This window comes from Dipodomys merriami, unplaced genomic scaffold (genome assembly GCF_024711535.1).
Source record: "Dipodomys merriami isolate MVZ:Mamm:240054 unplaced genomic scaffold, mDipMer1.0.p SCAF_36, whole genome shotgun sequence".
Classification (NCBI taxonomy): Eukaryota; Metazoa; Chordata; class Mammalia; order Rodentia; family Heteromyidae; genus Dipodomys; species Dipodomys merriami.
In genome coordinates this window covers 13,944,319-14,016,407 of record NW_027205159.1, presented here as the reverse complement: position 1 = coordinate 14,016,407, position 72,089 = coordinate 13,944,319, and the positions used below count along the sequence as shown (strand labels likewise).

Below are 72,089 nucleotides of genomic sequence, written 5' to 3'. Positions count from 1 at the left end.
CTTGGACATGTGCTGGAATGAAATCTGGGACCACTTTGCAAGTCTGAGAGACCCAGACTTAGCAGGGCTGACTGTGGGAAGGATGCTCCAGAGGTATTCTCATTGCTTCTGAGGGGCTGGGATAAAGAGGAGAATCAGCAGGGTCCTCAGGACAGTCTGAAATTCACTGGAGTCTGTGTTAGCACTCAAAGCGAGCACTGTATCACTTTAGCCACAGCACCACTTCCGGTTTTCTGGTGACTAATTGGAGATAAGAGTCTCATGGATGTTCTTACCCAGGTTGGCTTTGAACCGCGATCCTCAGATCTCAGCCTTCTGAGTAGCTAGGATTACAGGTCTGAGCCACTGGCTCCTGGGTCAGTTTAAATTCTTATACTGAGAAAACATACTGCACAACAATGGGCATGTCACCAGGTAAGTAGCCCTTTTCACGCTTAGCATGAGAATCATGAAGCTCAGAACCCAGCCTGTGCCCTAGAGGACCCTGGGGACCTGCTGGGGACAGCACTGACACTGCAGCCCCCTCTCACCTCCCACAGCTGGACAGGGTGTGTGCACATGTTCCCTTCAGGGCTGCATATCTGCAGGGTCCACCCTCCTTCCCTCACTTTTCTGACTTGTATTTAATGACTTCACCACAAGAATCCTGGTGTGCCACTCTTGTGAGGTGTAATTGTAGTTGACAAAGAAAATATAAAATAGTCAGGAATTTGCACATGAGGAGACATAGCCTCCTCTATAAACATGGTCCCAGCTGTCATATGAGCCATCAAAACCTGACAGAGAGCCCTCTAGCTTGGAGCTCCTGTTGAGAAAGGGTAGCAATACCCCTTGTTCCCCAGGGTCATGGTTTATTTTTTGCTCTTTGTAAGATCCTTTTGCCATCATGTAGCGGCTTTTTGACAGAGCAGTTGTCAGGATATCCATTTGGAGTTTTGGTTTTGTTTTGATTAGTTTTGTTAAGTTAATTGAATATCTCAAGAGTTGTGCAGAGTCCCAGTAATTTTATATGCATAATTATGCCATTTTATTTACTGTGAATTTACACAATTCAGGTAATGAGTACAATTCCTTTCGAAATATAACCCATTCTTCGTTCTTATCCATTTATTTGCCTCCTGTCTCTCTTCCCCCTAAGTTGTGTAATTCATTCCATCTTAGTGTGTAGTGGATTTCAATTGTGAATTGGTTCACCATTTGTCCCACTGTTTCTGGACTTCCCCTTTCTCTCCCCAAATCAGGTAGACTTATATACAAGACAAAGTATGCAGAAATTAAATACAGTGACAAGAGGGAATAAATCAAAGGAAAAAAAGGAAAGCAAAAAAAAAAAAAAAGAACCACAAACAGGACTATATAAACACTCTGTTTCCATTTCTAGGAATGAATTTCAATAGGTATCATTTTATATAATCACATGCACATATTTATTGATCTCTTGTGGTCCTCTCCTAAAAAGATCCTTTCGTCTCTTTGTATGAATGTTTAGAGTACTGTTTAATTAATGATGTACAAGTCATGTATTGACAATATGAGGTGATTTCATCATTCCATACCTGAATACAGTGTACTTTGAAGAAAAAAGTCACCAAGCTCTTTGTATTTCCATTCTCTTTTCTCCTCCCTCACCTACCATTTTTCATATAGTATTTATGGCCATCATCAAACACATGTACATGTGTGTATAAATATTTACTATATATTATAATTAATATTTAAACTTAGAATCATTTTGTTTCTTTTTGCCACATCTACCTCCCTCCAGATAGTTTCCCCTTTTACATTTATGTCCTGTTATTATTATTTATATCACCATCAGTGTAGGTTTAGGTTCCACAAATGAGGAGACCATGCAATATTTGGCTTTGTCAGTGTGACTAATGTCATTTAACATAGTGCTGTGATTACAGGTGAGAGTTTTTTCCATGGATGAGATGGAAATTAATCCCCGTGAAGGCTACTTTTTCAATGTAGCTCCAAGTCTGATGAATAGGATAATGACCTCGAGAAATTTAAAAATGAAGATAAAATGAACATAGCCACCCATAGGAAATAATATATGGTAAATATCATTGGTAACAATACCACACAAAGAATCTGGGATTTGAAGAGCTAAAGTAACTCCATTTTGAGGTTAACCCCAACATCTTGTTCTGGGATGCCCTCAGAGTAACCCCAAGAGAGAGAGAAAAAAAATCGTTTGCCGTCAACCCTGCCCACCCTTAAGAAACAGAACAATTGTCCATGTGTTCCAGGAATACAACATAACAGTTTTGCAAACATCGAACCGTCAAACATGGACCAATAGTTCAGAAAAAGGGCAGTGCCTTTAGGGTGGACTCAAACCTCGGTACATGGGCCAATAAAAAAATGACTATACAATCTTTATAGATGTTAACCAATCATGTAACTGCTTGTGTGGAAATCCCCTAAACTTGTTTGTTAAATGCTATAAAAGCTGTACTGATTTTGTGCTCGGGGCCTCTTAGCGTCACTGGTTACCGGGTGCGTGGAGGACCAAACATGAGCTCGCAAATAAACGACTCTTTTGCTGTTTGCATTGGTCGTGGTCTCTGGTGGTCTTTCCGAGGTCCTGAGTCCATACAACAGGAATGTGTGTCAAAATGATTATTTCTCTAAAATACTTAGAATGAGGGAAGGTAAATTGGGGTGCAGAAAGAGAGAGAAGGAGGGAGGAAGGATGACAAATTCAACAATGTCATTCAGTATACACTCTATGGAAAATGGCCTATGTAACTTGTGGGCAAGAATGGGGGGTGGAGAAACTGGGGGAAAGTAAAGGAAGGGGTGACATTGTCCAAAAGAAAATATAATCATTATCTGATTTATAAAATGATAACACTCTGTACAACACCTTAATAATAACAAAATCATTTAAATAGTTTAAAGCAGAAAATTCAAAATTCAATGTCATATGATTATCACTTAAACTATATAAGCTTACAGTAGCATATATGTAATTTTCAAGAGCAACAAAACTGATATCAAAAGTTGATGCCACTGTTTATCATTTTAGTCTACTAGAAGTAAAATACAAATATATTATTTTGTGATTCTCAACCTGATGATCACTTATTTTTTAATGTTTTTACTATCTTTAAGTAGTTGTACAAAGTGTTTACCATTCACCTAAACAGTTTATAAATACAGTGCATTTTGATCAGTGTCACCCTTTCAAAATTCTCACACACCCCTTCCTTACTTAATTTTATGTTATGTATTGATTTTCTGACATTGAACAAAACAGTTTATGTGTACAATGCATGGTGATATGTGTCACCACTTCAATATCTTCACTCCATTCAACACACTCCTTCCCTTATTTTTTCTCCTTTCTCCTTTCTTCCTCCTTTCCCCTTCATTCTTCTACCCTTTTCCTCTTGGCCCAACTCTTCCCCTGTTGCAAGTACCCATTTCCTGATACTTATTTTGTTGAGCTTTGACTTAATCTTTTTAAAACTTATTGAACTCTGCATAGAGTCTATTAAATTTCAGTTAATTCATTTGTAACCACACCTGGCATACTTACAGTAGATTTATATAGGTACTTTCTACCTACAACAAATGAGGGAAAACATACAACCTATGCTTTCCTGGGTCTGACCTACATTGTTTAATTAATTAATTAATTTTTTTGTCAGTCATGGGGGTTGAACTCTGGGCTTGGGCGCTGTACCAGAGCTCTTCAGCTAAAGGCGAGCGCTCTACCGCTTGAGTTACAGTGCCACTTCTGCTTTTCTAGTGGTTTATTGGAGATAAGAGTCTCACAGAATTTGCTACCTGGGTTAGCTTTGAACCATGATCCTCAGATGTCAGCCTTCTGAGTGGCTATGATTATAGTCTGAGCCACCGGTGCCCAGCTGTTCAATAAATTTTTCCAAGTCTTTCTTTGTCCTTAAAAATGGTACATTATCATTTTTTCTGATTAATGAGTATAATTATATTGTGTATATATACATTTTCTTGATCCATTCATTCATTGAAAGGCTATTTTCATAAGGTAAGCTAGGTAAGCTAGGACCTAAGTTATAAAGATGTGTTACTTAGATTTCCATTGCTGTGTCTAAGACCTCAGTAAAAGTAACTTCAAGGATAGAATTCATTTTTCAGCTCATAGATTAGAAATTTTAGTCTACCAGGTGGGTAGAGTGTGGTGGAGCCCATAACAAGTCAGGCCAGAAGCAGAGTGAATGTTCTACTTTGTGGCTTGCTCCTCCTTCCCCTTTCATTTCACAAGAGATTCCAGACTATTGGAAGGGACTGTATTATACCTGTAAAGTCTCATTTTATTGCCCTTTATATATTACTATACATTATTGTGCATTACATTTTCTATATATGTATCTCATGGGTAATGTTAGTGCTAACTGTTCCTTAGATGTTTTCATAAATGAATTAAATTTTATTGGGCTTATTCATGTATTGTGTAGATTTTTAAAAATTTCTCCTGCTTCCCATTGTTTTATAAATATACATAGTTATACATTGGTTTGTAACAAAAATAGCTTGCAATGAGCCACCCTAAAACTTAGTGGAACACACCCTAACCAGTTATATCTGTAAGCTATTCATGCTTCTAATGACTACTGATCCAGGTGGAGCTGTCATACTGCCTCCCTGGTAGCCATGATTATAGGCATAAACCCCAATAATCCCTAGATATCTTTTAAGAAAGTTTCTTAAAGCCAGGTGCCTGTGGCTCATGCCTATAATCCTAGCTACTCAGGAGGCTGAGATCTGAGCATCATAGTTCAATGCCAGATCTGGCAGAAAAGACCATGAGACTCTTATCTCCAAAAAACCACCCAAAAACTGGAAGTGGTGCTGTGGCTTAAGTGGTAGCCTTGAGCTGAAGAGCTGAGAGACAGCGCCCAGGCCCAGAGTTCAAGCCCCCAAACAAAAAAAAAAAAAAAAAAAAGGAAAGCTTCATGATAACAATTTTGCCGATGTAGAATCAAATTTAATTCCCTTATTTCCTTTTGGAAGTTTATTGGGATCATAAGCAATTTCTTTTAGCAAGTTTCGTACTTATATATCCTCAAGTTTCTAAAAATCATTATTCTTTTGAGACATGAGATCACTGGATAAATATTTGTGTACCTAAACAATTTTTGCTAAGTTAAGATCTCCTTTGTGACAATAGATTTGTCCTAAATCAGAGTTTCTGGAACCTTCTTTGGAATCCTTGTTACCTGCTTAAAGTATAGATTGCTAGTCAGTAGATATGGATATGTGCATCAAGTTTGTTGTCTAAAACCAATTAACTGACAGGAACAACTTAAGGGAAGGAAATGTTTATTTGAACTCATAGTTTCAGAGATTTAAGTTTATTGTCCTAAGCTTTCTTGGCCTAAGGTGAGGCAGAACATCATAGGATAGGACCATCTAACAGAGGTACTCAACTCAGGGCAGACAAGAAGCCAAGGGAAGATAGGAAGTGATCAGGGCAAGATAGAGTCCCAAGGTCATGTCTACTGGTGGTGTAGTTACTCCAACTAAGCCCATACCATGCTTTTACAACATCCCAGTAATAGTCCTTCACTGCTAACCTTTCAAGTGATGAATCTATTCATTGTGGCAGAGCCCACATGATTAATCTAGAAGCACACTCATGAACACCCCTTCAGAATGAGCTAATTTCTTTGACATTTCTCAGTCTAATCCAGTTGACAATAAAGATTAACCTATCTATTATATTGGTCAGTTTTCCATCACTGTGATAAAATAACTGAGATAATCACCTCAAAAAGAGAAAAGATTTAAACTCATTTTTTAGAAGGTTTCATCTAAGATTTCTTGGCCCTGTGAAGATGGGCTGGTGCAAGGAAGAATTTCCTATTTCCAGTAATATTTGATTGTCAAAACCCAGGTCTTTAAAAATTCTCCACAAAGAAATGAGATCTTATGATTGTTGATATATCAATGGCACTAATTTGTTTATTATACAATATAAGCCTTATTGAAGCATAATACCATGTCTGACACTACAAAATATTACTTAATGTAGTTTAAATTATGATTACCTTTTACTAGGAACAATAATAACTACAGCAACAATGCTGTTCCTAATACAGAATGGCTTTTCCTTTGCCCGATAAATCCAAACTAATGTGATAACCTACACTACTGAGGAATAATGATCTACATCTGCTTTGAATAGGAAGAGACTTTGTTCTAAAGGCCTTTCTAGGATGAAGACAGGGAAAGGGTGTTTGAATAAAACAAACGTTCACAGACCTTCTTCTAGCAAAACGACTTACTGAATTTGAGCATCTGACTGTGTCTGAGAATAACAGAAACAACAGGGGGCGCAGCTGGGGCAGCCCAGCCTCAGGCATCTGCTTTGCTGGAAGGTTTGATGACTTGTAACACTCTGGAAAGACTTTTATATTCTTCTTGACAGTGATAAGTGGTGTCATCTTTAGATTCTAGGCTGCTAATGCTGAGAAAATAATCTGTCCCAGATCCACTGCCACTGAACTTCGATGGGAACCCATAGCACAAATTGGATGAATAAGTGATTAAGAACCTTGGAGGATTCCCTGGTTTCTTCAGATACTAATGTAAGTTATAGCTAATGTCCTGACTGTCCTGGCAAGTGATAGTGACTTGTCTCCTTGAGACACATGCAGGGAGGATGGAGACTGGATGTCATATCTGGTCCCTGACATAGAAATACAGAATCCAATATTCACAAAATTATGCATGTTTCATGTTTCATGACCACATTGAGCTGATGAAATTCCCATTGCTGTCCTTTCTTACCCTGGAGCCAGATTAGTAGGATCCCTTGGAACTGAGCAGGGACCCTCAGGTCCACGATGTGTTGTGACTGAAAATGATTCTTGCACAGAGAAGCAGCTTTTTCAGAAATTCTTAAGACAAAGGACTGTGTTCTGGATGCATAAAAATCAGCAGTAATTAGATAGGAGTGGGCAAAGAAAGGGCTATCTTATCTTATACAGCCCAGAAGAGTTCTGAGTCCTCAGACTATCTGGATTATGCAGACTTGAACAGAGTTGCCTAAGAGAACCTGTTTTGTCCTGAGAACCACAGGGCAGAATCACTCTAGCATCCTATGGGTAGTGTCTTCTGCTCAATTCATGGGTCCTGGCATCCTTTCTTGGTAACTTTAAAAATCTAAGACATCTTATTATGGAATCATATGAGGAAAATGTTAAGAAATTTAAGTAGTTCTGCTGAATTTGGGAACTGTGACTATTGCTGAGACCAAAGAGATTCCCTTTTCTTTCTCAATGTCTGATGCTCTCTGTGTAATAAATCATTTTCACAAGCAGTAAGTGGCAAATGAGATCTAAGCAGATAGATAAACAGACATGCCTCAGAAAGATGCATAGACAGTCAGATAAATAGACGATACATAGACTGATAAACAGATAATTCATAAATAGATATCCACAGACATGTCCCTATAGATAGAAGTGTAAAATAGAGAAAATGATAATTACATGAAACACAGTGTCATGATCTATATATAGGAGCGCAAACATTGTCATTTGTTCTTGTCATCTCCAGATGTGTGGATATTGCCCTCCACTTCTGAATACTCTTTTCTATCACCTCTTTCTAGAATATCCAACATCACAAACCATTTTCTTCCCACCTCTGCAGATCCTCTGGTTCTTTTTAGCTCTGTCATATGGCATTTTAATGTTATTTATCTCTTAAATGCATGGATGACTGACTTCATGAATCATATTTATCTTTACTTAAAGATTATACATAAGTCAAGGGATGAGATGTTCTCTACATCATAAATTTAATTGTATCATTTAATCCAATTGTTCCAAGAAAACCTGCATATACTTATATCACTTATATTTTTAAATTTTGTTCCAAACAGAAAGCAATATTTAGTGATTTTGTTTAGAGCATGGGAGGCAACCAGGTTATGAAAATAATCCAAGGAATAAAACGAAAGGATAAGGTAGAATGTTGCTCACAGTGTTGATGTCCAAAATATGGAAAGCATATCTACATTATGCTAAGAGAAAGAAGATCTCAGGCTGTTGAAGTTAGAGTGCAGTGTGTTGAGGTTGTCCCCACAGAATTGTACAAAAAGGGGAACAACTTCAGTGCACACACACACACACACACACACACACACACAGAGAGAGAGAGAGAGAGAGAGAGGCATACACACAAAGTTTAGGCTGACAAGGATTAGCCAGAACTAATATTGGTAAAGAACACATTAGTAGGACAAAGGCACAAAGAAAGGGACAAGGATCATTGAGGTTAGGAAAGGGGTATCAGGGCTATCATAGTTGTAGAAGCATGTGAAGTAAATTGCCTTCAAGAGAAGTATAGGTGACATATACAGTAGGAAATTAGGATTAAAAGGAATAATCAGATATTGAAATTCAGCAAATATAATTAGAAACAAAATTTTCACTGTTGCAAAAGTATTACAGAAATAAAAAAGGGAAAATAGTGGAATAAACTCTGATTTGGGGTTGTAAATAAAACCTAGAGTAAATTTCTTTGTTTTATAGAAATATGAATTAAATGTATATTTATAGAATGAAAGTGTAAAAATGCATCATAGATCAGTCGACTGTATAGATAAATACACAGAGGCTAGTGCTTCCTAACATAGAGAGAGTGAAAACTTTTAATGCCACATCTAGTTTTCTAAATTATCTTTCTGTAGTTGTACAAAGGAGTTGCCATTTAACAAAGTCATATATAAATATTATGTATCTTGGTCAATGTCACCCCTTTCAATGTTTTCCCCTATCCCCTTACCCACTCTGACCCTTTCTTTCTTAATTTTGTGGTCTATAATTTAAATTTCTTGATTGCATTTCCACTCAGAGTCACTCTCACATTGATCTCACATTGATCTTCCTCCTAGGCAGACTCACACAATCTGCTGGGCTGCTCCCCAGACCAGCCAGCCATGAGGGCAGCTCACCCAGCCAGATGCGAGGTTTTTGTTCAAGGCTGTATCACTGTGGGAGGAACGTGTGTACCTTGAAAACAGTAATAAACTCCAACATCCTCAGCTTCCACTCTGCTGATTTTCAGTGTGAAATCTGTGCCTGACCCACTGCCACTGAATCTGTCTGGGACCCCAGATGCTCGTTTGGAAACCAAATAGATCAGGAGATGTGGAGACTGGCCTGGCTTCTGCAGGTACCATTCCAAATAGGTGTTTCCATTACTATGCAGGAGACTCTGACTGGACCTGCAGGAGATGGAAGCCAGCTGCCCCAGGGTGACAGGTAGGGAACTCGGGGTCTGGGTCATCACAACATCTCCACTGGAACCTGAAATTAGAATAAGACAGAAGTGCAAGGTTATATATAATCATAGAGAACCATGTGTTTATTACTATTATTTAGGTAAATATTGCTTCTTATTCATAGTCATGATTTGATTTATAAACTCAAAATACTAAATATTAAAAAGATATATTTTTGAAGCACAAAAGTGTCTAGTGGAAGTCAATGACAGTATTCCTTCCTAGCAGTCTTTACCCAAGCACAGGTACTCATTCTGGAATGTTTCTCACTCTCTCAGACCTACACATTATTTGTCCTAGCATGAACATCTAACACATGGATAAGGCACAACTGGGCCCTGAGAGCTCTCCCTTCTGCCCTCTCTCATTCCTCATCTCCCTTTGTCCTTACCAGGGATCCAGAGCATTAACAACCACAGGAGCTGAGACAAGGACTTCATTTTTGGAGTAAAATGAGGAATCTTGACAGGCCAAGGCAAGTTCAGAGCTGAGTCTTTATCTCAGATTTAGAAAGGAAGGTCCTCTTTAGAGAGCAATATGCAAATAACCAGGTGGGTGCAGCAGTGTGAGAAAAGAAAAAGGGAAGGTAAAGCCTGCTCTTCTGAGAAAAGTGTCAAGTGTGTTCTGAGTTTGATGATAATCAATAAAAATCCATGATACCTGTGGTAATAGGAGGGACCCCACTTTGAAAGTCTGGAACTGCAGGCTCCAGAGAGTGTACATGTTCCTACCACCATACTATATGTATGTTTAAGTCCAGGACAGTCTTTTGGAAAGAATGGACACTGGGGCCCAGACCCGAGCCGGGTCTGCTGACTTCCCTCAGCTAGTCTAGAGAAAGACATAGCGCACACTATCAGCAGCTCTGATCCTCAGGGAATTGACCAAAATAGGAGCACAGAGTTGACGGATAAGAAGAAGCAAGGATAATATCTACAATTGTTAGAAATTCTGTTTCCAAAGAACTTCCTATTAAGACGTAGAGTAAAGAAACGTCAAGGAGAACACGATTTTCCCTTATAGATAGTGAACTAATAATACAGTTATTGGAACTTATAAGGGAAAAGTAAAATGGTAGAATATTTATATCAGAGAATGGGAATATATATATTAAATGTAACAATTTTTAAAATCCACTAAATATCCTTTCATTGTTCTTCACTATATTTGTACAGCAAATTAATTAAAGGTTTTATTGAATGTTCCCTCTAGAAAGTAATGGAAGGGTGAAATTGATCAAGATGCATTGCACTCAAACACTGACATGCTGAGGTAAAACCCCTTTGTGTAACTTCTGATGCATAATCATATACATATAATTTATGATTAACTTAAATTGGTATTTAACATCTTAATGTATCTAGTCTCAATCTAATTTAACCAATATTTGCATAATTATCTCAGAGTTTTCATTGTCTTCTTCTTGTCTCCAATGATGCTGGCCTATCTGAGCCAGAACATCACCTGGGAAGAGGGAGCATCTGAAGAAGGAGGCTTGTACTGATGTCCCAATGGTCCCCACTTGGCCATTGGAAAAGGTGTCTTGTAGGAAGTGATTACATCAGGGGAGTTCCTGAACTCTGGAGGACTAAGGTTACTCTCCTGAAGTGAGAGTAGGTTCAACAGTAGTTGTTTGTGATGAAAGGAAGACAATCATATGCTTGACCACTTCAACTTGCAGCGAGTTCTCTTTTTATAGACACACCATATTTTCCCACAGACATGACAGCTATCAACTGATGAGAACACTGATGAGAATATTACATCTAGGGCTTTCTGCATCTAAAACTTAGCTTTGTTATAGAAAAGGCTGGAAATGTGGCTTAGTATAGAGTGTTTGCCTAGCATATATGAAGCCCTGGGTTCAATTTCTCAGTACCACATCCACAGGGGAAAAAAAGCCACAAGTGGTGCTGCAGCTCAAGTGGTAGAGCACTATCCTTGAGCCAAGAAGCTCAGGGACAGTGCCCAGGTCCTGAATTCAGGCCCAGGACTGGCAAAAATGGAAAGAAAAGAAAAGAAAGAAATGAACTAATACTGGTGTGTGTGTGTGTGTGTGTGTGTGTGTGTGTGTGTGTGTGTGTGTGTGTGTGTGTGTAAGAGAGAGGGAGGGAGAGAGAGAGAGAGTGATGGTTCAAATAGAAACAATCTAAAATGGGCTAACTGAGGAGTAAAAACAATCTCTCTACCTGTGATACTAATCTTGTGCAGAATAATACAATTGTGGATACAATTTGTTAGAAATTTCCATAAGTTGCATGAATTATTCCATTAGTTCACACACATTGCAGATCGTATTTCTCCTATGAATGTTATCTCAGTGGCATCATATATTCACCAACTTCATCCTTTAGTTTCAGTGATGGCTTTGAGAGCATCACGGTAAAACAGTTTACACAACTGGAGGCAGATGCACACTGGACACTGGTGGAGGCCAGACAATCCTCGAGTCCTCGGCTGTGCAGTATCATAGTCCAAGCTTCTGAAAGGCTCATTACAAGAAAATGACATTATTTAATGTGATCAAAGTAGATAAAAGACAAACTAATACATTGATGATTCCCTCATGCCATAGTTTTTCAAATAAAATCACAAAGGCTGACCAGGTAGGGCAGTGAATGCTATGTCCATTGAACAAGAGCTCAATCTCATACTCTCTGGAACCTATGAACACAATTACAGGGTTTCTCCAGACTCTCCCTTTTAAAGTACCAGAGTACCAGGATACAGAAGGCCAGAGACCACTGTACAAAGTCCAGTACTGTAGCTGTTCCAGGTTGATACAGCCAAAGGACAGTTATCAAACTCTGCTAATAGTTTGATGGTCAGGAAAGACTTGGGAAACACAGAGAGCAGCTAGAAAATGCATAACTGGGCTTCCAGATTCTGAATAGAAAGTGAAGCATATGCTATAGGTATGGACCAAGATGGTGTGCTTGATGGAATTACTATAATTTTTATTACAAAGGCAACAAACTTACATTGCAGCAGACACTTGATTCTTTATATTGCTAGCTAGCCATAATGCTACTTAAGACACAAGGAATATTTTCAATTAATACCCCATGGTTGATCTGAAGTCTCCTGGTTTTGTTCTTCCATGATTATTCTCTTGGTCTTTGTAAATTGTATGTAGCCACATACTCTTCTACTCTCGGAGTCACTCTCACCTTGACCATTGTATGAGTCTCCTACACACACTCAATCTGTTCTGCTGTACCCCTGGACAAGTAACCCATGAAAGTAACTCACCCAGTCAGATGGGAGGTTTTTGTTCAGAGCTGTATCACTGTGTGAAGAAAATGTGTATCTTGAAAGCAGTAATAAATTCCAACATCCCCAGGCTCCACCCTGCTGATTTTCAGTGTGAAATCTGTATCTGACCCATTGCCACTGAATCTGACTGGGATACTAGATGCTCAGTTGGAAACTCCATAGATAAGGAGTTGTGGAGACTGGCCAAAGTTCTGCAGATACCATGCCAGATAAGCATCATCACTCTCTAGGAGGCTCTGACTAGCCCTGTAGGAGATGGAGGCCGACTCTCCCAGTGTGGCAGTCAGGGAGAGTGGAGTCTGGATCAGCACAATATCTCTACTGCATCCTGAAATTAGAATAAGTTAGAAGTGCAAGGTTATGTACAAGTATAGGGGCATATACATTTATTACATCTAATTTGATATATATTTGCCTATTACTCATATTTCATGATTTAAACCAGAATCTAAAATACTAAATATTTGTAAAAATGAGACATTTTTAAAGCATAAATGAGTCTCTAGGTGACCAGTGGTATTCCCACCTAGCAGAGTCTTCAGCCAAACAAAGGATCAAGCTCTTTTTGGAAACTTCCTTATTTTCCCAGACCTAAATGTCACTTGCCCATCATGATAAGATCTGTACATCTAGCACATGGATAGGGCACAAATGGGCCTGAGAGCTCACCCTTCCATCTCCCTCTCAGTCCTCATCTTCCTTTGCCCTTACCAGGGATCCAGAGCACTAACAGCCACAAGAGCTGAGAAAAAAAACTTCATTTTTAGGAGTGAAATAAGGAGTCTTGCCAAGGCAAGGCAAGTTTAGACAACCACGCAGGAAAGCAATATAGAGGTTCCTCAAAAGATTAAACATAGAGCTCCCCTATGACCCAGCAATCCCACTCCTGGACATTTATCCACACTAAAGCTACCAGCACAACTATGTTCATTGCAGCATTATTTAGTATAGCTAAGATATAGAACCAACCCAGATGTTCTTTATTAGATAAATGGATAAGAAAATGTGATACACACACACACACACACACACACTCACAGACACACACACACACACACACACACACACACACACACACACACACACACACACATATGGAATTCTGTGCTTCCATGAGAAAGAATGATATTGTCCCATTCATAAGCAAATGGAAAGACTTGGAAAAATTATATTAAGTGAAGTAAGCCAGAACCAAAGAAACATAGGCTCATGGTTTTCCTCATCCGTAATAAGTAGTATATGCCTAGGATAGTCCTAATAGAGGTTCACAATAGCCCAATATCTCTGTATATATGACCTTATAAAATGATGATAAACAAAATGCTTATTATCTTCCCATGTAATTGTAACTCCTCTGTACGGGATTTTCACAATAAAAAAAAAGAAAACAAAAAGTTCTTCACAATTTGGCCACAAGGAGGGTTAATTTTTTTGTTGCTGTTGTTGTTTTCTTTTTCTTTCATTTTTTAAAGTGTACTGTTTGCAGTTATTTCTTTTGTTTTGCTTTTTTTCTTCTCTGATTTATTCTGTATGTTCATGATTTCTGATTTTTGTTGCCCTTTGTCGTGAATACAGCTTATCTCTTTTGGGGAAGGGTAGAGGAATCCCAGGAACAGTTGGACAAAGGGTGAACCAATGCTACAGTGATATAGACACAAATTGACAATTAGCGTTACAACTTGGGGGTATGGGATAGTAGGGGAAGGGAAAGCAGGAGAAAATGAGGAAGGAGGTAAAACTGCTCAAAAAGAAATGTACTAATCTTATGACCATATCAAGTGATACTAATCAAAATGAACTCCAACATATGGAAACAAGTGTTTTTAGGTTTTGTTTAGAATTTTCTATTTTATTGTACTGTGTGAAGTTATTTCTTCTTTTCCTTCATTTATCCCTTGGTTTATTCCATTTTGTCACTGTTTTTTATTTTGGTACTTTGTGTCTTGTATAAATGTATATCTGATTTGGGGAAGGGAAGGGGAAGAACGAAGTGGTGAGACAAAGGACAAATAATGAGCCAATGTAATAGTAATACTCACAAGACATTTTTGGAAACAAGCTTTACAACTTGGGGTGGAGAGGGAAGTAGAGGGAAGGGAAAGTGGGAGAAAATGAGGAAGGGGATAACAATGTTCAATAAGAAATGTACTCATTACCTTACATATGTAACTGTAACTCCTCTGTACATCACCCTTACAATAAAAAAAATAACTTTTATGTGGGCAAATATTATTTCTTCAATGTCTAAAGAAAATTTTTGAAGAATCAAAATGACCTTCAAAGTTTTAGAATCAGTAACAAGTTCATCAATACCATGGGCTCTCTTGATTGTAATGTATTTAAATGTAAGTTAACCAATATATATATAGATTCAATTTGATTGCCTCTTTCTTCCTTACATAGATTTGATAGTTTGTACCTTTGAATCAATCATCTAAAGTTATTTATTACTGCAGTTTTTAATTTAACAACTGTGGGATTGCTGATAAAATACTCCTCTTTGTTTTTTAAAAAGAAATGTACTCATTACTTATGTAACTGTAACCCCTCTGTACACCATCTTTACAATAACATACAGTTTTCAAAAAGGAAATCTTCCCCAACATTAGAATTTCAAATAGATCAACCACCAGGCACCTAAGACTAGTTCACTCCCATCAAGTGATAAAGTGATATCTACTCCTCTGCAAGGCCTTAGCACAGAGAGATAATGGACCAACAGCAGTGATTAGAAGCACTTACATATTATGCATAGCTCTTTCCCTAATCACAGTTCTTTGTCTATTTAAACCTAGATCTACTGTCAGTACCCTGAAGACTACTAAAGATGGGTTAAATTCTGTCTTCCTGTCTTTTGCATGCTATGTAACAAATCTCCTTCTTTTACCCTGTATATCCCTTTATTTAATGCATAGAGGAGTGGCCAGACCTTGCATGTGAAACTCTAGCAGTTTGGGCCTGGAGTATTAGAACTCTGGTTTCGAAACCATAAGGAAGAACTAATCTACCAACCATTTCCATGTAGTCTATTAATTCTATAGAAGCCCTTCCTAATCCTCATCTTGGGTCACCAGTCCTCTCTTGTGCCTCAGCTGTCTCTCAGCAGCATCCTAATAAACCATTACATCTTAGCTACCTTGTTTGGTTAATGCTTTTGCTAACCCATGAGTAACATCTGCCACCACAAAGACCCTTCTGCAGTTGTTCATAGCAAACGTCATGTTTCCAACCAAAAGCCACTTAGTACATTTTCATGACAAGGACGATTTATAGAAGTTTTTTCTTCAAGCTCTTTATTTCTTTTACACAAAGCTCTACAGAATTTTGTGACTGAACATGTTCTTTATTTGTCACAGTTCTTAGACATGAAACAAGAGTTGGTTTATTAAAATAAGAACATAACAAAATTTAAAATAAACCTCAACATTTACCCTACATTTTAGAGTTCCTTTTTAAGGGAACATTGACCAAAATTGGAAGTAACTAAATATACTTAAGTTTTCCCAAGCTTATTGTGCAGTAAATTTTGAGGGTATGAGTTAGAGTGGAGACAAAGAAAAATAAGTGAGAATTAGAACAATCAGTGATGACAACTGCCCCTGGCTTACAAGGCACATTGAGGTCTAGAAAAGAGGCCATGAAATTGTATGATGAGATTGTCTTTCTATCCTTTTTTATCTGAGGACATAGCAACATGTACTCAATTCCTTCCTTGTACTGAGGTGATATCAGGATTTGTAATAAATCTAGATTCCTCTATTATAGATCTTGGGACCTCAACTCATTTTCGTACACTGACACTCACTTTCTGTTGTTAAGTCTCTATGTTTCCAAAATTAAATAGCATTGTGGATCCACCCCTACAAAAACAAGCAGAGTAATATCTATCACAGTTCTAGAAAACTCCCTATGACCCCCTCCCCAATATATTTCTCACAACTTCCAATTTATGGCAATCCTAGACTTGACTCCTTGAAGTATTCCTATTTCATTTAAACAAAGTAAGACAGTGCATAGCCTTTTCACATTCTTTCACTAAGCAATCTATATCTTAAGACCCATCTATGTGCTGTGTGGATTGAAAACTCTTTCCATTCTGTCATTGACTAATATTCCATTGTATGGAAGTTTCTCATGTGGCTTATAAATTTCAAGAAGATTGGTATTGTTCACCTGGGTTTGCAAGCATGAAGAACAGCACTGAAAGTTTTCACAAGCAATATTGTATGAGGACATGCTTTCTATTCAAATGAATACCTAAGTAGCAGTGAAAATACTCATATTCATCAGATTTTGTGGGTGTTTGTAGAAAGCTGCCAAAATGCCTTCTGAAGTAATATACAGTTTTATATTATGAATAACCATCAATGAGAGCCTAGTCAGAATCCCTCGTCCCTCAGAATCCTAGTCAGCATTTGATACTGACCAACCTTCTGGGTTTTGAAGAATCTATTACATTTATAGTTGCATTTATTTTGTTTTAATGTGCATATCTAAATAACCAATGTTGATGAACATCTTCTTATAGATGATCATTCATCATGTGTTCCCTGTGCATTCTTCTTTAGTGTGGATTAATTGTACAAAGAGATTGTGTTGTGATATTTAACATATGTATATAATGCACTTTGATCAAATTCATTATATTGCCCTATTACTCATTGTATTTTCACAATACAAGTCTTTTAGTAAAAGTGTGTTTTGAAAATAAAAAAAAAAACTACCCATGGTTCATGCTGAGATGGCTGGTGGTTCATGTCTCTAATCCTGGCAGCTCAGAAGGCTGAGATCTGAGCATTTCAGTTTGAAGCCAGACCAGGAGAAAATTCTATGAGCCTCTTATCTCCAATTAATTTAATGGTTTAAAGAGGTAAAGCACTAGCTTTGAGCCATCTGGATGTCACAACTGGATCTTGACATCGGAAAATAAAAATAAATATCTACACAGTTAATTACATTAGAAGAGGACTTTGCTGAAAACCAGGTTAACACTGGACACAAGAGCTGAGTAAAGCCCCAGCATTGTCCTTCCTTACTTGGCATCCAGAGTAGCAGGAGCCCCAGGAGCTGAGCAGAGGACCTCATATCCATGCTGTGATCTCAGTGAGACTGACTCTTGCACAGCATAAGAGCAGCCTAGTATGAATCCTCAGGCAGTGGACTGTTCTTGGGGCACATGCAAATCAGCAGAGGCTGTAAAAAGCTGGAAACAACTGCAGAATGCATGTTAACTCTCCTCGGTTATCACAGGCCAGAGGAGGGCAGCAGAGTTTGCCTGCATAGAATGTGTTTCTCCCTGGTGGCTAAAGGAATCAATCAATTCGTTTTGAAAGTACAGTAAGCTCTTGCTCATTTCCTGGCCGCCTGTGAAACTTTTCTTGTGCCTCTTAATCATAGTTGTACTTGGTTGAACTTGAAGGAGGGAAGAATTAAGGAAAACGAGAAGCATTCATGCTTCAGGATATATAAAGAAAAATGAACACTGGAAGATTTTGTAGACTATGTGATGTGGTGCACTTTTCTCTAGACATTACCACAGCATGCCACAATAGCAGGAAGGACATATAACTTGTTATAGCTTCCAGTCCTGCATGCTTCAGTCTCCCACAAAGCATATGTATAAACACATGGTAATAGCTGTTCTACCTTGTAGAGCAAGGCACAGTTGGATCTGAAACTTATTTTACATATTTTCTTGATTAATTAGATACTTCTACAATTAAGTTGATATACTAATTCTCTGGGGAAATGTAAAGAAACCTGTACCTATGAGCTGGGAGGGTGCCTACAGTTCATAAAATCACTCACACAAATTCACTTGAGTGACTATACTAAGACTTTCTTATGGCACGCTCGATGACTTCAGAGGTATATACACTCTCCAACTCACCAGTCTGTTCAACCCTCAGCCTACTGAACTCTTATTTTATATGTTGTATGTCAATGATAGGAACCTGGACCTAGTTCTCCACCTAGCATCAAAACAGGAGAAGCAGCTACAGGCTTAAATATTATAAAACAGGAAAATCAGACCATGGGAAAGTTGCTGATAGAGCTCTGTCACTGCTCTTACCAGGGATTCTACTGTTATCACAAACACTATAATCATGGGAAGGAAGGCCTATGTGGCTGTAATCTGGTATGCAGAACTGCTCCATGACAGCTGACTGCAAGACTGAGTTACTCAGGGCAGAATTCTGGAGAGTCATCTCACTATGCAAGCAGAAGAAACCATCTGGCAGAACTGATTCACATACAGAAGTTTGAAGGCATGGATAGTAGGAGCTTGAGCAGCAACACTGGGATGTCAGAAAGGACTCAGGTTCCTTCTGTGTTCCTGTCTCCAGGCAGACTATTCAATCTTGGCTTCAATGCCTCTTGATCTTCAACTGGGCTGTCCCACACATCAAGTACATTCAAAACCATTCCAGAAAGAAATTTCTAAGAAATTGCCTTCCCTCTTTTTAGAGGAATCAAAAATTTTATAACAGCTGTCTGCTGCCTTCACATCTCATTTCTGATATGATCCCGGTGAACCTCTAAACTCTGCTTGGTGTGCCTTGGGTCAGACTCACTTGTCATTACCAAATACAAAGGAGAGATTTAGAGGATGGTCTGAAAATCTGAATCTCCCTTGAGTACTTTGCTCTGAGTTAATGCAGGCACTCACAGCGACAGCTTTGGCTACATCCTACAGATTTTAGTTTTTTGTATTTGTGTGTTCTTGTGTGTTATAATTATTAATACCTCTCTTGATTTCTTCTTCTCAACTTAAAATTTGTTTGTAGAATTCTTCCCTTCATATTTGTGAAGTTTTCAGCTTTTCCTTATTCCATTCGTTTTTAAACTCAATTTCATTTTCTTCAGAAAATGGTATAAGGGTTTTAGTTTTTCTAAATGCATTAAGATATTTTTCAAATTCATATAATATGTCTTGAAAAAATATCCATGGGCACTTCAGAAAAGGGCATATTGTGCTGTTAATGTTGGAGTGTTATATGTTTTTTAGATTAAATTGGTCTATAGTGTTGAAGAATTAGAGACTTCATGCTTGTCTTGCTATCTGTTTATGCATTATTGAATAAAATAGAAAGGGTTCTCATTATTTTTTTCTTTAATTTTGTTAATGATTACTATATTTTACAATATACAATTGTCCTATGTTTGTGGTAATTTGGCATCTTTTATTTGTTAGAAGTGTTTAGTTCTCATCTATAAAAGATATTTGTCAATATTATCAGATTAGCTACTCCCAATTTTCTATCTACAATTATTTCCATAAAACTGATAACATTGAATAATAGGATTTTACCTTTCTCTTAATAGGTTATATTATCACAGAACAGACAATTTTCCCAAGTGAAGTTTATTTCCTTAAACAAAAGTAGAATTGTTGTGTTTTAAATGCAATCTTTTATTGCCACTATAACATAAAAATGCTCTTTGTTATTAGATGAACAATCATGTAACAGTATAAAATTATATATTTATCAACTCAATATAGATATCATTCTGTAGTTAGTATGGTGAAATAGATTTCAGTTGGCACAATTTTATTCCTCAATGCTGCACAAATGATGGGCATTGATGTCCATCTGCACTGCTTCTCTGGTGATGCAGGTGTTGCTGGGTGATCTAGTCAACATGTCAGTGTATGCTGCATCTCACCCAACTCTACCACACGGGCTCTGTTGGACCAATCTTCTCATCAAGCACTCTCATATTTGCATTCATGTGATGTTTAAAAGCACTTACAATGGAAATACTGGATTTTTCTGAAATAGCCAGATATGAGGCCTTGAAATTTCATAATCTGGGTCATTCTTATGTCCTGTCTATTAATGGTACAGCCAAAAAAAATTGGCTTAATATGTATTATTGAAGGGTTAGTAATTCGTGGGGGGGGGGCTGTTCCAGAAGTCAAATAAATACCTGATAATCACCAGGGGCAGATTCAATGCATGCCAGAGAATAGAGACTTAGGCTCTAAAAGTGAAAGGCCTCTGAGAAGAGATTTGTGTTCTAGAACCAGCTGTTCAGGTTCAATATTGTAGATTCCCATAGAATAGTTTAAATAGGAGCTTAAGACACCAGAATCCTCTGAAGTCTGTTTAAAACATTATAAACTAGCAGAATGTGTGTCTCTCATACTAATGTCTGTCCTTGACTATAAACAACTTCCCTTAAAGCATAGTCTTCTCTCCAGGCTCTTTACCTGTTGGGTTATACATTGTATATTTGTGCAAATAGCTCAGTCTTTCATGCACTAGAAGACAGTCTGTCAGTTCCACCATGGACTTCATCAGGATTAAGTTAAGAAAATGAAATTGAAAGTTGAGTATGAATAATGACTTGCTATATCCTTACAGTATAATGAAATTGCAGCACTTTGAAACTAAGAAATTTTTCAAGTAAGTAGGCTCTGATCACTCATGTGACCTGTATCACTGAATGCATATATGCTGTCAATCCTGAAGCTTCTCATTTTCATTAGGATGAGCACATATATGATGTGAAAATGAATGCTTATTTTTTACTCAATAAAACTGGATAAGGTTATAAAATCTATTCAGTAATGGATGACTTGAAATGTTGTACAATGTATGTTATTTTCTTAAAAAAAAATCTTGAAGAAGCCAGGTGTTGGTGGCTCACACCTGTAATCCTAGCTAATAAGGAGGCTGAAATCTGATGATCGTGGTTCAAAGACAGCCCAGGCAGGAAGCTCCATGAGACTCTTATCTCCAATAAATCACTCAGAAAACCAGAAGTGGCGCTATGGCTCAAGTGGTAGAGAGCTCGTCTTGAGTTGCAGAGCTGAGGGATAGTACCCAGGCCCAGAGTTCAAGCCCCATGACTGACAAAAAACAAAATCTTGAAACAATACACTTTTAAGTCTAAGCACATTCATTTCCAAAAATACATTTATAAATCATGAGTGCACAACTGTTCATCAGCACAAATGGTTGATTATTAATGCCAGATCTGATTAGCTCAACAAAAATCAGTGCTACTCAATACAAACACCATAAATGCCACTGTCTACTGAAAAAAAAAAAGAAAAAAAGACGAAGACAAATACAAAGAAGAGGAAGAAGAGGAAGACAGCGATGACGAGGGGGAGGAAGAAGAGGGAAGGAAAAGGAGGAGGAGGAGGGGGAGGAGGGAAGGAGGAGGAGGAGGAAGAGGAGGAGGAAGAGGAGGAGGAAGAGGAGGAAGTGGGAGTCTCCATGTAAAATCAGTGTTAAGGAGCATGGAGAAATATCTTGATCTGGATAGAGCTAGAGAAAGATCTGAGTGAATACAAACTGTTGCCTTTCTTGCCCCCGCTCAGAGCAGTGAAACAAGATGTACAGTTGTGACTTACCCTGCAGCTTTGATATCCAGATCATACCGCTGGCATGATATTGCATCCTGAGTACTGACCTCTTTTGCTCTTCCAGGGGCATGAACTTCATGGGAACTTTTAAGCCAACAACCTGACAGGATCCAGTTCCAATGAGAAGAATACTATCCATAGTTTTAATGGTTGCTTTGAAGGTACCTTGTCTGTTTCCTTTCACTCATTTCCACCAGCCATATTTGTGACTTACTGACTTACAAATATGCAGAGGGGTAAAGAATGATGGATGGGTGACATTGTTCAAGACACATAATTTCCCATGAATTGGCTCATTGAAGTTAAGTCCTTTTGTACTACTAAAAGATAATACAAATATTTATTACTAAAGTCTTTAAAAAAAGAATATACTCACACAGAACTGGTCTACTTACAAATTAAATGATAATGTGTTAGAATATATAAATAGAAATTTGTTGCTTATAATTAGTGAAAAAATGATTAGGACATTAAAGAATTATAATGTTAATTGTTTATGTAACATCCTTTTGAGTTCTTGCAAATTGAGTATGAACCTTAGGAACCCACAATGGGCACTTCTCCATGTGGCCTTTTCTCACAAACACAGTCAGACTATGGTGAAACTCAGGACTCACCCTGTGCACTTGTGGACAGAGCAGCACCCTGCTCATTGGAATTCTGGAGAGCACAATGAAATTGCCATCTCTCTCCCATCCTGCCCTCTATGATGTGCCCAGTGCATCCAATTTGCTTTATTTAAAAATTTTCAGTGTGTTCTTTCCTTTTCATGCTCTGACTCCATGAACATAATTCATCCTCATTGCTCACATGGCTGTGACATCTTCAGAGTTGCCTCTCCTGTTCTCTCATATTCTTTTCCACTGTTGACTTGTAGTTCAGACTTCACCCTAAGAATCCTGATGGGGCAGTCAACATGGGCAGGGATTTTGGGCTACAGATCCTAATGTAAAATAAAATACTTGGGAACTTGAACATTGGGAGATGTGATCCATTGTAAACAGAGAGCCAGTGCCTTGAAATCTGGGTCGAGAGCTGCCAAGCTTCAGGCTCCTAACGGTAAGGATTTTTAACATCAGCCTCAGGGCTTTGTTTCTTGTTGAGTTTGCTTACCATCTAATGGTAGGCATTTGAACAGCAGCATACATGGTCTTTTGTTGAGAGTACTTAACATTTTCACTCTAAATCTTTTTATTCATATTCATGAACATGATCCTATTCTGTCCACTACTAAATAAGCTTCCATAGAAAACTCAAATGTCTTCTGTTGTCAATCAATTTTCTCAATGTTAACAAGACTTCAAAGAAAATTTTGTAATGGAAATAGTCACAAGACAGTTAAAGTCTGTATTATATAATCCATATTATATAAGAAAGGTGTGTTTTGGCCAAAAGAAACCTCTGGGAAATCTCCCAAGATTCATTGATAAGGAACTTGGGATAGCTGACTGCACGAAACTCAGGAGCTCATGAAAACTCTGCTGAGCAATTGAGTGGAGGCAGCAGCTATGGTCACTAGGGCCCAAGGGGATCCTGAATGACATCTGATTCTTTTTTTTTTTTTTTTTTATTTGAGAACATACTGTACAGAGGGGCTACAATTACATGGGCAGGATAATGCATACATTTCTTACCAAGCATTGCACCCTCCTCCTTTGTTTACCCTTCACCTCCCTTCCCAGCCTCCCCCCTCCCCCCACCCAATTATACCCCCCTCCCCCCCCCCCACACCGACATTGTAAAGTTGGTTTTGACATGACATTTTGTACTTCTCATTGTTGCAACAGGTCCACCTGAATCCTTAAACGACTTGTTTGTCCCCATCTCCTCCACATGTTATACTGACATCAAATATAGTGAAAGCGGGGGTTACACTGTGGGGGAGGGACATACAAAGCAACAAAGAAATAATCTTATAAATGCGTTAGAAACACATGCATGAAAGAAACGAAAACATTAAAATACATATGGCTCCTTCAGCCCACTCTACCTCCCATCTGATTTTGGTTGTGAGGAAGGAGGAGTGCTTGCCTGGAGAACTCCAAGCATGCACCTGCTTTATACATTTTTCCTTTACCTTTAGTGTCCTACCTAATTGTAGACATTTTTATACTTTTGATAACACCTCTTTGGCAGTGATTGCATTGACTTAGTGTGTAGAACAGTAGGATTGTGGGTGTGGGACACAGCAGGACCAAACTGGTCAGAAGCTTGCTGCTAGATACATCAGTTATGCCCCTGTTCTTGATATAAATGTCAACATCTTCCAGCAAATGACCAACTGATTGATGACATCAGAAGAAAACAAAGAAGAGATGGGCTTTAGCACTCATCATTAAAAGATGAGAAAATAGCACTCTGGGAAAAGTCATCTGAGGTCATATTTAAGACAGAAACAGTATTCCTGTGAAGCCAAAATTGGCAGATTAGGGAAAATCATACTACAAATGAGGAAAAACAAAGGTAGGACTAAAGCTCAGTTTTATGCATGTTTGTGTATTATTATTTAACTTGCTTTAATTATTGAATTCAGGCTGTATAGTTTGGTGATATAATAAGTGACAAAACTGTATCACTTGGTGAATATAGTGATTTATTTCTATATTTAAGATGCAATTATTCTTTTGCGTTGCTAATATTTGTTCATGTGACTTTAGATATTTTAGATATTTTTCTGAACCTATCTAAAGCAGGTAATTAGCTCCTGAGTAAACAGTAAAGAGATAAATTTGGAGTGCATGCTTTTAGTATTTACCAGTCATTTTGGGAGATCACATAGAAGTTAGTAAAGACATAATATTGGCATACAGAAAATTTCTGATCTACAGCTCAGAAATAGACCACTGAGCTGATGTTCTGAGAAGTATTTAACATACAACATAACTGGAAAGACAACAAGTACTTGACATAAATGGAAGACAAAACGTACTTGATACTTTCTCTCTTTTATTAGAATAAACCCATGACAGGAATAGTATTATTCTCCTTTCTTTCATCTTCACCCTCTTCTTTTTTATGTTTTTATTGCAAAAATAGTGTACAGAGTAAGTAAATAGTGTACAGAGTAAGGCAATGAGTACACTTCCTATTGAGCATTGTTCCCTCCTCCTTTGTTTTTCCCCACCATCCCTTCTGTCCCCATTCTTCACCCTCTTGTTACTGTTACCTGATAATAATTATACAAAAATAAGAATTTAAAAATAAATGCTTTTACATAATGATTATCTTATGTACTCCTAACTTAACCTCAGGAAGGCATGGAGTGGTAAAATACTTTTTATAATGCATTATTGTAAAGGCAAGGCTAATTCATTAGATTAATTTGGCATGGTGTATCATGAAAGAAATGTTGCTGGACCCTGGTGGCTCATACCTGTAATCCTACCTACTCAGAAGGCTGAGATCTGAGGATCATGGTTCAAAGCCAGCCTGGGCAGGAAAGACTGTGTAACTCTTATCTCCAATAATCCACCAGAAAACTGGAAGTGGTGCTATGGCTCAAGTGGTAGAGCGCTAGCCTTGAGCTGTCTAGGCCTACAGATCAAGCCCCACAACTGACAAAAAAAGAAAAAAAAGAGAGAAAAAAAGAAATGTCAACTCAATATAGGAAAAATGAAGCAAAACAATTGCCTAAATCAAGGAAGCTTCTGGGGCTAGCTTGCCTGCTGGACTAAACATTGATGAGCTTTGTGATACTTTACTGACTGCCTATAATTAGACCAGTGCTGACCATATGGTTTTTCTAGATTAATAGAATGTCCATGTTTATACTGTACTACATGGTAAGTTTCTGTGCATATGTCAGTGACATTAGAAATAAAGCTAGTGTAAGTAGAAAACTCAACTTACTTTTAACTTGCATTTATCTAATTATGTTTAGTATGCATTTATCTAATTATGCTTGGTATTTACCATGTGAAACAGCACAGTTTTTGAGAGTGATACCAGACTTACCAGTATTATAGCTATGCTTCTACATTTGGAACAAGGTAGAGCTAATATGTGGATGGATCTCTAAGGCCTTTCCTGAGTTCTGTACCCCCCACCCCCATATGATGGAAACTGTTAGAATGAAGACAGGAACAGCAGAGCCTAAGTCCATAATACTGCCAGTAGAATATGAAAAAATAAGCATAATACCTGTGTTATGCTTATGTGTATTGTATTAAGGATTACTCATTCAATGGTCTTCAAACAAATTCATTCTGGTTGATCAAATGGGGTTGTGAATATTGGGCCTGCTGAATGGGGACTCAAACTGAGACCTTGGAATTTGTGAATGCTCTCTCATGGACCTCTCTACACTCATTTATCTCAGCTAGAATCAGAGTCCCAGGACTCAGTGTGAGAGCTCAGCTCCAGGGTTCAGTGCTAGGTGTGCTCTTACTTGATGAACCCAGAGATAGTGACACAGCTGTGCTAAATGTGTGTTAATGGGGATTTGGAAACATGCATCGCTGCAGGTGGGATTCAAGCTTCTGACATAGAGGTAATCTGTTACTGCCATGGTCCAAGACTGCATGCTTGATGAAAAATATTACAATACATTTTATCATTAAGCGAATAAAACCACAGAAAGACAATGATTCTTATATAACTGGTTGGTTTTTATGCTAGTTAATATGTAAAGCAACTTTTTCAGTGCACCCATGGATCATATGAAATGTGGAATTTGCACTTCCAATAAATGTGTTCTCGGTCTTGGTGGTTTCTGTTTAATCCTGGTGTCACATGACCAATTATGACAACTCACAGCACATCTCAGGTTGATCCCCAAACTTTATTTGATAAATACACTAGTCTCATCTCCAGGTATTTCATTCAACCACAAATGAATATTCCACTACCCAAATCCGGAGTGAGGAAATCTGGAATCTGGAATGAGGAAAAAATGAAAAGCAGTAAGGGTAACATTCTAATTGCTCCTATTTAAAGTATTCTCAACTCTTTGTAAAGTATTATCCTATAAATTCTGACAAAGAGATAAATTGGTAGAAGAATGTAAATGGGAAATTCAAAATTTTTATAATTATTATAGGATAGGAAGAATACCATTTTTCAAAGACAATGTCTGGAATTAGAGATCATGATACCCTGGGGTATCACACTCAAATCTAAGAATCTCATGGTAGATTTCTGTGGCGATGCACTCTGTCTTCTGATGCCCTGAACCTTAGATTACCCCAGTACTAGTATCTAAGTCTTTGTTAGGCATTCCTCCATACCTTGAAAACTAACCCCAAAGAAAAGATAAATGTTTAAGGCTATGAATATGTTAATAACAAATTTCATCACTAGTCAATATCCAGACTGAAAACTCAGACTGTAACCCAACAATTTTTACAGTTATTATGAGTGCATCATGGTGGTTCATGCTTATAACGATAGTTATTTAGGAGACTAAGATCTCAGGATTGTATTTTGTAGTCAGATAGACAATTCCAAGAGACTCTTCTCACTAATTATCAGACATCTAGAAATGGAGAATCCTCGAGCATGAGAAAAAGCAGAGCAAGAACAAGAGGCCTAGTGTTGAAGCCCCAGCGCTGGGATCAAAACAAAACAAAAGCTTTTTGAAACTTTATACTTTTTACTCACATACACACATTAAGTTTTTAATCTTCCTAGGAAATCGAAGACATGTTCTTCTTTTGATGGCTGAGTTCTAGCTGATGAGATAATCCAGATTATGTACTGATATGTATTCTTTATTAAATCATGAGAGGCATTGCTATGTGCCTCCTGATGGACTTCAGGAGGAAGAAAGAGTGTTAGGGCACTGAGAAATCTTCTTTTCCCTTTCTACCAAACCCTTCCAATGAATTTCACTGCCCAGCTACAAATGAAAACTCTCATAGCCGGAGGAAGCACAGGAAGAACAGCTGGGGCAGCCCAGCCTCACACTTCTGCTTCTCTCGGAGGTTTATATTATGATGTATATCACTCTGCCAGGCTCACTTCTAAGTTGTTGACAGTGATAAGTGGTTGCATTTTTCAGGCTGCAGGCTGCTGATGGCAAGAGTGAACTCTGTCCCAGATCCACTGCAACTGAATGGCATCCCAGATACCAAATAAATTGCATAATTGATGAAAGGTTTAATCCATTTCCCTGGTTTCAGTTCATACAAGAATAACTCATTATTTATGTCTTTACTGGCCTGACCATTGATGATCACTCTGTCTCCTAGAGATGCAGGCAGGGATGCAGACTGGGTCATCTGGATGCCACATTTGGCACCTGACATTAGAAATATAAAAGTAAGTATTCACATGGTTAATCATGTTAGAAGAGGATTTCCTTGAAAGGCCACACAACAATGGGCATACCATGTTGAGTAAATATTGACTGTTGTCCTTCCTTAACTTGGGAGCCAGAGCAGTAGGAGCTGGGGGAGTGGGAGAGGGGCCCTCCTGTCCATGCTGTGTGCTGACTGAGACTGCTGGATAGGTTATGAGTAGACTATGAAGAATTCCTTAGGACACCTGGGCTGTGTAATGAGGGACACATGCAAACCAGCATAGCCTGGGCTAGGTGAGCACAGCTATGTGGCTGCCTCATCTCAGTAATCTTAACATCTATCAGGACCACAGGACTGAAATATTCTGTTGTTCAGTAGTAATGTATCTTATTTGCCTCCAGGATCATGAAATCTTCCCTTGTGATCTTCCCATTTTTTTCTTATGATGTTAACTAAAATCTGTTTTTTTCAGACACAATCAAACCCTCTAATATTCTACTATTAAAAGAATCTGAAACATATTAGAAATTGGAGAGGGAAAATTAAATGTAAGAACAAAATTAGGGAACAAGCAGAGCAACAGAAAGAGAACTATATAATACTACTCTACTTAAGTTGACCCAGCAAAGAATTTAAAACTCTGAAAGCCTTCTCAATAAAGAATCCTTTCTGCACACTGCTAAATATGGAAATGTGATTTCTGAGAACACATATAACACTAAATATTTTTCATTTTCTTCACTATTAAAAGACCATGATCCTCATTTTTAGAACCTAAACTCAGAAGTCCTAGTAAATCAATGGAAGATTAGAGCTGAGCATTTATCTCAGAGATTGAGGAAAGGTACTACCTATAGTGAACCTGTACATGTCTTTGTTGGTGCAGCTGTATGGGAAAAGATAAGAGGAGGAAAAGACCTCTCTCTTGAGACTGGAGTGACGTAAATAACTTCAGTATTTGGTGTAACATCTCTAAAGACTATGCCGCCTGCATCTGTGAGCCAAATAAATCCATTGCAAAAGTTTGGATATGTAGGATAAACATGGTCCACAAACATGGCCCTGTACCCTAATCAAGGATAAAGAACAGTACATGGAGATTAAAACTGGTTTCCTTGAGCTGAGAAATAATAGCTTTCTTTTGAGTGAGAGTAAAAGCAGAGAGATGTCATACCTTAGGACTTAAGTATTAAAATCCATGTAATAATTTGTGTAATTTACCAAAAATATCATTTTCATACTATAGCATACTACAGATCAGTCAAACTATTCAATAGGAATTTCACCTGCCAGACACGTGGAAGCTCACACTCAAATCATAGCTAGTCACGAAGCTGAGACTGAGGATATTGGTTAGAAGCCACACCAGGCAGAAAAGTCCCTGTGAAAATTATGTCCAATTAATCACTCCGAAAAACCAGAAGTGTCACTGTGGCTCAAAGTGGTAGAGCACTACCACCTCAGTGAAAGAGCTCAGGGGTAGAGCCCAGGACCTGAGTTGAAACCCAATAAATTTTTTTTTAAAAATAAAAAAAAATATTTCTTGCAATCCCATTTGTCCAACCTTTCTTTGATTTGTTGTGTTTCTGGGTCTCTATTAAGAAAATTTGGGCCTGTACCAAGGAGACCTAGGGTTTTTTCCTATTCTATCCTGTAATGTTTTCAGAGTGTCTGTTTTAACTCCAAGGTCTTTGATGCAATTGGAGGTGATTCTGGTGCAGGGTGATATAGAAGGATCTACCTTTATTTTTCTATAATTAGTTAACCCATTTTGCCAGCACCATTTACTGAAGAGGCTGTGTTTCTTCCATTCAATTTTTTTAGCTCCCTTATCAAAGATTAGATGGCTATAGATTTGGGGGTTAATTTCTGGGTTTTCAATTCTATTCCATTGGTCCTGAGGTCTGTTCTTGTGCCAATACCAAGCTGTTTTGATTACTATGGCTTTGTAATAGAGTTTGAAATTTGGTATTGATATTCCTCCAGCACTGTTCTTTCCGTTGAGGATCATTTTTGCTATTCAAAGAAAGGTTGGACAAATGGTATTTCATGAAATTGCAGAGCTTCTGCATGGCAAAAAAAGCTAGCAAGATCAGTAGAAAGCCCATGGATTGGGAGAAGATCTTCACTAGACATACAACGGACAAGGGTCTCATATCTAAAACATACCTGGAACTCAAAAAATTAATTCCCCCAACAACAAATCCTCAAAGAAACAACTGCCCAATAAATAAGTGGACTAAAGACTTAAAGAGAAACTTCTCTAAAGAGGAAAGAAGGATGGCCAATAGACACATGAAGAAATGCTAAACCTTTCCAGCCATAAAAGAAATGCAAATCAAAACAACATTGAGATACTACCTCACCCCAGTTAAAATGGCTAAAATCAAGAACTCTTATAACAACAGATGTTGGAGGGGATGTGAACAAAAGGGAACCTTACTGCATTGTTGGTGGGAGTCTAAACTTCTTCAACCACTCTGGAAAGCAGTATGGAAGTTCCTCAAAAGACTCCACATAGACCTCCCCTATGACCCAGCAATCCCACTTTTGGGCATTTACCCAAATGTTTACAAACAAGACCACACTAAAGCTACCATCACGACTATGTTTATTGCAGCATTATTTACCATAGCTAAGATATGGAACCAACCCAGATGCCCCTCAGTAGATGAATGGATCAAGAAAATGTGGTATATATACACAATGGAATTCTATGCGACCATCAGAAAGAATGACATTGCCCCATTTGTTAGGAAATGGAAAGACTTGAAAAAAATTTTTCTAAGTGAAGTAAGCCAGGCCCAAAGAAACATAGGCCCCATGGTTTCCCTTACTTGTAATAACTAGTGTGAGTCAAGCAGAAAAGGTCAGATATGTTGATGTTAGATGAAATGAACACCAAGATAAGTATTCAAATGTATTTTACTTTCATGGGATTGTTTCTAACATATTTATAAGCTGATTCCTTTGTTGCTTTGTATGGCCCTCCCCCACAATATAACTCCTGCTTTCACTGTATTTGATGTTGGAGGGGAAGGGAAAAAAACAAATTGTTTCAATAGGGATACTGGTGGACCCATTGCAACAATGAGATATACAGGTCGTTATGTAGAAAAACTTTACAACTTTGGTGGGGAAAGGGGGGAGGGGGGAAGGGTGGAAGAAGGGTGGATATGGGTGTGGGGGGCTGGATATGGGAAGGGATAGGAAGGAAAAATAACAGACTAAGCAACAATGCTTGATAAGAAATGTACTCATTATCTTGCCCATGTAATTGTAACTATTCTGTATCTTATTATCATAATAAAAAATAAACAATTAAAATAAATAAATACAATTCCACCCAAATAGTGTGACAGAATGATTAAGAAAGAATTGTATTAATTTCTGATTATTTTAAAATTATCCTAACCTGTACACTTTTACACTTTCTTTTCATTTAAAAGCTGGGATTGTCAGAGTTTCTATTTCTTTTCTTGCCATATTATCCCCCAATCCCTGTTTTTTTGTGGTGTGATCACAACTACGAATTTCACAGTTAAATTAGATTCCACAAGCTGGAATAGCAAGCATTGAAGCCAATGTTTTCATGTTTCTTTTTCTACAGCAATGATTGAGATTTTTCCTGGCACATCATTAAAACAGCTACTAAGACATAAACTTCTTGATTAGAGATGAATGGTGATATTAATTTCAGAATTCCATTATCCAGAGATAAGAGATTGGAAATTTCTATTGGTTCTGGTCCCCAAATTTGTGACACTTGGTTAAGGAACCCCTTAAAATGAATACTCCATTCTCCAATATGGAAATACGGAATGAGGAAAAATGAAAAGCAGTAAGAGTAATATCATAATTTCTTCTATTAAAATAATATTCTTAGCTCGGTAAAGAATTGTCTGATGATTCTGACTAAAAGATAAATTTCTAAGGGGATGTAGATGGGAATCCCTTAATATATAATACAGGATAGAGGGAATGCCATTTTTCAAAGACCTGTCTGGAATTAGAAATGTTGAACTTGAATGCTACGAAAACAACTACAAAGGGTATTAGTATATATCTGATGATGTGCTAGATACCAAGGCAGACATTTTATGCCAATTATCTCTTTTCATTCTCACAACAAGACTATATATATGCCCATAATATGCCCAATTTCTTCAACATCTATTAAAAAATAATAAGTAGGAGAGTCAGGTTCTGAATGAAGATTGGGCTAGATTACAATGTCTGAATTATTTCCAAATATACTATTAGTTCCAACACACACACACACACACACACACACAAATAGATTGCTACCTGAAAGAACTAGTCCTTTGGTATTCAAGTACAATTATTTCCTGATATGCAAAGAGAAGTAAAGAAAGATCAATAGTCAATGTTGGCTCAAATACATTCAACTATATTCTAGGGTTATTCTCTAAATGAAAAATTTGAGAGTTGAGCCATAGTTACTATCCTAGCCTGTGGAACATTTATTAGCTGTCAGTGCTATCACTCTGGAAGCCTTCTGTTTTGTTTTGTTTTGTTCCAGAGCAATTGCCCCTCCTATGGTTTCCTGAAGATTTGATTGATTGAAATTCCTATGAGACTGAGGGGCACAGGAAAGGATTTAAATCAGCAGTCAGATACATGAACAAAGGTAAATCCAGGTTACCTGCAAAGGTGCTTAGAGCAAGTGAGGATGTAATTACCTCACCACTGGCTCTCTCTGCATGACAGAGGATCACATGATGAGACATTCTAAACTTTAACACAGCTAAGCCCTATGAATGCACCAAATAATCTCATTTCTATTAATGTCATTGTCCACCACTCAACATGGAAACTTTAGAATCTAGTTCTCTGTATTAAAACAGTTGGTGCTTATTAACTTGCCTGCCTTCAATGTAGCTGAATTAATAGTAAATGATGCCAAAACTCACAATCTTCAGAGGAAATATCTTTCCTTTCTCTTAGAAGAGGCATCAACATGTCTGTGCTGGGAAAAACAGTGGGATAAACTGGAGTGATAGTACGGTGCTAATCCTTGCCACTGCTACAAATCAAAAACATCATTCCAATAAATTTCAGAACTTGGCTTCCTCCAAGAAATACCCTTAGCAGGAAGAGGCACCAGGAGCTGCAGCTGGGGCAGCTGAGTCTCACACTTCTGCTTCCCTAAGAGGTTTATGCTATGACTTGTATCACTGTGGGAGGGTAACTAGTACTTTGTTGACAGTAATAAGTGGCAACATCTTCAGGTTGCAGGCTGCTGATGGTGAGAGTGAACTCTGTCCCATACCCACTGCTACTGAACCTGGGTGGAATCCCAGGTTGCAAATTTGATACATAACTGATCAGGAGCTTAGGAGCTTCCCCTGGTTTCTGCTGGTACCAGTGTAAATTGTTATAATTATTCTCACTGGCATGGCAAGTGATTGTGACTCTGTCTCCTGGAGAAACAGACAGTGAAGGTGGAGACTGGGTCATCTGGATGTCACATCTGGCTCCTGGTAGAGAAACACAAAACAAAATCACCATAGTATTAATCATAATACAAGAAGACTTCCATGAAGTGCTAGGCAGCACTGATCACACTAGACTGAATAGATCTCCAGGCTGACCCTCCTTACCTTGGAGACAGAGCAGCAGGAACCCCAGGAGCTGAGCAGGGGCTGCCATGGCTATACTGTGTGTTGAATGAGGCTGACTCCTGCACAGGTTGAGACCAGCTATTAGACATGCTCAGGCAGTGGGCTGTGCTCTTGGCACATGCAAATCAGCAGGGCCTTAGCACAGCTGCAGTGATGGGCACAGGCACAGAACTGGATCATCACAGTAACTCTGCACAGATTCAGTGACCCAACAAGTCCCAGTCAGACCTATCAAAAGAAAATCTGATCATAGCTAAAGCCATAAGCATAAGGCTGAGAATGAAGAACTTATTAGGATGGGGCTTCAACTTAGACACAATAGAAGAGACTCAAGCTCATTCTGTAGTCCTACTTTGAATATATATAGATGCAATTCTGTTTGTTGGTGTATGTGATATTACATTTAGATATATTGAGTTGGTATACTAAAATCAGGGCTGGTTATACAACTCCACATAATCCTTCCTACTCCAAACCCTTTAGACTCATGAATTCCCAAACCCACCCCTGTGCTCCTGCTGCTGAAACAGAGACCTTCACCATTCTGAAGATACACAATGGCATGAATAGGTCTGGAGAAAGTGAAACTGGAGCCCAGGAGAAACACTGGATCTTACCCTCAAATATGAAGAAGCTTTGTGTCCAGTACTTACCATGGACAGCTCCTCTCCTAGTGACTTTTATCACCCAGGGCAGCATACATGTTTAGTGGCTTCGTGGACACAGGCCAAAACATTCCACAACCCACTGACAGCCTGAGCTCTGACTAGGGGTGATGGCTTTGTCTGGTAAACTCCATATGGTATAGCAGAGCAAATGCCCAGTGGTCCTAGGTCAGAGCAAAGCAGAAGAATTTTCCCTGCAGAGAAAATATTTTTCTTACTAGTTCAGATATTGTGCTCTATAAGGAGATGCTCTATTGATCCTTTAAGGTCTGTGGACAGACTTCCTGTGTTTCTTAATTCTAATTCTGTGTTAATTGTCCTTGAAGGAGACAAGGTTAAGGAAAACAAGAGGCTGTTTCACAGACTATAGGAAGAGAAGTGAAAATTGGAAAATAGTAGTCATAAACTCTTAGAGGTTATTTAGACTTATCTGGACATTAACACAGTATGACTGAGTTGCCAGGAAGGACATAACTAACTATGGTGAGTGATCTTAATAGGAATAACTTAGAGAGCACTGGATGACTACCGATAACCCTAAGCACCCGAAGACACTAAAAACTGTGCCTACCAAGTTCTGAGCTCCTATTTTATTTGTATGTAACCCAATAATATAAACCTGGTCCTAGACTTCCATCTAGTGGTAAAACAGCATCAGGCTCAAATGACATGATATGAGAAAAAACACCCTGCAAAAGGTATCCCTTAATGAGACTGTCTCTGCTTTTATCATGAAATCTGCTTTCTTAGCTAGCTGCTCACCTACAGGAAGGAGGGCTTGCTCTGCTACAGTCTGACATGCAGAGCATCACTATGACAGCAAGATAGAATTACTTGGGACAAGTTACAGAGGATGCATCTCTATATGCTAGCAGAAGAAACAATAGTGCAGCACCAACTCACACTTAGAAGTCTGAAGGCTGGGAAAGAGTGGGCTATTACAACATAATGATGGCAGAAAGTGCCACGCCTACTCTGGTGGAGTCTGCTTAGCATGGAACACCTGCTTTAAGACCTGAGAATGGGGCTTCACAGAAGCCTATCTCTGAGAATGGGACTTCACCAAAGTCTACCTCAGAGAATGGGGCTTCAAAGAGACCTACCTCCTGGAAAGGCTGGCAAGCCCCTGGGAAAGATGTGTTTCTGTTCCTGTTTTTCTTTTCTTCACTGTATAGGAGTGCCTTTTAATCTTTTACTGTTCCTGCCGCTTATTGTACTTACTCATGCTCAATGTTCCCTTATTCAAGGCTCTTTCTTAAAAGTGTTGACGACTCCAACATCTGATGAGTGTCATGAGAATATGACTAACTCACCAGAGTTTAGTGCTACCCTGAAAGCCCCTCTTATAGAGGCTAGTAGACAAGTCATAAGTAAATATAAAAGTATTGGGGGTTTCATGACATGACTTCAGCAGAAGGAATTGTTTCTAAGAGATTTACAAGAAGCTGTAGGCATGGCTAGAGCAGAAAGAGTGTATGGCTATTGGAGACTTCCCTTTAATCCTGAAACATATATAATAGACACATATAGATATCCTGTAGATAAGAAAGATGTAGAGGGATATTTAGACCAAATGCTAAATAAGATTCCTAAAAAGTTAGTAGATGGAAGGTGGCAATGGCTTACCAGAGGAAAATGGTGGGATCCTCCATTATCTAGAGGACCCCAAATACTTCCCCCAGATCCATAGCCTTTTACAGGTGTGAATGATAAGGATGGCAATCGTTAGGAAAACTATTTAGGAGAAATAACTTCCTATTACTCTCTTTCATTTACTGAGAGACTTGCTAGATCTAGGCCTCCTTGGTGTAGAGACTTGCTAGATCTAGGCCTCCTTGGTGCTTACTATCAAAGAAGGAACAAGAAAGATCTTATGAGACAGTTAAGGCCTCTATGGAGAAGAGTAAACGATTATGTGAAAGGGTTACAGAAAGACACTATGAGCTTAAATTTGATATATGGCCAGATTTAACTAAGTGTAATGAATATCATGATTTTTGGCCACAAATTGGGGACCCTCTAAAGAATGGCAAAGAAGCACAATTGCTTAGAAAAGATTTGAAACGTATAAAGTACAAAACTAAACAAAAGTAATAATAAAGTACTAGAGTTCATGCCTTTCTGTTCAGCACCTTGCCCATATGCTCTGGTTAATGGTTAATAGGTGATAAACATCGAAACCAATTGTATTTCTTAAAAATAGAGGTAAAGCCTGGAACAAGTGCCTATCATCATAGCTGTCATCCAAAAAACAAGATCAGGCTACCAGCTGGTGACCACCCAAGAGCGAAGCCTTGCAGCAAGATTGTGTAACCTTTTGCCCTTTCTCATGGAGACTTTTGCTATAAAAGCTTGTTATCCTCTGCAATAAATCGCACTCAGCATTCACTCCTCTTGTGTGTGAGTTGTCGGTTTGCCATCTCCCCACCTATTCCATTTCCTCCACTGGGTGTCCTCCGTTGTCCCGACAGAGCCAGTCCACGGCAAGAAAGGACTCAGGTTCTTTCAGTATGTCTACTTTACCATAATCAGGTAGATTATTCAATACTAGGATTAGTGTTTCATGGTGTCAAGAAAGCTGTGGTGCTTCTGCCAAGTTCTCTTATAAAACTTCCAAAAAGAATTTGAAGGAAAGCTCTTAGATTTCCAGTTTATAGAGAAACACAATCTTTTAAAAGAACTGACCAAATTTCCCTACTCTCTCTGTCTCTGTCTCTGTCTCTGTCTCTCTCTCTCTCTCTCTGTCACACACACACACAAACACACACACATACATACACACACACACATACTTGTAACATCTCATTTCTGAGCTGATATTCCCCTAATCTCTAATTTTGTCCTGGGTAGGGAGACCCTGGCCTAATGTTGCCATGTACAGCAGGGAAGACCTGTGAAATACAGAGCAAGACACTCGGTCTTAATTTGCTGTTGTAAGATAGGCAGCTCTTTTGTTTATTTTGGAATTTCTTTGCCATCTGATTGTCTTTCTCTCACATTGAAGCTTATGCAATGCCAGATATTAGGTCTCAGTAGTTGACAAACTCCACTTTTACTTGTGATGTTTTTCTTCCATCAGTGTTTATTGTTGATCCTTTTCATCCATTGCTAGAATGGAATCTGTATGGAATATAAAACAATTCTGCATATAAGATGATGCTAAATGAAATGCACCCCAAATAGGAACACAAGACATTTTTTTCTTTGTTGCTGTTGTTTTTAATGTACCATGTGAATTTTTTGTTTCTTTTGTATGTTCTTCCCCCTGGTATAACCCTGTTTTCACTGTATTTGATGCTGGTGCCCTACATCTTATATATATACATTTTTCTATTTTGGGGAGTGAAGGGAAATAACAAAATGCTAAAATAAGGTTACAGGTTGACCCATTGTAACAATGAGATGTACAAGACACTATGTTGAAAACGAACTTTACAACTTCAGGTATGGGGGCAGGAAGGAGTTGAGGAGGTAGGGAGGAAAGGAAGAGTAGTAGGGGAAAACAAAGGAGGAGGTAACAATGCTCAATAGGAAATGAACTCATTAACTTACCTTACTCAAGTAACCCTAACCCCTCTGTAAAGTATCTTTACAGTAAAGAAATTCCCCTTCCCAGTCATTCAGACATCTATTTCAAGATTAAATTCTAATAGGCAACCTTAAATTCAGAAAAGATGTTAGTCACAAGACACTTATGAATGAGCTATTAAGATATATTTGAAATGTTAATACTGTGGTTTTTAAGAGTGTTCCTGCAGGAACTCTAGGGTATTTGGTCAGGGTGGGATGAAAGATGAGGTCTCCTGATCTAGAGCTCTCCTGTCTCACAAACCTGTGAGAGCAGATTCAGATAGGCATAGCTGCTGGGTCACTTGTCACGTGAAAGCACTTAAGGTCACCAGGCATGTGTATCAATGACCACACATGTTGTGCCGTGAGGTGTAACACTGTGAATGATCACATTCCTCTGCAACACTGACATGAAATGATGACAAGATTTGCCTCCTTGATTTCTAATTGAGGCACTCTTGTTCTGTTTTCAAGTAGAGCTCATGTGCTATCTTATCCTTCCTTTGCTTGAAAGTGTTTTAATAGGTCCCCATTCATATAGGCAAACTGCCATATGTTGAATTACTATTTTGCTGCTGCCAAGATCCTCTCTACAAAAAAAAGGTTTTCATAGGATCGTTAAACTAAGGAAAAGGAATTTTTATTGTACTCATTATGGAATATATTAGTATGGAAATTTTGAATTCATGATTATTTTCTCAAAACTGTTTGGTTCAGTGTAGCTTTTTCTCATTACTTCTATGATAGCATAATTAATATATGTTTCTGAATCACCAAAATTCTACAGTGATTTTTGTGTTTTGTATATTGAAATATGGTCTCATTCTGAACTCAGATTGTTTTGCATTTTATATGCTGAGATTGAGTCTCATTCTGATGCCAGGTTTGTTTCCTGGTGCTAAACCTAGCACCAGGTGTCCACCTCCCAGATTATGATAGCATAGTAAATGGATCTATTTAGAGTGCATTGAATGATTCATGAATTACTTTAACGTGGAAAGCATTCACTGTCAGCATCCAGTTGGTAAAATGTGCTTTGACCATCATCACAATTTTGGATTTTTTAAAATTTATTTTCAGCATATATGGGATTGTTTTATTTCCATTTATAAACTGATATTTTCCTTAAGAATTGAAAAAAAAATAAAACTCAAGCTCAACTGTGTAATTGCAAAATTACATTTATTTTCATATAGATCTGTGATAGACTTTAAGTCTAACATGCATGACTCCCAGAATTAGATTACCAGTTCCAACACACTCCCTCCCCCTCACCTTACACATGCACACACAGACACCACAAACCTATACAGTCACACATTAAAGAAAGGAAGGAAGAAGGAAAGATAGGAAGAGAAGGAAATGGAAGGGAAAAGATAGTGGTTTATATTAAACTGTTTTTAATGAGATTTCTCCAGGAAGTTTATTTAGTTTTACATTGTATTTTTAAAGGTGTTGAATAACATTTATCCATTTTAACTGTGGATAAACTGTAAGTAATTAAAACTGAGTATCCATTTTCATGTCCTTCTTAGCTTCTCCTTTAGGATCACGCTCTCCTATGTGTGCCATTGGCCTGTAAAGGAATACATAGTAAGGAAAAGCAGAAGGCAATAGTAGAGGAAAAAATAAATTTCTTTTTTTGGGGGAGGAGGTCCAGTAGTGGGGCCTGAACTCTGGGCCTGGGCGCTGTCCTTCAGCTCTTCAGCTCAAGGCTAGTGCTCTACCACTTGAGCCACAGCACCACTTCCAGCTTTTTACTTTTTGCTTATGTGGTGCTGAGGAATTGAACCCAGGGCCTCAGGCATGCAAGGCAAGAGCTCTACCACTGAGCCACCATCCCAGCCCCAAAAATAAATTTCTTCATACTACCAAGTGATATACTATAACACTAGAGACCACAAACGCTAAATCACAAGTGATCAGTCAAACTGCTCTAGTATTCTTGCCACAAATTCAACCTCAATTGTTACACTTACACTGTACAAACAAAATAGAGACCTGAGGATGAGGTTTCCAGTCAGCTCTCCAAGCATCAAGTCTCACTGCTCCATTCCCCTAAAGGTTTAGCCATAATTAAGATGCTGTGCCACCCCAGGAGACAGGTACAAACTGGGTGTCTCATGGCTTCTTACTAATTTGGACACATGATTTCCTTGACATTTTTCTCTGACACAGAACTAGGGAGTATGCCCTGCTTGTTCCACACTGAAGGGACAAGTTTACAGCTGGGCTACCCAAGCAGGCAGTTTCTTATTCAAAACTGTAGCACTGGGACAGTCGTTGGTCCAATGAGCAGACAGTATTGTGTTCTTTCATGCTTAGAAACAATGCTGCAGATAGTCGGTTATTTTTTTTAACTTGCTGCCATAGAAACTGTCTGGGGCCCCAGAGATCATGTTGAAATCCACAGAGAATAGCCTTGCATCTACAAAAATCATTTAAAGTAATTGTTCCATAACTGTGTAGTAGGCACTGACTGGACCTTCAGGAAGTGGAAGCCAGTTCTCCACGGATAGCGGGCAGGCGTTATGGAGTCTAGGTCCTTCCATCCCCATGGATTCTCCAATAATGAGAGGGGAGTGCACGGTTCTGCACAAACACTGTGAGACAGATTGATGATTTTTCACCAGTTACTTATTTACTACCAAATTATTATGGTTGGGTTATTGTTTTGTTTCATACAACAGAATATATAATTTGGGTAGGGAGAATGGGAGGAAAATGAGGGAGAGGGTAACAATGTTTAACAAGAAATGTACACACTACCTTACATATATAACTGTAAGCCCTCTGTAGATCACATTGACAATAAAATTAAATTTAAAAAACAAAACACAAAACAAGAAGAGTGGGGATTTTCCAAGGCAAAGGGAACCTCTAAAAATTACCAACCTTACTCCCAGTGTTTGGTTGACAAGTTTCACAGAAGTACAAGTTAATGCTGCTTTTGGAAATTTCCTCAGTCTAACAGATGGAATCCATAAATGCTCATCCTGGAGGATAAAAACTCCATCACTGACAAATTACACATGAGCAGCAGTGGGGCTACAGAGCATACCTTCACACCTTGTTTTCACTTGTACAGAAGTCTCTGAATGGCTTAATTCAGGTCTTTCAGACTGATAGTTAAGTTCTCTCATTGATAGTATAAGAATCTACATCTTAAATCAACATGTTTGTGAACCACAGGTGAAATCAGTCACAAAACCATGTCACAATCCTGGCATAGACCCCCCCCCACACACACACAGGATAAAATAATGATCCTATCACTAGTTTAAATGTTTTTTTAATCTATGTACTTTTATTTTGATGTTTAAATCCACATTGATACCATAATTTGCAATCCTTAAGACTACTAACCCGTACCATTTTTTAAGTCAGGAGAGCAAACATAATTTGTGTCCTGTTGGATAATCAAAAGAAAGAAAAATATGATGTTGAAAATCTTTTTTCTTCTACCAAAACCTTGCAGTAACTTTCTAAGCCTGGATTCCTGTGAGAAGCACTTTCAGCAGGGGAAAACACCAAGAGAAGCAGCTGTGCAGGCAGCCCAGCCTCTCACTTCTGCTTCCCTGGGAGTTCTATATTATGGCTTGTATCACTGTGGGAGGAGCAATGTAACCTTGATGACAGTAATAAGTGGCAACATCTTCAGGCTGCAGGTTGCTGATGGTGAGAGTAAATTCTGTCCCATATCTATCACCACTCAACCTTGATGGAACTCCAGACAACAATGTATCTGCAGCATAGATCAGGAGTTTTGGAGCTTTCCCTGGTTTCTGCTGGTACCAAGTTAACTGTAACCAATTCTCTCACTGGCCCTGCAAGTGAAGGTGGCAGTGTCTCCTAGAGACAGTGACAGTGAGGATAGAGACTGGGCCATCTGGATTTCACACCTGGCTCCTGTGTGGAAACATGAAAACAAACATCCACACTATTAATCAAGTTATCAGAGGGCATCCTGAAGAGTAAAGAATCCTGGATCACACTGGGCTGTGTTAAAGCCCAGCATTGTTCTTCCTTACCTGGAATCCAGAGCAGCTGAGTCCCAAGAGCTGAGCAGGGGCCCTCATGTCCATGCTGTGTGCTGACTGAGATTGACTGCTGCACAGAGTGTGAACAGACTATTATGAAGTCCTGAGGGCTCTGGGTTGTGCCCTGGGCACATGCAAATCACTATGGGTTAGACAGAGCTAGAAGAGCTGCAGGCTTCTGAATGTCAGTAACTCAGCAAGAGTTGTTTCCCAGGTGTTCATGACCATGCCACAGCAGGATACATTTGTCTCTAGAAAATGTGTTTGTCTCTGGAGGCCAAACAGAGACCAAGTTGACTGCTCTGTTAACTGTAGATCTGTGTTTCTTTCTGTCTTAGGACATTCTATTATTTCAAAGATTTTATCTAAGATACTCTATTGCAGAATCACATTTTCAGAAACCACAAGACATTAAGGAGTTCATAACATTTGCTACATGTGGATAATATTAAAGACAAAGAGATTTCTACTTTTATATGAGTCCCTAAAATCCTTTATGTGGTATATCATCATCATTATTAGCAGCCAGTGATAGAATGGGTTGTAAGGAGATAAAGACATACATACCAGTATGCATACATAGGGATGATATATGATCAAGTGGAACATGAGGGAAAACTATGTAGTCTGTCACCTATCTATATACAAATATACAGAAATATATAGACTTATACTGAAACTAAAACGAAGGAAATGTGAAAATACAGCACATAAAAAGATGAAAATGCACATTGAATAACTTTTCAACTCAATAGGAAAATCCAGAAGAAATGGAAGGATTTCTAGGTTCATTTGAAAGAATTAACACCTATACCCCTCACAATTCTAGCAGGGGCTCACAATAGCCCCATATGTATGTTAATATGACCATATAAAATGATGCTGATCAAAATGATCTCTATAATGTGGAAGACAAGAGTATTTGTTTTGTTGTATTGTTTCTTTGTTTTATAGTGCTCTGTTTGTAATTACTTCTTTTTTTGATGTTTGTGGGGCTTGAATTCAGACTGGGCACTGTCCAGTTTTATTGGTGGTTAATTGGAGACAAGAATCTCATGGACTTAAGTTCAAGGTATATTTTAGATATGAGACCCTAGTCTGTTGTATGGTTAGTGAAGATCTTCTCCCAATCCATGAGCATTCTATTGATCTTGCTAGCTATGTCCTTTGCCATGCAGAAGCCTGCAGTTTCATGCAAACCACTTGTCCAACTTTTCTTTGATTTGTTGGGTTTCTGTGTCTGTATTAAGAAATTTTTGGCCTGTAGAAGACCTAGGGTTTCTCCTATTCCATCATGCAATGTTTTCAGAGTGTCTGCTTTGACTCCGAAGTCTTTGATCCATTTGGAGTCGATTTTGGTGCAGGGTGATATATTAAGATCTGGCTTTAGTTTTCTACAAGTAGTTAACCAATTTTGCCAGCACCATTTACTGAAGAGGCTGTCTTTCTTCCATTCTATTTTTTTAGCTCCCTTATCGAGAATTAGATGGCTATAGGTCTGTGGGTTCATTTCTGGGTTTTTAACTCTATTCCATTGGTCCTGGGGTTTGTTCTTATGCCAGTACCAAGCTGTTTTGATTACTATGGCTTTGTAAAGTTTGAAATTTTGTATTGATATTCCTCCAGCACTGTTCTTTCTGTTAAGTATAATTTTTGCTATTCAGGGTCTTTTATTATTCCATATGAATTTTTGAATTTCCTCTTATATTTCCTTGAAGAATGAGGGTGGTACAGCCTGTAATTTTCTTAATAGAGACCCAGAAACACAAGAAATCAAAGAAAGGTTGGACAAATGGGATTGCATGAAGTTGCAGAGCTTCTGCATAGCAAAGGACATAGTTCCCAAGATCATTAGAAAACCCACAGATTGGGAGAAGATCTTCACTAGCCATACAACAGACAAGGGTCTCATATGTAAAATATACCTGATCTTAAAAAATTAAATCCCCCAGAACAAATCTTCAAAGAAAAAAACTGCCCAATAAATAAGTGGGCTAAAGACTTAAAGAGAAACTTCTCTGAAGAGGAAAGAAGGATGGCCAATAGACACAGGTTGAAATGCTCAACTTCTCTAACCATAAAATAAATGCAAATCAAAACAACATTGAGATACTCCCTCACCCCAGTTAGAGTGGCTATAATCAAGAAGTCTAATAACAACAGATGCTGGAGGGGATGTGGACAGAAGAGAACCTTACTGCATTGTTGGTAGGAGTGTAAACTTGTTCAACCACTCTGGAAAGCAGTATGGAGGTTCCTCAAAAGACTCCACATAGTGCTTCCCTAAGACCCAGCAATCCCACTTTGGGGCATTTAACCAAATGATCACAAACAAGACTACACTAAAGCTACCAGCACAACTATGTTTATTGCAGCATTATTTACCATAGCTAAGATCTGGAACCAACCTAGATGCCCTCAGTAGATGAATGGATCAAGAAAATGTGGCATATATACACAATGGAATTCTATGCTTCCATCAGAAAGAATGACATTGCTCCATTTGTTAGGAAATGGAAAGACTTGGAAAAATTATAGTAAGTAAGCCAGGCCCAAAGAAACATATGTCCCATGGTTTCCCTTATTTGCAATAATTAGTAAATATCTGAGTCAAGCAGAAAAGGTCAGCTAAGTTGATGTTAGGGAAATGAATTCCAAAATAAGTATTCAAATGTTTTTGTTTGTTTTTTTTTCCTTTCTTGCAATTGTTTCTAACATATTTATAAGATGATTTCTTTGTTGCTTCGTATGTCCCTTCCCCATGGTATAACCCCTGCTTTCAGTGTATTGGATGTTGGTATAATTTGTGAAGGGGAAGGGAACAAACAAATCATTTAACTAGGGATACAGGTGGACCCATTGCAACAATGAGATGTACAAGTTGTTATGTTACAACTTTGGTGGAGGGTGGGGGGAGGGTTAGGTGGGGTGATGGGGGTAGTTTGGGAAGGGATGTGAAGGGGAAACAAAGAGGGGGCAACAATGCCTGATAAGAAATGTACTCTCATTTCTTGCCCATGTAATTCTAACTCCTCTGTATGGTATTCTCACAATAAAAAAATAAAATAAAATAAAGTAAAATTAAAAAAAAAAGAATCCTGGTGAAAGTGTCATCTTTGTCAAGTGTGATTACACTTTCAAAGTAAAATAGGAAATAGAAACTTTCACATGGGGGACATGACCCCTCTAAAAGCATGGTCCCAGCTGCCTATGTACCATTGAAGCCTAGAATAGAGCTCCCCAGTTTCTAGCTGTTATTGATAAAGGTCCAGTATTACCCATGCTTTCCAAGGGTTTAGAAGGTCAAGATTTGGATTTTTCTCCCTGTGTGTATTGTTTGTCAACTAGTGGCAACTTTGTGACAAATCAACAGGTAAGCTTTTCATTTCGAGTTTTGGCTTGGTTATATTATATTAAATGATTACCTCAAAGAGTTCTGCAAGAAAGTCCCAGTATTTTCCTATGGGAAATTATGCTATTTTATTTATTTTACCCTTAATTAATTGTAATTTATGTATATTAATACCATGAAGTGATTTCTTGATAATTCTATATCTGAATGCAGTGTACTTTGAAATTTTTCACTATCCACTTTATATTTCCATTCTCTTTTCCTGTCTAACACATACCATTTTTCTGACAGTAGGTAATAGACTCCATTATTCACAAGTGTATGTGTGTATGTATAGATTATACCATATATATTACAGTATACTTAATTTATCTTCAATTATTAGTGTCTTTGCTCTCTTCCTTTCCCCCTAATCTATCTCCTTAAACATTTTCCCTTTTTGGTATTCATGACCCATTATTCATTTTTATTGTCACTACTACTTAATTATTATTATATTATCATCATCATCACCACCATCATCATCATCATTTAGGTGGGGCTTTGGACACTTTGCTTTGGGATCCCTACCTATATCACTCAACATTATCTCTAGTTCCATTCATTTTTCAGCATATTATAGATTTCATTGTTCATCTTCCCCTTTGTCCTTGCCACTGATCTAGGGGATTACCAGCCTCGGGGATTTTACTAAAATACCTCTTTTGTCCATCATAGTTCTTGAACCCTGTGCGATTTTCCTCAAGGTTAGCACTCTACCACATTGAGCCCCAGCTCCACTTCTGGTTTTCTGGTAGTTAACTGGAAATAAGTGTCTCAAAGACTTTCCTGCCCAAGCTGGCTTTGAACTGAGGTACTTAGATCTCAGCTTCATAAGTAGTTAGGATTGAGCCATCAGTACCCAGTATGAGGCACCAGTAAACAGCAAGACCTCATTTTAAAGAGTGAACAGAGGAGTGCTAATATGTAAAGACAAAGAAGTCAAGCTGTGCCTTCATCTCAGACTTAGAAGGGAAAACACTATGCAAGTCAGGAAGTGCTTGCAGCAGGTTAAGAGGAGGAAAGAGAAGGCAAAGGTGTCTCTTGTGATCAAGTGGAAATCATATCCAACTGAATACCAAATCACAGATGCTCTGAAATATACACTTGTGTTATTTATAAGACAACAGAAGCCTTGTCTGGTTGGTGCCCCTGAGGCTGAGATGGAAGAAAGAATAAATTGAGAGGATTGTCACTGACCACCTGGACCAAACCCCCACTGAACTTCAGAGCCTTGCTCTAGCTGAGAAGCACTATCTGCAGGCAGAGGCCCCAGGAGAAGCAGCTGGGGCAGCCCAGCCTCTCACTTCTGCTTCCCTGGGAGGTTTATGTTATGGCTTGTATCACTGTGGGAGGGTAACTACTACTCTGTTGACAGTAATAAGTTGCAAAGTCTTCAGGCTGAAGGCTGCTGATGGTGAGAGTGTACTCTTCCCCAGATCTACTGCCACTGAATCTGGATGGGACCCCGGTTTGCAAGCTGTTTGCCCAATAAATCAAAAGTTTAGGAGCTTTCCTTGGTTTCTGCTGATACCTTTGTAAATTAATACCAATGCCCTGACTGGCTCTGCAAGTGATGGAGACTCTGTCTCCTACTGACGCAGACAAGTAGGATGGAGACTGAGTCATTAGGATGTCACATCTGGCACCTGACATTGGAAACAAAAGACAAATATCAAAACAATTAATTTTGCTCTGAGACCGTTCATGAAGAATGAGGCAACACTGTTAACAATGGGCTGAGTAAATTCCTAGCATCTCCTTCCTTACCTGGGAGCCAGAGCAGCAGGAGCCCCAGGAGCTGAGCAGGGGTCCTCATGTCCATGCTGTATGCTGACTGCAACTGACTCCTGCACAGAGTGTGAGCAGACTATAAAGAAATTCTCGGGGCAGTAGGCTGTGCTCTAGGCACATGCAAATCCTCAAGCAGTGGGAGGAGCTGCAGGCCTGGCCCAGATGCAGGATGGCTGAAAGGCCTGTCAAAGCCCAGAACTAAAGTCACCAGGGGTGGAGTCTCTAGAGACCTGCACAGAACAAATTTGTCCTCAGAAAATGTTTTTAAAGGAGGGTGTGATAATGATCAATAGAAAATAGACTCATTACCTTACTCATGTAACTGTAACTCCTCTGTACAATATCTTTACAATAAAATATATATTAAAGAAAAATGATGGTACAGTGTTACTGGAAAAGAAGGGGACCTTTGTGGAATGGTGGCCCTTAGTCTCCAGCCCCCGTTCCCACCCCAGACAACTTCTTTTTTCTTACTGAAGAAACAACCACTAACCTCGCCATTGACTCATCCGATATCAGTTCCCAATGTATCTAGCTCTTTGTTCTTTGTGAGCATTAAGCCTGACTCCTGATGGCAATGAGTCTGAAGCTTCCTCTCTCCACCTAGTGGAGGAGCCTGACCCATCCTGAAGGCCTGCTCAGCTCCCTCACTCCACCTCTGAAATAGGTTAAGATCTCTCCTGCCCTAACCCTGGATTTTAACTGCTTGTACAGGATCTGTCTGTCATGTTAGTGAAGTGAAACATTTTTAAATGTTAAATAAACTTTAATGCCTCTAAAAAAATAAAGGAAAGAAAAGAAAATGAAAATCTATGCATTTATACAAAAAAAAGAAAATATTTTCCTTGGAGACCTAAGGCAGATTGACTCTATTGTTCTCTACTGCTCTTTTCTTTTTTTAAATTTTGACATGATCCATGCTATGGTTTTCTTTTTTCTTTTTTTTCTTTTTTTTTCAGGGTGGTTGTGGGGCCTGAACTGTGGGCCTGGGCACTGTCCTCCCTCAGCTCTTCAGCTCAAGGCAAGCACTCTACCACTTGAGCCACAGAGCCACTTCCACTGCTTATTTGGTGCTGAGGAATTGAACCCAGGACCTCATGAATACAAGGAAAGCACTCTACCACTGAGCCACCATCTCAGCCCCATGCTATGGTTTTCATGACAGCTTTTTATATAATTCAGTCACTCAGAAAAAAATTAAACAGTTTTACATTAAAAATAATTATAGAAGACTGCTGCTCTGTTACTAGATATTATGAGTCCAGATTCCCAAAGTTTTCACTGTTACCCTGTCCTATCCCAAAGAATAATCATAATCAGTATTATCCAGAAATTGATACATGATAACACTAATCATAGGTACGTAGGTAGTTGGCTAGGTAGAAGTTGACAGATAGAAATGTATATCTGTAGGGAAGTAGAAAAAAGAAAAAAAATAGAAATTTAAGGAAAGAATAAAAGCAAGGAAGCAAGGAAGGAAAGAAAATCCAGAAAGCTACCTAGGTAGCTAGGTGGCTTAAATTTTACTTTAAAAATACTATGCAAAAGCAAAATCGGTGCAATAAAAAATCATGATCTGCAAGGTATAGACCTTCCCCTGGTCTTTGCATTGGTGGCCTGCACACTCCTGATAAACATCTCTTTTTCTTCTCTGGTGAATGTTCTTTCCCAATGCCTCCCTCCAGGAAAGTTCATATAAGCTCCCCTAAACACCCCTAGCTTCTACTAAGTAAAGAATTTGATGCTATTTCTAGCTTAGTAAGCATTATTATTATCTGATGCTGAGGCCCCTCAGAAGCTGAGGTGTTCTCTAAATCATGGACTCATATCTGCTTCAGTGTACTCCATTTCACCCATCTGTGTGTTCCTACATCATCCATTTTGTGTACTGTCTAAGTGAAGGTATAGACTAAGTGACGATGTTTTTAATGACTGAGTTTAGGGATTATGCCTCAAATAGGCATGGAAGGGGTAAAATGCAGCATGTCCAAGGATGAAGACTAGGAACTGGAGCTAAAACTATAGAGTGAACATTTTCAGACAGTGAGGACAAAGACCGCAGACAGTGGGCTAGGAAGGTGGCTCAGTGGTAGAGCGCTTGCCTTGCATGCTTGAGGCCCTGGGTTCGATTCCTAAGCACCACATGAGCAAAAAGAAAAAAGCTGGAAGTGGCGCTGTGGCTCAAGTGGTAGAGTGCTAGCCTTGAGCTGGAGAGCTGAGGGACAGTGCCCAGGCCCAGAGTTCAGGCCCCATGACCGGACCAAAAAAAAAAAAAAAAAAAGACCGCAGACAGTGAAGTTAGAGTAAGTGCAGGGACTTCGCACATGAGGATCAATCCATACTACACCCAAACAAGAACATAAAGTGAGTGGCCTTTGGGAAAACTTTTGTTTACAATGGGCTGAAAACTCTGTGACAATGCATTAAATGGGAGAAGCCTAAGAAAAAGAAACATTTGTGTTAGGAGTACTCTGATGTAGCTGTGATACAAAACACAAAACAATGTATGTTTGTGCTTCCATCCTTTTTCCTGACATAAGAGCCTATAAATCCCTTGGAACTTTGGGGAGGGGAAAGGGCAGAGAGAGAGAGAGAGAGAGAGAGAGAGAGAGAGAGAGAGAGAGAGAGAGAGAGAGAGAGAGAGAGAGAGAGAGAGAGAGAGAGAGAGACAGACAGACAGACAGACAGACAGACAGACAGACAGACAGACAGACAGACACAGACACACAGATACACAGACACACAGACACACAGACACACAGACAGAGACAGACAGAGAGTGATAGAGAGAAAGAAACAGAGAAAGAGACAGAGAGAGAAGCCCAAGTCTGGATTTGAATAAAGCCTAAAATCCAATGACCTTTGTTATACAGTGCTCATATATTACATGCCACCCTCTGTAGAACTTTTCTTCATGATGTAAAACACAGGTAATGCCCAATGTGGATAGATAACCATTCAGAAGATAGAGATCTGAGGATCACAGTGCAATGCCAGCTCAGACAGAAATCTCTGTGAGACACTTACCTCCAATTAACCACCATAAGCCAGCAGTAGAAATGTGGCTCAAGCACTTCAGCTCAGGGACAGCATCCAGGCCTTCAGTTCAAAGACCTAGACAGCACAGAAAAAGGGGTAAGAATCTTGAAAGACCAAGTTAGGAACAGCCAGAACAGTCTTTGTTCATGTGATGTCTGTCAATACATTAAATGAAAAGCTCTATGAGATCATTGATTTTCTTTGATGTGCTCAAGATTTCAGGGTTGATGATCGTCCCTGATACTATTAGTGTATAGCAGTAATTTCTTTGTGTTTGGGGTAGGAGTAAATGAACAACTGCCCCAATAGTTTGAGATCTGTAGCTGTTTTACTTATTACCATCAAGTGGGGCTGTGGAACCTTCAATGTGTCAGTGATAGAGATGGGAGGACTTGACATGGGAGAGGAGAGACTGGCTGACCTGAGGAGCAGTGATAAAGCTCCTGAGCATGTGGTGGTGATTCACAGTCTGCAATAATGCTTGAGCTGATGAAGATGTCAGAAGCCTGCTTGATGTCTGGAGCTGCTTGTTTACTTAATAAAAGGAATTCAAACATGGATTTATGTAGGGAACTCTGGAGCTGGGCTGTGAGGCCTGGAAAGGGTTAAGAAATCAGAAAGCCATCTAAACAGTAACCAGAAGGCTGAAAGCTGGGCCCTGGAAATATCAAACAGTCAAGGCAAAACAGAGGTTCAAGTTTCTACCCTGTGCATCCAAAGTTTAAGGCCTTGGAGATAAGATAAAAGTCTTTGCTACTGTTGGAGTGCTTATTGCTTCCCTCAGCTTCATAAGATAAGGGACTCCATTATCACTTGTATGCAAAGTATCCATAGTGGTTATAACTTCAAAGATATTCATACCCTAGTATCAATACTGAACTAAAAGATTTGTTACTGAGATCTCAGCTCTGGATCCCCTGCTGTCTCCTTTTGTAGTTTCTTTTATTCTTTCATTGGCCAGGTATCCTGTCATCTTGGTGATCCTGGTTGTGGTTAGCAACAAGTGGCACCCAACATGGGGCTTGAATAACAAGTGAACTGAAGGATTTGGAAGAGTTAATAGAAGAACCCTGAGGAGTTCCTGCACTAGGAGCACACTTCAGGATTGCCAGGGTAACAATGGGGAAAGCTAAAAGCAAAAGGGCTGAGTATTTTAAGTCAACAAAGATGCTGCTGGCAGCCTCAGGAGCAAAAGTAAAGAGAAAAGACTGAGGACTTAGCCTTTTATGTCAAAAAATATTGTCATCGGTTGCCTCCACAAGGAATGCTTCAAATTTGGTGATGGAAGGAGGTTGTCAGGCCATTTGAAATGGGTCTTAACCAGGGGAAAATAATCCCATTGGGAGGGAAGGGATGGTAGAGGAAAAACAAAGGAAGAGGTAACAATGCTTGATAGGAAATGTACTCATTACCTTGCTCATATAACTGTAACCCCTCTGTACAGCATTTTTACAATAAAAATATATAAACTGATTTTTATGCAATAATTACAATGATGTTTCAACCTTTTCAAACTCCTCTACAATCAGAGTGTAGGTCTGTATTGGAAGCTACTATATAGAAAAAGGAAACCTGCTTGAAGCCTAACCAGTATTTGTAATTAAAAATGTCCTGGAATGAGGAAGCCCATAGCCAAACCATTAGAAATGAGCATGTCCAGCCCCCATACAAATTGGGTCTGCCCCACTTAGGAGGAAGAGAGCTTGGCTGAACATGGCTCAACAATTACAGTATGATGATCAAGCTATTAATCAGGAACACAGGGCAAGAGAAAAGATAACACAGCCAGGATAAGTGACTATCTCTTCAGTAGAAATCAGGCATGGAGGCCCAGAACCTTATGTTATTTTATAGCCAGCTTGAGACAATCTTCATAAAACTGTACAACAAACTGAGTTAATAGAATTACTTCTCCAAATGCTTGCCTTTGATAATACTAATTCAGAGTGTCAGAATGCTTGGACCTCATCAGGGCCACAAATGCCAACCTTTCAGATTAAAAGGAATTGTTTAGAAAATAAAAACTCCAAGCAAATTCAGATCCTTGTATAAGTTAAATAAATTTATTGGTATAGGATGGGGGTTGACAGACCCTTCTATAGATTTCTATTGCATTCTTAAAATGAGGCCATGTGCCTTTCCTTTCTCTATTTCTCTTTCCAGGTCCTGGAGACTGAAGCCCATCTAGGAAATATTTAAAAATAAATATGTGTGCTAATGTGTATTGGAATGTGTTCTGTGCTATCTAGGTCTTGATCATCTGTATACAAATGCTATTGTTAACAGGAGTTTTCTGTTTTGAATTTTGTCTCATAGTTTCTTTGGTGTGGTCTGTTTTTCTAACACTGACCATGTTATATCATATTGGGAAAAATAATATCATTTTGTCTTTGAAATGTATGGCCTATTTTAAGTATAAAACTTAAGTTGCCTTAGAACTTTGTGCACAAGTGTGTATATATGTTTGAACATGTTCAAAATAATCTGATATTTTAATATCAGATAGTATTAGTCAATTACTCTCCTCTATCAAACTAAAGTGCTTCTGTTTCATGTTGTAATATTTTTTGTATTGATATTCCCTGGAATTGTTTACTGATCAACTATTATCTGTACTGTTGTGAGCAGCGGCCATATAAAAAAATGTGAATCTTGTGTCAGAGGAATTAAAAGAATAAATTGTAATTACCAAGTGTGGGGCTTGTTAAAAGGTCCTGCTTCCAGCCAGTTGGGATTTAAAAAAAAATAAAAATACAGAGAAAAAAGAGAAAGAAAAAAGGGGCAGTGTTAGACTCAAACTACAAAGAAGATCATCATTATATCTGGGTGTCAACAAATGTGTCTGCTATTATATTAAGAAAAGCTATGATTTTTGATTTTAAAACTTTTCTAAGTATTAATTCAAAATTCAAATTACAGAAAAAATTTAAGGAGACAAGGGAATGTGAAGAAAAAAAGAGAGTAAATGAAAGGCTTTGGAAATAAAATTGAGGAAAAAGAAAAATGATTTCCCTTAGATAAGAAAGGATTTAGAAAGTAAGAATTGTCTTAAATGTTTGTTTCAAAGTGGATAAAGGAAGATGACTAATGACTGAAGGTTCAAGTTACTAGCAGATGGTCAGAATATGTCTTGAATTTATAAGTGAGAATTTGTTATTAAAGCTTAGTAGTGAATTCAGTATGTAAATAAATGTGATTTAAATAAGTTTAGGATTAATACACTAAAACCAGGATCTCCTTCTTTATGTCCACTCATGAAAATAATACTACATGTACTATTAAATTTGTCAAGTTTTTAATGACATTAAACTAGTAACTAAACCAAGTTGACTTAAATGTTTATGTCAAAAATCCTCCAAATGAATACCTCTTAACTAAAATGCTAATTTTTCCTCTAAACTCAGGAATGAGACAAAGATGTCCACTCTCTCCACTTCTCTTCAATTTAGTATTAGAATGCCTAGCTAGAGCAATAAGACAAGATTCAACATAAAGGGGATCCAAATAGGGAAGGATGAAGTAAAACTCTCTCTCTTTGCAGATGACATGATATTGTATTTAAAGAATGCCAGGGACTCCACTCCCAAATTACTGGAGCTGATTCAAAACTTTGGCAAAGTAACAGGATATAAAATTAACCTTAAAAAATCAATGGCTTTTCTGTATGCCAACAATGAGAAGAGCACAGCTGAAATCAGGAAAGTAACTCCAATCATAATATCCCCACAAAAAATAAAATACCTAGGAATTAACTTACCCAAAGAAGTGAAGGACCTCTATGATGAAAACTTTAAAAGCTTGAAAAAGGAAATCAAAACAGAACTTAGAAAGTGGAAAAGTGTCCCATGCTCCTAGATTACAAGGACCAACATTGTGAAAATGGCAATACTTCCCAAGGCTATCTACAAATTCATTGTGATACCTATAAATACTCCACCCTCATTCTTCAAGGAAATAGAAGAGGCAATCCAAAATTCATATGGAACAATAAAAGACCCCAAATTGCAAAGATGATCCTTAACAGAAAAAACAGTGCTGGAGGAATATCAATACCAAATTTCAAACTCTATTACAAAGCCATAGTAATCAAAACAGCTTGGTACTGGCACAAGAACAGACCTCAGGACCAATGGAATAGAATTGAAAACCCAGAGATGAACCCACAGACCTATAGCCATCTAATTTTTGATAAGGGAGCTAAAAAAAATAGAATGGAAGAAAGACAGCCTCTTCAGTAAATGGTGATGGCAAAATTGGTTAACTACTTATAGAAAACTAAAGCTAGATCCTTATATATCACCCTGCACCAGAATCAACTCCAAATGGATCAAAGACCTCGGAGTGAAAACAGACAGCCTGAAAACATTACAGGAAGGAATAAGAGAAACCCTAGGTCTCCTTGGTGCAGGCCGAAATTTTCTTAATAGAGACCCAGAAACACAACAAATCAAAGAAAGGTTGGACAAATGGGATTGCATGAACTTGCAGAGCTTCTGCATGGCAAAGGACATAGCTAGCAAGATCAATTTTTGCTGTTTAACATGTCTGTTCCCTAAGTATGTAAGTTGCTTTGGATACAGAGCTTCAGTAGTAATTATAGTCAGGTTCACAAAGGGACAGGTGACACAAATTTTCCAGATTTAACTTTGATTCTTAATAAGTTTCAGGTAAGCCATGCTTAAAATTATTTTTATTGGTCTCCTTGTTGTTTACTCTCACCTGACTTGTCAGTCACCTACCTACTCTTATCTCGGAAGCAAATATTGGTTAAATCATTCCCTAGGAATTCTGATTTATAAATTGCAGGAAGATAGTGATGTAAGTAACTCTGGTGTATTAACTTCCACAGGCTCAAGAGGAGCTGCAACTACTACAGCAACATATTCAAAATATGGAGTTAGAAAGAGTGGATCCTGAATCTCTAGTATATAAGGAGATAACTAGTTCTTTCCAGTTAGCTGACATCTAGGATATCATAATCAAAATGGTAAGTCTCTTCATCTCTAAATTATATACAACGGATTTTGCCAAAGAGTGTTATCCTAAATTAAGACTACCTCTTACTGACAGAAACAAAAAGAGAAAGGTATATTGTTCCAGTAACAACTCCCTTAACAGTCTACACAGCAGAAAGAACTGTTCATCCACCTGTTCAAGGTTTAACCCACTTCTTTTAATCTCATTAGAGCTCATTCCCAATTACTCGGTCCTTTGTCCCAGAGCAAGGAGTTCATTGATCATAGGTGATTCCTCTACAATGTTTCTGCTTATTCTAGTACTAAATTGCAATCTTCCCTACATAAATGGCACATTAATCATATTACAGGAATCCCATATAATCCTCAAGGACAAGCCATTGTGGAATACAGTAACCATACACTCAAGTCTCAACTAAGTAAACAAGAAAGGGAAATAGGCATAGGTCACTGGACCAGCCAAAGAACAGATAGCAATCATTATGTACCCTAAATTATGAAATTTAATTTTGCATCCAATACTTCACCAGAAGATAAACATTGGAAAGTTCTGAAAAAATTGCCATCTTCAGGTCAGCCTGTATGGTAGAAGGATGATAGTGATAATACCTGGAAATTTGAAACTGTCAATGTATGGCTCCATGGTCATGCTTATGTCTCTACATCTGGTTATCAGCCCAGAAACTAATACCCAGGAATGAAGAAAAGATCATCTAATACCAAGGAACCTCTGGATGAATCCCTCAAGAGGATGAAGATGACTGCAGGCACTGGATAAACACTGCAAACCAGAACAGCAACTATTCCCATGTTGGAACAGATGAAGAAGCTTTGTCAAAAATCTGAGAGATGCTTACAGGACAATGGACAGGAAATTAATGCCATGTCTTTGTTTGTAAGGGAAATAGCACTTATTCATACTGTGAGTGTCTCTTGCAGAGTGCAAGCCTCTGCCGGGAGGGTTCCAATGCTTGGTCAATATTATACTTAACTTGTACTGTGATATGTAACAATTCAGAAGTGGAACCTGTCCATTGATATACAGGTAGAGTAGAACTATTTAGTCAGAAAAAACTTGAGAAGCCCTGGATAAATGTATCTGATTGGTTTAAGTTACAAAATACAGCGAGGCTACCCCCAAGACAGTACTCTTATAGAAAAAAAAAAAGTTACTGTATATTTAGCTCCTGAAACAGAATTTACAGTTCTTCAAACATACGGCTTCAATTGGCCATTAATACCATGATGAAAACTTCCTTTTTTATTGAGGAAAGCCCTTCTGTACAAAATATTCTATTGCAAAATTTAGTCGGAACTGCTGTCACCTTAGAAGGGGACAAATTTATAACCTAGGATAAAATTAGTCAGCAAAAAGATGAAGTCATAGAGAATGAGTTAAGTATGGACCTTGAATTTATAGTTCATCAAAAATGTTTATGTTTCACTTTTGTGGGCCATCTTAGTAACTGTTCTGTAGCAATACTTGCTTTGTCTAAAGGAAAATTACTTGGAATTGGTTGGTCTTTTGTTTGTGGAAGAAAAACATCTCGTGTTCTGAAGAGAAATTATTCAGGACTCTGTTACATTGGGAGGATGTACCTTTATTACTTAATAATTAAACTCACCAGAATAAGGGATGAATGAAACATGATCTCCAGAAAATTGTGATGATAACCTTATACTATTAAGTACTGATAATAGAGTTGTAGCTGCAGCATTTATTCTACCAACCCTAAACTTGTGGAGTAGGTGTCCTGAGAGAACCTAGTCAGCTATCTTGTCTTTTCAACAAGACAATAACTGTTAGGGCCATAATTCTGGAAGAAATAAATCAGGAAATAATGGAGTTAAGATCAAGTATTTGACAAAAATGAGCTTCCATAGATTATTTGCTGATGAAAAACAAGAATTTGAAGAGTTATGTTGCTTTAATATAACTAACAATTCTAAAAAAATTCAGAACCAGTTAGAGCAGCTCAAAATGGAATTAAACAAGTTAAAAATTGTTAATGACGGGGGGCTGTCTTGGCTATGTCATTTCTTGGGTTCAAGAGCTTCTATCTTAGGGGTTGTCTTGTTGGTTCCCTATCTGTTCCAATGTTTATCATCATCATGTTATCAGTCAAGCAGAAATGAGTATCATATTGTCTTAAATAATAATAAAAATGGGAAATGTAGCGAATTCTGGAGTTGAGCTGTGAGACCTAGAAAGGGTTAAGAGATTGGAAAGCCGTCTCTGACTGCATTCAGAAGGCTGAGAGTTGTGCCCAGGAAAAGTCAAACTGTCAAGGTAAAACAGAGGTTCAATTTTCTCCCTTAAGTGCGAGCTGCTTGGATTTTTAAGACCTTAGTGATGGAAAAAAAAGTCTATGTTAAAGTTGGATTTTTTTGTTGCTTTGTATGTTCCTCCCCAAGAGATAACCCCTGTTTTCATTGTATTTGATGCTGGTATAATTTGAGGAGGGGAAGGGAAAAAACAAAATGTTTAAATAGGAATACAGGTTGATCCATTGTAACAATGAGATGTGTACAAGTCACTATGTTGAAAAACAAACTTTACAATTTAGGAGGGGGGGAAATTGCAGGGGGCAGGGTAGTTGAGGAGATGGGAGGGAAGGGATGGTAGGGGAAAAACAAAGGAGGAGGCAACAGTGCTTGAAAAGAAATGTACTGATTACCTTACTCACATAACTGTAACCCCTCTGTACAGTATGTTCACAATAAAAACTTATTTTAAAAAGTTAGAGTGTTTATTGCTTCCCTCTGCTTCCTAAGGGAGGCATTTATCACTTGTATGCAAACTATGCTTCATGTTAATGCTGTTAATTTCAAAGATATGGATACCCTAGACTCTGCACACACCTGTAGTCACTTTGCCTGTACTTATTTTTATTATTTGTATGTTTCTTATTGTAAACAAACTGTAGAGAGGGGTTACAGTTATACAGCAAGTTAACGAGTACATTTCCTATCAAGCATTGTTGCCTCTTCCTTTGGTTTTCCCGTACCATCCTTCCTTTCCCACCTCCTTGACTCCTCCCCCCCCCACTAGCAGAAATTGTAAAGTTACATAGTGTCTTGTATATCTCATTGTTACAATAGGTCAGCCTGTATCCCTATTTATGTCCTTTATTAAATTATGTTTTTATTGTAAAGATACTGTACAGAGGGGTTACAGTTACATGAGTAATGTAATAAGTACATTTACTATCCAGCATTGTTGCCTCCTCTTTGTGTTTTCCCTTCCATCCCTTCCTGTCCCACTTCCCCAACTCCTCCCTCCCCTTCCAAAGTTGTAAAGTTTGTTCTCAACATAGTATCTTGTACATCTCATTGTTACAGTGGTCAGCTGTATCCCTATTTCAGCATTTTGTTATTTTCCTTCCCCTCCCCAAATGAGAAAAATGTATGTACAAGTTGCAGGGCACCGGAATAAAATACAGTGAAACAGAGGTTATACCATGGGGCAAGAACATACAAGAGAAACAAAAATATCATGTAGTACATTGTAAGTACATTAAAAACAAGTTACTTCGCCTGTTCTGAACTAAATTAAAAAGCCTTGTTAAGGGATCTCAGGATTCAGAAGCAGGTGCTGAGCTCGGGATCTCCTGCTGCCCCTTTTCTATTTTGTTGTCTTTCTCAGTTCGGAGGCCCAGTATCTTGTCATCATCATGCTATTTCTGATTGTGGTTACAGACAGGTTTAAAACTTAAAAGAGGGGCTGCACCTGTTCTCATACTGGCCAATGACTTAAATATATAGCATGAGGTAACAGAAGAGGAAATGCCTAAGTTATCTTTGTAATTATGTATTCTGGTAACAATCAATTTATGTTTCACGTAGTGTCTTGTTGAAAGAGTTTAATGCATATTTAAAGTATTTGCTAAAACTTTTGGAGAATATTCCTAAGAATCATGCACTTAAAGTTGTCATCTTGATCTTTCACAAGCCCACAATGACATTTCCTGGAAAAACTCCATTTTGTCTCCCTTTCAAAGATGTAGCACACATGCCCCTTTCTTTTGAATCATTTGATGATTTACATAGTATCCTTGGGTCCAAGCCAGGCTGGTCACATTCCTGTTTACAATTAGATTGTAAGGCTGACATTTTATTGGCCCTTCATTTAATGATGATAACTGTTACTGTTGTGATAATTTCACATCATGAATCATTTAAACATGGAAACAACTTGATTGTGCTCCATTTCTCACTAAAGCATTTGAGACCAGAATAATCCACTTCTGGAAAAAAATACTGCCTATCTCAGTTTACTTTAGAATAATGCTCATACAACTGAAAACAAATTCTGGAGGAGTAGGAATCATAGATTGATGCTGGGAGGCAGAAATCAGGTTAGTAGTCCTAGCTACGTAGGAGGCTGAGATCCTAAAGATCCTGGTTGCAGGACAGTCAAAGAAAAATATGGTCACAAAGTAGTTCTAGCTACTTAGGAGGCTGAGATCCTAAAGATCCTGGTTGCAGGACAGTCAAAGAAAAATATGGTCACAAAGCCTATCTCGAATGTGACCACTAAAAATATTGCTGAGTGTATAGCTCACGTAATCAAGGACCACTTAAGCAAATGTAAGATCCTATGCTCAACCCCAGCACTTATAAATAAACAAACAGCAAGACTATGTATCCTTCTCTATCATTCTTAATTTAAAAGAAATACCAAAAACAAATCTAATTCTATGTAAGGTTCTGCAAAATCTAACCTTGAAATTGTTTCTAGAAAATTTAGCAAAATAAGATATTTTAACAAACTAACAAGAGTTATTTGCATAAAATTATTTGGGCCATATATGGAAAAATTCTGGGCAATAATCTCTGTAAAAGCCAACAAATCATGATGAGCAGATAAAATTAGAGCAAATGTTTCATATCTCCACAAAGTTTTTACTGTTTCCTTTAGTATAATTTTTATGATTTGTGCATTTTAACTTTTTTTCACTTAGCATAATAAACTAGAAACTGGTTATCATTCTATAAATGATTAAATCTAAGTCTCATTCCAGTAAAAGCAGTTGAAGACATAAGGACTTGGAAAAGAAAAGTATACAGATACACACAAAAATAAAATCAACTCCTGAATCCATTTTAAATACAACAATGCTTAGAAAATAATTGTGAAGAAACGTTAAATTAAAAATAACACTAAGACCTATTACTCAATACCAAATTTGAATTCGGGGAAAATGAGTAACAATATGAAATATGTCATGACTTCACTTACTGCTGGAGAATATAATGGGTACAAAGCTTACTTTAAAGATGTTTGCATTTGAGAATGTATTTCTATATTTTGTGGAAATAAATGCTTAACACTATAAGATACTATCATTGTTATTGTTATTGTTTTCTGTCATAATATATGACCCTTAAATGTTCAGAAAATATAAATACTCACCAAAATTCTTCTTTAGCAAAAACAAGCCATTTCAGCCAGGTGCCAGTGGCTCACTCTGCAATCCAAACTACTTACTCAGGAGGTCCAGATCTGAGGATCACAGTTCAAAGCCAACTCTAGTTAACTATTAAAAATTCCAGAAGTAGAGCTGTGGCTCAAGTGGTAGAGCTTTGAGCTAAAAATTCTCAGGAATTGCTCCCAGGCTCTGAATACAAGTACCGGTATCAGCACACAGAAAAAGAAAAGAGCCATTTCAGTTTTCACATACTGTCTATAGAATTAAAGCAGACTATGCCAACATGACTTAAACTATCACTCTCCTATGCTAATACATAATACTGTGGCTGTAACAACATCACCAAATGTGGTGATCACATGCTGAAAAGGAAAAGAGTAAGGATCTAAGAGGAGTGTCCATTGTGCCCAGGTAGGATTCAGGCTCCTAAATGTCTTTAATAAAGACCTGAGGCAATCAAAGAAGGAAGGACTTATAAAAGGGCACTTTGTATTCTGCCATTCAGGCTCCTTTGCTTGATGGTCTTCGTCTGGATTCATATGTTAGAACCAGGTGTATTATCTGGATGTCAGGCCAGAAGCTCTTCAAAGTGAATCATTTGTGTCCAACAAGCAGGAAATGTGAATCTATGAGTATTGTGACATCTGTGATATGATTACATAAAAATGATCTGATCTCAAGGACCAGGAGCAAGTGGCAGTTTTATTTTGGGGATGACTGACATTAGCAGGATAAAGACCCTCACAACAGGAGACTGTCTAGAAGCTGAGATGACAGGGAACAAAGAAGGGCTAGTCTGTCTAGAAAACTTCACTCTGAGACACATAGGGAGTCTCTAGGTCAGAGATACACAAGGCCAGTGTGGTTAGGAATTTCCATGACCTGGGTTTATCTTTCCTGATTGCTTGATGTTGTGGATGGAGTTTCCTGCAGCCCACACTCTATCTACTTCTTTAGTGGTCAAAATCAGTGCCACTTTGTGGAAATTTGAAATAACTGGATATGTAAAATTAAATCTGGCAATACAAATCTGCCTTTAAAGAAAATGGTAAAGAAATGTGTGGTTTGAATAAATGACATGAAACATTAATAGACATCTTTCTCTCATTTATATCATACAGTTGCATATGCTCTAGTTTGTCTAGACTATGATCTTGCAAAGTCTCCAGATCTATATTACATTAATGGTGTTCTAAACACACAGAGACCTGTCTCCATCTGGTGCCTATACTGGAGGATCCAACTTATTAGAGATGAGAGTTCTATCCATGGATGAGAATAGAAACCCAGACACTTGTCAAGTCCACTTCTATGTAGATCCAAGTATAAGGAGTGGAATACCAGCCACGAAGAACCTATACATGAATACTGTGTGCTTTTTCTAGTTACTTTTTGTCAACACTGGGAAATAATAGATTGATAAATATTACTGGTAACTAGATGCACATAGCAGGATCTGTGAATGTGTATACCAAAATGGGAATCTCTCTAAAATACTAAGAAAATCCTCCTTGTTTACACTCAAGAATTTTTTGTTTGATTTTTTAAAATATGTTTTTTATTGTAAAATACTGTACAGAGGAGTTACAGTTACATGAGTAAGGTAATAAGTACATTTCTTATTAAGCATTTTTACCTCCTGCTTTGTTTAAGGCCTACCATCCTTTACCTTCCCATCTCCCCAACTTCTCCACCCTCCCAACTCTGACAACTAAGAAATGGTGCTTATGCATAGTCACAAAGTTGGACAGCTGGTGTGCCTGCTAAGAATTTTAATTTTACCTCTTATACTTGCATAAAAGTTTGTGTTAATTTTCCTAAATGCTATATAGCATGGATCCAATTCTAGGCTTTTGCCTACAGAAATCATTTGTTTTACCACTCATTGTTTAATAGATACTGTGTTCTCCATTGTATTGTTCTTCCACCCTTTCCAGTGGAAAGAGATTGGTAGGAATATCAGGTATCCTCTACATCCACATGCCTATTTCTGGACCAGAAGAAGATGAGTTATAAAATCTACAGCTTTTCTTTTGAAAATCTTTTTTGTATAATTTTATCTTCTTGTTTACTTTGTGAATCCAATTGAATATCACAGCTCAGATCCTTGTAAGTATAGATGTGTATCTTTTATAAGACAGCAGGTACATTGTCAGATCTGTGCTGGTGGAGCTGAAGAAGATGAGTAAGCTGGAAAGGATGGTCCCTGATTTTTTTTCAACCAAAAGTTTAAAATGACCAGAAGAGTTCCATTCTTTTGAGTACCATTGTCATCAGATGTAGGCACAAATATGAGCAGCTGGGGCAGCCAGCCTTACACTGTGTTTCCCTGGGAGATTTATGTTATGACTTGTATCACTGTGGGAGAGTCACTGCATATTGCATACAGAAATAAGTTGTAACATCTTTAGGCTGCAGGCTGTTTATGGTAAAAGTGAACTCTGTCCCAGATCAACTGCCACTCAACTTTGATGGGACCCCAGGTTGCAAACTGAATGCTCTATATAAAAGGAGCTTGGAGATTGTTCCTGCTTCCTGTTGATACCAGTGTAAGTAACTGCTAATACTGTGACTAGCCCTACAGGTGATGGTGACTCTGTCTCCTAGAGACACAGACAGTGACAGAGACTGTGTCAGTTGGGTGTCACATCTGTCACCTAACATTGAAACACAAAACTTGTTGACACTGTACTTGATTTTAGTACCCTGCATCTTGATTTTACATTTGTCTAATCTGGGGAGGGAAAGGGGAATAACAAAATGCAACATTGCAACAATGATACCCACAGGACGGTATATTGGAAATGAACTTTACAACTTCTGGCAAGGAGTGCAGGGGTGGGGAGGATGGGGGGAGGAGTGAGGGAAGTGGGGGAAGGAAGGGATAGTGGGACAACAACAAGGGGTAACAATGCTCAAAAAGTGATGTACTCATTGCCTTGCTCACGTAACTGTAACCCCTCTGTATAGCATCTTTACAATAAAATTAAAGATAGTACATTAATTTATTAAAAGACTTCCTTGAAGAAATATTGTTAAAATATTGTTTACAATATTGTGTTAAGTAAATCTAGGGATTGTTTTTCCTTACCTGGAAGCCAGAGCAGCAGAAATCCCAGGAGCTGAGCAGGGGCTCTCGTGTCCATGTGATGTGCTGACTGGGACTGAGTCCTGACGAGGATGTGAGCAGACTATTATGGCATCCTAAAAGCAGTGGGCTGTGCCCTGGGCACATGTAAATTGCAGGGACTAGAAGTGTGGTGCACAGCTACAAGGTTGCAGATTTTAGTATCTTTGCTCAGACAGGTTGTCCTTAATGTGCCCAGGATACATTAAGGTCAACCCAGCCAGGGTAATACAAATGTGCTAGCATGGGATGGTATTCTCTTGGGTCCAGTGAACTAAATGAATTTATGTCCTGTGATATGAGTGAATTGTGATTTCTATGTTGGTCATGAAATACTATTTGGCTAGCTTTTTATCTAAGCTGAACTTCCAGGAAAAGACAGTCCCAGAGATATACAAGTAATTATTTTTTTTACCAGATTCCCTGACTCATTAGCTTGTTTTTTTTTTTAACAAACTTTATTGTTTTGTGATCATGAAGAGAATTACCCAATTACCCAGAGATAGAATGAGACTTAAGACTGAAGATAGATGGAAAGATAGATAGATGAATGGAGAGAAACCTAAAATATTTCAATGAATGATGAAGAAATATGTGGAAATATTCTTTGTCAAATATATTATTATGTTCTGCAAAGTACAGTCTATCTATTGGGTATCTGCTATCACCTCCACATAAGCCATTTGTTGCCCTCCACTCCTGAATGCACTTTTCCATAACCAGGATTTAGGACAGTTAACATCAGACTTTGACTCTCTGTATTCTGAAAGGACATAGATTCATGACAGCTTTGTGATCATTCCACATATGCCTGAGCTAAGTCTCCTACACCTTTGGATGACATTCATGTTTCTGTCCTTTCAAATTGTTCCCATTCAGAAAGTGAGATATTCTCTATCCTGCAAACTGAAGTCTATTCAGATTACTCTGCTCTATAAACATGTGCATTACTATGTTACCCATCTCTTTTAGTGTCAAAATGAAGAACTCTTTAGTGACTGAACTAATGTCTGGCATATGACCCAGACAAGCAGAACCCCAAAACCTTACTTGAAAATAAGAACCTAAATCAAAAAGATCTGGATATGTTGCAGCAATAGAAGAGTACTTGTGAAGTCTTGGGTTCACCTCTGTACCACTGAAAAAAACACACAAAAAGAAAGACCAGCATGTTGAAACTAATGCCATACATTTTCATGTGCAGAATTCCCTGGTGCTGACAGGGCTTCTGTGTGGCTGCCCTGCAGAACACTAAGATGATTCCCATATTATATCTGAGCTAAGGCTGAAGAACCATGAATACTCAGATCCCAGTGTTATGATGACATTTATAAATATAAAAATTTCCCAATACAGAGAAGATCTTCACTAGCCATACAATGGACAAGGGTCTCATATCAAAAATATAGTCTGTACTCAAAAAATTAAATCCCCCAACAACAAATCCTCAAAGAAACAACTGCCCAATAAATAAGTGGGCTAAAGACTTAAAGAGAAACTTCTCTGAAGAGGAAAGAAGGATGACCAATAGACACATGAAGAAATGCTCAATCTCCCTAGCCATAAAAGAAATGCAAATCAAAACAACATTGAGATACCACCTCACTCCAGTTAGAATGGCTAAAATCAAAAACTCTAAAAACAACAGATGCTGGAGGGGATGTGGACAGAAGGGAATCTTACTGCATTGTTGGTGGGAGTGTAAACTTGTTCAACCACTTTGGAAAGTAGTATGGAAGTTCCTCAAAAGACTCCATATAGATCTCCCCTATGAATCAGCAATCCCACTTTTGGGCATTTACCCAAATGTTTACAAACAAGACCACACTAAAGCTACCAGCATGACTATGTTTACTGCAGCATTATTTACTATAGGTAAGATATGGAACCAACCCAGATGCCCCTCAGTAGATGAATGGATCAAGAATATGTGGTATATATACAAATGGAATTGTATGTCTCCATCAGAAAGAATGACATTGCCCCATTTGTTAGGAAATGGAAAGGCTTGGAAAAAATTATATTAAGTGAAGTAAGCCAGGCCCAAAGAAACATAGATCCCATGGTTTCCCTTATTTGCAATATCTAGTATATGTCTGAGTCAAGCAGAAAAAGTCAGATAAGGTGACGTTAGGGAAATGAACCCTAAGATATGTATTCAAATGCTTTTTTTCTTTCATGCGATTGTTTCTAACACATTTATAAGATTATTTCTTTGTTGCTTTGTATGTCTCTCCCCCACAGTATAACCCCTGCTTTCACTGTATTTGATGTCGGTATAATTTGTGGAGGGGAAGGGGAAAAACTAACCATTCAAATAAGGATACTGGTGGACCCATTGCAACAATGGATGTACAAGTCGTTATGTCGAAAACGAACTTTATGACTTTCATGCGGGGGTAGGGGGTGTGGGGGGGGAGAATTGGGTGGGGGGCTGGGGGGAAGATGGGAAGGGATGGGAAGGGGAAACAAAGGAGGAGGCTACAATGTTTCATAAGAAATGTACTCATTATCTTGCCCCTGTAATTGTAACTCCTCTGTACAGTATTTTCACACAAAAAAAGAACTTAACATTATCAAAAGGTATAATTAAACTATAGAAAGATAGGCCAAAAAAAATTCCCAATCCAGTGACTACTCAATCTGTAGAAGTGAATCCATCATTATAGTACTGGCACGCATTAAGTTCATTATTCTTTCTTTGAGGACAGTAACTTCACACATTTCCAATCTAATTGTCTGTTAATACACATATATTAGCATATGGACAGGCACTACTAACATTTCGATGTTCCTTTTCCACAAAGTCTGTGTAAGAAGGATTTTCCTCAGTGGACCCTTGTTTGTCTATGCTAAGAGGTAGGAGACCTCAAATGTCAGTGACTTGTGGAAAGTGCTTAGAACACTGAAGGTGCTGCCTTTTGGAGGGTTTAATTAGTAAGTCAGATCTCTTAAGAGTCAATTGCTATGACATGAAGACAACCAAATAATCAGCCTCTTTAACATGTGGCTTTCTAATAACACACCACATCCTGATACAGGCATAACAGCCATCACCTGAGAACAGACAAATAAGGACACTGCACCTAGGACTTTCTAACTCTAAAAGTATGTATTAATCAAAACTGTTCTTTGTACAGTGCTCAGGTACTTTGTTATGAAAACTGGGAATGAGTTAATGAAGGTATATGTATGTGTGTATGCACATGCATGAATATGCAGTTGCATATCTGTGTGTGTTTAACGTCTAGGTTAAATAGACATGTTCTTATATGCGGCTAATAGAGAAGTAAGGAGAATCTCATCCTGCAACTCATCCTGCAAACACAGCTGATTTTTTTTCTGCCAGTCCTCATGTGGGAATGCAGGGCTTAGGCACTTTCCTTGCACTATGTGTATTCAGGACTAGTGCTCTACCACTTGAGTCAGAGCTCTACTTCCAGATTTTTTTTTGGTTAATTAGAGATGAGTCTTCCTTTCCTGTCTGGGCTGGCTTTGAACTACAATCTTCAAATTTCAGTCTCCTGAGTAGCTGTAGTTACAGTTGTGAGCCACCTAGCTCTGGCTTGCACAAGGTTTGTTAAACCTAACAAGGAACACTTATTACCTTGCTGAACTGAATATTCACATTCAGTAGATCTGAGATGGTTTATAATTTTGCTTTTGTCACATGGTCTTCGTGATGTTGATGATGTTGAATTCTGTACACACTCTGAAGAGAAATACTGCATCCCTATTTAGTCGTTTGCTTTTTATATTGTTAAGAAAGAATTTGGTTTGCTTGTGAAGAGATTCTTACATATTTCATGCAAAAATGTCATTTTCCACTGACCTGTGACTTAATGAAACTTTCTTGCTTTGCTTGCAATATGCTGATGATACTTAGAACCAATGTGGAAATGTTCTTGGGTAATGAAATCCTGATCAAATCCTTGAGTTTTGGGTCATATGACCACAAAGGGTGGCCAGGTATCAACTTCAATTTTACACAGTTTCTACAGGAAGTGTATTTCCCAGAACTCTTTTCCCTCTCTGTTTTCCTGTGGATATATAGGATTCTAGGCCCTAAGATGACTCAGTCATAATATCCCCAAATGTACAGGAAGAAATAGTTGAGAACTGTAGACAACTGAGGATTCATAAATTTTTACATATTTTATATGTATTAGATATGTTTTATATATTTTATTGTACAAATACTGTGCAGAGGGTTACAGCTACATGAATAAGGTAATGAGTACATTTCCTTTGAGCATTGTTACCTCTTCCTTTGTTTTGCTCCTACCATCCTTTCCCTCCCCACCTCCCAGCTCCTCTCTTCCCCCCAAGTTATAAAGTTTGTTTTCAAGGTAGTATCTTGCACATCTCATTATTACAATGGGTCAGCCTGTATTATATATGTTTTATATATTATGTGTGTCTAAGTATGTTTTTTCTGTTAACGTATACATGTGAATATCAGTTCATATATATAAGCCTATTTCTAATTCCTCTGATATTTATTGATGTTCATGGGTCAATTGCAAATTAATTGTTTCTTTTTCAGAAGGTTCTTTGGTAGATGCAACTGCATTATTTTATTTATATAATCTCATATTTGTCTCTGTATTCTATCACTTTATATTTATTTTATAAATACTTATATTATGTAATCATTCTCATAAAAATGCATCCTTTCTATTCGTTCATGTTTCATATAAAACCAGTCATCATTTCAACAATAATAAAGTGTAACAAACTCCTCTAAATCTAGTGGCTCATAACACAAATCATTTATGTTAGTGCATAGACAAATTCACAATTGCACTGATGTGCCCAATCCAGGCAGGGCTCAGCTTCTTCATTTTGTTGTAGGTCCCTGGTCTTGTCTCCTTTGTGTGGATTTGTTTGATCTGGAACAGAGACATAAGAGGAAATGACCACTTAGGATTATATACATTCTGATGTGGTCAAACTATTGTAACAAATTTATGTCCAAATATCTCCTGAACAGGGGATTTATTCCATTATACTTTCAAAGGACTGCATCTTATAACTGAGAAATAATCATGAATTTGCAGTTTGGCATCCAAGAACAAAATTAGTTGTTCTTAAGTAGACAAAGATGTAGTTGTGTTGTTACCATTTTTTTCTTAAAAGGTCTTCGTTGAGGTCAAAATCTCCTAAAGTTTAGATTTCAAAACATCCCATGGAAACCTGTTAACTTGTTGAAATGCAGAGCATCATTCATTGAAGAAAGGTGAATCAGTTATTTTGCATTTGTATCCAGTGCTCAGAGATGATAAGAAAATTTCTGGTTTCAGGAAAAGAATGAGTAGAAATGCTTAATTATATATTTATTTATTTATTTATTTATATATTTAGGTAAACAAATATTCCTCCGTTATATTCCATATGTGTGTTTGCCTGTGCATGTGCTTTTCTAGAAAGGTATTCCAGTGTTAAATTAACAACAAATGTTTAATGTAATTTCTCCTTTTGTAATTACCATTACTACAATGAATTTTTGTTGATATGGTAATAGACTCAATAATAATATCTGGAAATAACTCCACATGACCTCCAGTCACAACTGTTAGATAGGAAGTAATAATAACAGCTGACTTGTCAATCATACAGCAATAGCAGTGTGCAGAGTCCCAGTGAAACTTTATTTTTCTTTTCTGATGAGTCACAGACTTGTGAGGAGACAGTGAGGAGCCCAGGTGAGAATTAGAAATCTGATGGGAACTTCTTTTAAAATGCCTGAGCAGAGAGGAGAACTGAGATTCAACTCTGACATTTATGGCTGGTCTTCCACAAAATGCTACAATTGTGGATAAACATTGTATTAATTGTTCCTGTTAAGATGTTTCCATAAGTAACTTAAAGCTATTCCATAAGTTCATATACATTCCAGACCTACACTACTTCTATGAATGATACCTTGATGAAATCAGAGCATTTCCAAATTCATGCCACTTTTTCCCAGATGGATTGGAGAGCATCATGGCAAAACAATTTATATCATCTGAAGCAGATGCACACTGGACACTGGTGGAGACTTGAGAATTCCCCAAGTCCTAGCCTGTGAGATGTCATAGTTCCAGGTGTCTAAGGTGATAGAAGTGGATACAAGGCAAACAAGGTTAATGATGCCCTCTTGACATGGTTTTTTAATATAAAAACACAGAGGTTGACCAGGTAAGATTGTGAATATAGCACTCATTGAAAAAGGGTTAGTATCAGACTTCTGGGACCTATGAACCATATTACAGGGTTTCACCACACACTATTCTCTTAAGTAGAGCCAGAGCCCCAGGACATAGAAGGCAGACATTATTGTACTTTGTGCAATTTTGTATATTCCCTAGGTTGATCCAGCCAAGAGACACTGATCAAACTCTGGTGATGGCTTTATGGTCAGGCAGGGTTTGATGAACACACAGAGCAGAAGCTAGAAAAGGCACAACTGGGCTTCTAGGTTCTGAACAGAAAGCATAGCAAAAGATGTAGGCTACCATGTTCTGAAAGAAATCATTATAAATTCCATCACAGAGAGAATAATCATCACAGCAGACATTTGGTTTTTAGATTACTGTTTGGGTATAATATTACTGAAGAGGGAATTGCATTTTTCAATAAGGACCTAATGGTTTTTCTGGTCTTTATACACAGGTAATTATTTTCCTGGTTGTTATAGATGGCATTTTGTTGTGTAGTCATATACTCTTCATCTCTACTCAGAGTGACTCTTATATTGACCTCAATATCTTCCTCCTAGGCAGACTCACACAATCTGCTGGGCTGCTCCCCAGACCAGCCGGCCATGAGGACAGCTCACCCAGCCAGATGGGAGATTTTGTTCAAGGCTGTATCACTGTGGGAGGAAGATGTGTAGCTTGCATGCAGTAATAAACTCCAACATCCTCAGCTTCCACCCTGCTGATTGTCAGTGTGAAATCTGTGCCTGACCCACTGCCACTGAATCTGTCTGGGACCCCAGATTCTCGTTTGGAAACCCAATAGATCAGGCGATGTGGAGACTGGCCTAGCTTCTGTAGGAACCAATACAAATAGGTGTTCTCATCGCTATGCAGAAGACTCTGACTAGACCTGCAGGAGATGGAGGCTGGCTCTCCCAGGGTGACAAGCAGGGAAAGTGGAGTCTGGGTCATCACAACATCTCCACTTGATCCTGAAATTAGAATGAGGCAGAATGCAAGATTATATATAAATATAGAGAGCCATGCATACATTACTTTTACTTCACTCAAGCATAGGTTCTTCCCTTTCTAGACTGTTCCTCACTCTCTCAGACCTAAACCTCATTGTCCTACTATGAACATCTAACACATGGATAAATTACAACTGGTAATTCTTTTTTTTTTAATTTAATTTTATTTTATTTGAGAACATACTGTACAGAGAGGTTACAATTACACTGGAAGGATAATGCATACATTTATTACCAAGGATTGCAGCCTCCTCCTTTGTTTACCCTTCACCTCCCTTCCCAGCCTCCCCCCTCGCCCCAACCCAATCATACCCCACTCCCGCCCCCCACACCGACATTGTAAAGCTTGCTTTGACATGACATTTTGTAATTCTCCTTCTTGCAACAGGTCCACCTGAATCCTTAAACGACTTGTTTGTCCCCATGTCCTCCACATGTTATACTGACATCAAATAAAGTGAAAGCGGGGGTTACACTGTGGGGAAGGGACATACAAAGCAACAAAGAAATAATCTTATAAATGCGTTAGAAACACATGCATGAAAGAAACGAAAACATTAAAATACATATTTAAGGGTTCGTTTTCCTAACATCACATTATCTGACCTTTTCCGCTTGACTCATACCTATACTAGATATTGCAAATAAGGGAAACCATGGGAACTATGTTTCTTTGGGCCTGGCTTACTTCGCTTAATATAATTTTTTCCAAGCCTTTCCATTTCCTAACAAATGGGGAAATGTCATTCTTTCTGATGGAGGCATAGAATTCCATTGTGTATATATACCACATTTTCTTGATCCATTCATGTACTGAGGGGCTTCTGGGTTGGTTCCATATCTTAGCTATGGTAAATAATGCTGCAATAAACATAGTTGTGCTGGGAGCTTTAGTGTGGTCTTGTTTGTATACATTTGGGTAAATGCCCAAAAGTGGGATTGCTGATCATAGGGGAGATCTATGTGAAGTTTTTTGAGGAACCTCCATACTGCTTTCCAAAGTGGTTGAAC

General features: G+C 38.2%; 4 gene segments (V, D, J or C); all 4 read right to left on the bottom strand.

Annotated features, from left to right (window-relative positions):
• Positions 1-927, bottom strand: part of LOC138804366 (immunoglobulin kappa variable 2-30-like) — a 7,877-nt gene extending 6,950 nt beyond the window's left edge. The window contains 1 exon segment of the V gene segment in view: positions 829-927. Within this exon segment, the coding sequence occupies positions 829-927 (99 nt within the window).
• Positions 928-8,514: 7,587 nt separating this feature from the next.
• LOC138804355 (immunoglobulin kappa variable 2-29-like) lies at positions 8,515-9,781 on the bottom strand. The segment is given in 2 exon segments: positions 8,515-9,314; positions 9,681-9,781. Coding segments are annotated over 2 exon segments (381 nt in total).
• A 23,580-nt stretch (positions 9,782-33,361) lies between these two features.
• LOC138804365 (immunoglobulin kappa variable 1-39-like) lies at positions 33,362-33,879 on the bottom strand. The segment is given in 2 exon segments: positions 33,362-33,684; positions 33,808-33,879. Coding segments are annotated over 2 exon segments (372 nt in total).
• A 5,393-nt stretch (positions 33,880-39,272) lies between these two features.
• On the bottom strand, positions 39,273-47,316 carry LOC138804354 (immunoglobulin kappa chain variable 9-120-like). The segment is given in 5 exon segments: positions 39,273-39,639; positions 40,959-41,059; positions 42,095-42,173; positions 47,029-47,143; positions 47,265-47,316. Coding segments are annotated over 5 exon segments (420 nt in total).
• Positions 47,317-72,089: the final 24,773 nt, after the last annotated feature.